This window comes from Lycium barbarum, chromosome 9 (genome assembly GCF_019175385.1).
Source record: "Lycium barbarum isolate Lr01 chromosome 9, ASM1917538v2, whole genome shotgun sequence".
Taxonomy (NCBI): Eukaryota; Viridiplantae; Streptophyta; class Magnoliopsida; order Solanales; family Solanaceae; genus Lycium; species Lycium barbarum.
In genome coordinates, this window is record NC_083345.1 from 123542827 (window position 1) to 123597166 (window position 54340).

Genomic DNA, 54340 nt, shown 5'->3' on the forward strand with positions numbered 1-54340 from the left:
TTGGTCAAGTATTGTTCAATGGCTATCTAAGGTCATGCCACATCATCATAATACAATCTGATGGCTCCAATTTATCTGTAATGGCATACAAAAAGTAATTAACTGTTGGTCTTTTCTATTTCGCCTCCTTCACGATTTCATCTTTCCATATCATTTTCAGCTATCATCTCATTCTTTGTCAACACTTCATCTTTCTTAATAACACATAATGATCTGAAATGAGTAATGTCGTATTCGAAATGTCATAGTTAACTGGAGAGATTATAAATTATGACTAGTGACTTTCTTACAAACAATAAATTATGCAATTTAGCTTGCTGGAATAGATGAAAGAAAACAATGACAGTCCCTCTTCGATCTCTTTTCTTCTTAATAATCTCAAGGACACATTCCTTACTAGTAAATCAGAATATTAACTTCAAAAAAAAAAAAAAAAAAATCAAGGCTACTGATAACACAGACTAAGGCCCCATTTGTCCATAAAAACCAACAAAAAAAAATTCACTTTTTTTGGAATTTTAGAGTTGAAGTTGGAGTTGGAGTTGTGTTTGACTATAGTTTTTGAAATTGTAATTTTTGGTGAAATGTAATTGTAAAAAAGTAAAAAAAGTGAAATTTTTTAAAAATATTTTTTTTGAGTTTTTGATATTCCGGAGTACAACTTCAAGTTGTATTCGGAATTCTTATAGCGTTTCGCTGAAAAGTGGGAAAAGTGAAAAAAAATTCCGGAATAAATTGAATAATTCTTATGGCCAAACGCCAACTAAGTCATGAGCACAACAATCCCACCAACCTCTTTAATAATCTTCTCCATGACCAGGCAATCTTACTAGTTTCTAAAGGAAGAAGATGCAATAGTGGATTATCTTTGATTTGAAGGTAATAGAGTAGAAAGGAAGTACAACAGTTAATTACTTTTTGCATTTTAATACACATAAATTGGAGCCATCAGATTGTATTATGATAATGTGGCATGATCTTGGATAGCCATTGAACAATACTTGACCAAATAGTACTGGACTGGATCCCAACCCGTTGGAGGTGGGATATAATCCCAGGATTACAATTTGGGACACCTAAAGGTTTCATTTTCTTCAAAAGAGCTCTCATCTTCTAACTACTAGTCTTCGATTTAGAGTATAGATATATAGGTGAAATTTATTAAAGTTCAATTACTTATTAGAGTTTGAATCAATAATTTTAGAGATCGTAGATCCGTCTCCATAAAACCACATATAGGCACCCTGAAGCATAAAAGTCGGCTGGGACACTATTAAACCAACCCCCTTCCCCCCCCACCCCACGCCCCTTTAATTTTTTCCAAAGAAGTATTTAGAGCCCCAAATAAGTTTTAAAATAAAACCCTACATTGCTTTAAAGTAATTTATTTTTTCAATTAAACCCTCCCTTAAGAAGCCCCAAATAAGTTTCTCTCCCATGACTATGTTTAAAGATAATGGTCCCTTGATCGTCTTCGAATCCTAGATCTGCCTTTGTGTGTATATTAATTATCTTTTTAATCTTAATTTCTTACTTAACGTGTATGTCCAATTATCTCTTTAATCATGATCAGATCTGACAAGTATAATTCAACTCATGTATGTTGTGAGTCTTGTGACTATTTTAAAAGGCAACAACACGGTTAGGATTAAACTATTGACTACTACAAAACTATATGTTAAAAGATATAATAGTTCTAAGCTTATACTTAAAGCTTTGTTCCTTTCCATTTAAAACCTCTCACTTTCACTAACGCCGACTTTATGAAAGTCAATAAGTTAATACACACTAGATATTAAATTATGTGAATTTATTAACGAAAAAAAAACTAATTATTTTAATGAACGTGAATTGAAAATTTCTCTTTTCAAACACAAATGGGCGGCAAAACTACATTTATAGTAGGTGCAAGGAGGTGTTGAGTGTTGACCTTTGGAGCTTCATTTGATTGTACAAAAGAGAAAATAAAATCATGGTCGTGTGGGAAGTACAACTAATTTGGAAATCTGACCGACCAATGATGGAGGAGTACATAAATGGCTAAAAGTCAATGCTAGCCTTGGGAATAGAATCGTCTTTAGTAGATAGTGTTTTACCCTTCAAGTTGGACTTCTTGGTGCGAGTTAGGATTATTTGGGCCCCAAAATGGGCATCGAAGACCGAATGGAAAAATAAAAATGGTAGTCAATAATTTAGATGATGCAAGCTCTAAATTAATTAACAGAATGGATTCTGAAAAATATATAACTTTATCTATACTTACTTTTGACATAATATAGTGCAATGAATTTTACTGAACTTGTGAACTCATTATTGAATCCGCCACCAATTGAATGCAGGGGCAGATAAGACTCGCGTGAGAAGAAATCCAAAGAATAGATCGACATATTTAAGTAACAACATACATTAATTAAGAGCATGTTTGATAGGCTTAAAAAAAGCAGCTTATAAGTTAGGGTAGTCCAACTTATTTTTTTTGGCCTATAAGCTGTTTTCAGCTTATGAGCTGCTTTAGATAAGCTAAGCCAAACGGGCTCAATTATTTTTTTGGGCTTATTTTAAGCACAAAATGGCTTTAAGCTGGCCAGCCAAACACTAAAAAAAAAGCTAAAAACAGCTTATAAGCTGTTTTCAGCAACTTATAAGCCAATCCAAACGGGCTCTAAAAAAGAGAAGGGGCATCAATACTAAGTCGCTATATTTATTTCACTCAAGTCACTATATGTATTTCACTCAAGATTGATTTTTTTTACCAGGTGTTCTATTAGCGGCTTTGGGAGGTATTTACGTTTAGCATATTCGTTTAAAGGATGGATCTTATAGTCAAGCTCCCCGTTACCTTTGCACTAGAGGGTCAATTATCGCCCAGCTCAAATGAGTTGAAGTCTATGTACTAACTGGTGAAAAAATATTTAAAAATTAGATCACTTAAAAGATAATTACAGGTAATCTATGCAATAGCAACAACTAGTAATTCAAAATAAATAATAAGTATTACCTGTTATCAATGAATAGTAAAAATACACTTATCATACGAAAATATTTATTATATATATATATATATATATATATATATATATATATATATATATATATATATATATATATATATATATATATATATATACATTAATTAATACTATTCAAATTAAGACAATAAGAAACGAGCTGTCCTAATTGGAAAAAACATGCCATCTTTATTACGTTTGCCGTACACATTATACTATCTACTTGTATATTTTCATAAATATGTATGTATGGACAGAGATTTGGATGCTACTCTTTGCTTCTACGACTTAGCTTGTTCATAATAAGCTACTTCATTTGAAAAAAAAAAAAAAGAAGAAGAGAGAAATCAGGATAGAAAACGTCCTATTTGTTATACCACATAAGGTATGTTTGGTAGACAGGAATTAATATTCTCTTGAAAATAAATAATTTTTTTATTTACTTTCTGGTGTTTGATAAAATACGACCTTGTATTATTATTATTATTATTATTATTATAAGTTCTCTATTCCAAACATTTCTGAAAAGTAGAAGACTAAGTTCAAAATTTTAGCGCACGCAAGACCCTAAAGTCTCCTCCCACAAACAAATCTTGGCTGGGAAAAGCATAGAGATAGACGATGCCTAGAAGTTGTCATTTCTACTCAATGCGATACTACATAATTTGACTTAAAAGGAAAATGAGCTTTGCTTTTTTGACACTAGACTCTCCCGTGGTTCGCAAGAAGGAGGAAGGATATTGCATTTGGCACGACACGATAAAAAATATTATCCAAGAGCAATGACATGTAAAGAAATCTTGGTAGGAAATCGTTCTCTCTTTAATTGGCCTTACATGATGCAAATTCAAATTAACAGAGGTTTCAACACGAAAACCGAATAGAAAAAAAAAAGAAAAAAGAAATATCCAAGTTCAAACATCATGAATTCTTCTAAAACTAAAGTTAGTAGAGGAGAACACATGACATGGCAGTCTCACCGACTAACCGGCCAATGAAGAAAGTATATACGAAAATATGCCATTGGCAGCAAAGATTCGTTTAGGAAGAATTGGATTACACAAGTAATGACAGCCATTGGTCTTAGCTACGAATAAAGTAAGCTCCCATACACACAGTGCTCACATAAATGACATTTTAGGATAAGTTAATTATACACTAAGACTAAGGGGTGGTTTGGTTGATGGTATTTGAATATATAATTAATCCCATATTCACATGAAATAATATATTGTGTTTGGTTGGCCGTATAACAAAAATAATCTCCATACAACTAATGCGACCATTTGATCGGGAGTGTTAAGTATTCCTTCCGTCTCAATTTAAGTGTCTTAGTTTGACTGGACAGGAAATTTAAGAAACAAATGAGACTCTTAAATCTCGTGGTCTTAAACTTGCCATGTAAAATGTTGGAATTGAAAAACCTACAAAATATAGAAAGAGACATTCTTTTTTTAAACATGCCAAAAAGGAAAATAAGACACTTAAGTAATATCTACATTAATTTACGCAGGAGTTTATTATTATTTTATGCGGATAAAAGATGAAATAAGAGTACGCGTATCAGTATAAAATCTCTCATAAGATGATCCAGTGTTTGATTAGAAATATAAGAAATATTGATCACCACATAACTAATGCAATATTTGTTTGGCGATATTAAATAATTGTATTATCCGTTTAATTAATTGAATTACTAAATTAATTTTCTATGAAGAGTCACTTGTTATCTGAGTTAGGATAAAATCTCAACTTTTTTAAGGGTGAGTGGAGAGGGGCATATATTAAAAGAAGGAAAGATTCAAAATCTACAAAATTTTAATCCTAATCCTCCCACGTTGGATTTGCCTGGATTAATGTCAACTCTCTAAAACTGACCTTTTCATTTCTTACTTTTTTGGAAACTCATTAATTTAACTTATTTTTGTCACCTATAAAACTCTACACATTTTTAGACTTTTTGTCTTAAACATAAACATTATCTATTTCATCACCTTTTGAAACTTTGGCGCAAAGAAAATCACAATTTTCCCCACTAGAAATACACAAAACAAATTTGAAAACAAGATATATAGAGAAATGAAATTGGTTTGGTCTCCTGACAAAGCATCTAAAGCTTATCTTGATACGGTTAAATCGGTAAGGCTATCGTTTCCATTTTTGTTTCCACGAGTATATGTAAAACAAAATTCATAATTTAGAGTTAATGAGTTCGTAACAGATGTTATATGGTGAAGAGTGAATTAAAGACATTTTCTAGTTGACATTGCCTTTAGATTTTGCTTCATTCAAGTCTTAAATCAAATAAGGAGATGTTATTAACTCGAATGAAGCTACTTTTTCATGTTTTCTTGTCTTACAATTTTGTACTAATTTGGTCAATTTAGAATGGATGTATTATTAACAAACATTCTATTAAGGAGCATGGTTTTGACTCTTCTATGTGGTATTCATTCTCGTTTAACTTTTGAAATCACATCTAGTCGTGATCAAATCATCCGGCAAAATTCAACCATTTACATGCTTTATTTCCCTCATTTGTTTCTCATACCTCTATTGAAACAGAATGTTGCATGTTCTTTCATCGATTGGTTATTCCTCTTATGTTCATATGTTTTTTCTAAGGTCGGAACACAACTCGTATCTCTATTGTTATAGAATGATTTCACATTTTTTCATCGATTGCTTATTCTTCTTCGTTCATATATCTTTTTTTTTCCCCAATATTTATAAAATCTAAGTTGAGAGCCCAATAAGACGACTCGACTTCTTCCAAAGCCCACCCCCATTCCTTCTGCTTACAACAATCCAATAATTTCTCCAAGTAAAAAAAAAAAAAAAAAAACATTTCATCGTCTGATACCAAACAATTTTGATGTTATTTGACGTACAATAATTTCTATATGCAGTGTGAGTCGTTACAAGAATCCAACGTAGCGGAATTAATCTCAGCCATGGCTGCCGGATGGGACGCGCAAATGATCGTAGAAACTTGGTCACGAGGCGGCATTACATCAACAAGCATAGGTCTCTCTAACGCAATTCACCAGACAGGTGGTAAACATATATGCATAGTCCCAAATGAAGACTCAAAAAATGAGTATAAATCAATTATGGAGGAAAAAACAGGAATGTCACCGGAAATTATTATTGGTGAGCCTGAAGAAACATTGGAAAATTTAATTGGGATAGATTTTTTGGTGGTAAATTGTGAAAAAAATGATTTTTCGAGGATATTAAAGGTGGCTAAATTAGGAAATAGAGGGGCAGTTTTGGTATGTAAAAATGTGAGTTCAAGAGTTGTAACGGATTTTAGATGGAAAAGTGTACTTGATGGAAGATCAAGAATTGTACGGTCTGTTTTTTTGCCTGTTGGAAAAGGATTGGATATTGCACACGTGGGACCCACCGGAGGAAAAAGTGGTGGGGCCCAAGGGAAGATGGAAAGAAAATGGATTAGAAGATTTGATAGAGAATCTGGTGAGGAGTTTGTGATTCGAAAATGATTATTTTATTTTATTTTACAAGTGGTGTTCGAGTCAGTTTGCGAGGATGTCGACTAATTCTTCATGTACCTGCTATCAATGTTGCTCAGACTCTTCAGAAATATCAACGGGTGTGTGTCGGATACTCCAAAAGTATTGCATTTTGAAGAATCCGAATACGGCGACATTTTGAAAACTTCAAGCAACATAGCCTACTACCTCCCATCAGCACGGGTATCGAGTAACTATCACTCAGACTTGAACATATGAAAACAAAAATCACACAGTCAAATTCTTTTGTTTTTGTTTCTTAAAAAATTGTTTTCATTTTTTTTTCTTATTATTTTTTTCTTTTTATGGGGCATTTTTGGGGTTCTGTATATAGATCATTACAAAGTTGACATTGTACTGTACATTTGGTTTGCCAGTTGGGTTTATACTGGTGTGATTTTGTTGACATTGTATTGGACATTGTTTGATAGCATTTGAAATAAAGAGAAAAGTTAGAAGATTGAATTGATGTGCTATGAAAGCTTTACATTTAATTTGTCTTAGTGGAAACATATAAAACAAAAACTTAAGCAGAGCGGAACAGGTCTGAGCAGAGCAGAGCACAAAGAGTTGAAAATAGGTAAAAATTACTATGCAGAGTGAATTAGAACTTCCGCGATGAGAATTTAACTCAGAACATCTACCTACTCTAGTATCATATTAAGTTGTTAGGTGAGGCGGTCACACACTTCAACATTTATGATAGTTGATCAACAAAGAGCATTTAACATACTCTTGCTTACTCTTTGTGACTGTCAACAAGTCATTCTTGGTATTCACAATGTAGTAGCCACACCACTAAAAGGTTGTAGTAGGGTGGTAAGTACCTCTCTAATCCTTATCTAGAGATTTCAGATTCGAGCATGGAATCTTATGGTAGAAAGCGCTTTACCCCTAACTTATCATTCTAATCAAAGAATAAATTATGAAGATGGTGATAATGATAGCCTATCATTTTCTAAAACCTCCAATGATCTCACTTAACTGATGAGAATATACAGTAAACATCAGATTGCGTGACGTACTTGCTGTAAAGAGAAACACACACTCAAAGAAAGAAGGAAATAAGAACCATTTTGCAGCAGGTAAGTTAACTTCAACATGCCCTCGTCTTGACCAAAATTTCAGAACGTCGTGTTGACATACTAGTGTCCGCGTTCAGGGCAAATAATTTGAACGCGCTAGACACAAAATATAAAAACAGAGTATGTTAAACTCAAAAAGACTCTGTAATCTGCCAACAACATCTACCTAAATTCTTATCACATAGCCTTTGTTCATGTTCTTAGAAACAATGGATTATTAGTGGTTACAAGCCTATAAGAATAACAATAACTATTTGATCTGAAAAATGCTATAGGCTAGCTAATACACGACGTCTTAGCTGGATAAAAAGAAACAAAAATATGTGCCCCGTACACATGGACCATTCAGCCACATATGAATTATAATCGACAGCAGAAGAAACTATAAACCAGAGTTTCTTCAGTAAACTTTTGATTTCACAAACCCATCATCCGTCGAGCTTTCTTTTTATATAACATAGACTTGCTTTTCATGCAAAATTCTTTTCCTTCCCCATAACAGCCCTGAAATAGTACAAAAGTATTTTAGGGGAGTACTAGATTACAGATACAGAAGAATTGTGAAAATGGGAGTTGCAAAAAATAAAATGGTTGAGAGTTCTTACAACTTGGAAAGCTTTCTCGCAAGCCCATCAGAAGGTGGTAGCGGAGCATATGAAGCAGCGTTAATTATTTCCTGTTTCATCACACCACCAGAAGTGGTTATTTAGTTTTCCTCAACAAGCATCACAGGCAATTAAGGACAACAAGCAAAAACATTCTACGGCTCATATCTGAAAATATCATAGTTTGTCTATACTCCATACCCAACTGTGCTTATATGTGGTTCCTTGTCCTTGTTCTACCTCTAGGCGCTAGATTTAGATTGAATAAACGCACCAGTCCGAGAGAATCTTAATTAGAGTTTTCTTTTGCATAGCATATCTTTTACTACCTTTGTTTGAAAATAGCAAATACACGCAATAATACCTGAAATTTCCCAAGCAATTTCTGCTTTTTGGCCACAACATCTTCAAAATTATTCCTAGAAAACAAATAGAGCAGGATAGTATTATTCCATGGTAAAGGACAAGCAAGAGAAACCAAGAACGAATTGGAAATCACTAGAGATCAGATTTTAACTCTTGTTTTCTAGTCTTAGTTGAAGTAAGAACAAGCTCCCCATCTTTGATCCGACTCTTTTCCTGCATGGCCATCAGAATTTCATTTTCCTATAGTAAAGTGCTAAAAAAGGAGGGCTCGATGTCCAGATTGGACACAACATAGAAGCAGTTCATTTATTTTTGACATAGTAATATCAGAACCAGCAAAGATGTTTATAGTTAAATCAATTGAGATATGAGATACAATATGGCTTGTTTTAAGTCTTATAAAACTTAGATTCTCTAGTACTAGCATATGGAATTATACTTATGGATGAGAGAGGAAGAACCTAATAAGTTGTCTTGACTAGTGGCTCTGAGCCTCTGAGGACTGGTTCAATTGGTATTACAGCAGGTACAGCCAGTCAAAAGTGTGAGGGCGGAAATACTTCTATTTAATTATCTACTACATGCTTCCTCTCGTGCAAGCTGATCCTTAGTTAACAGGCATTGGTGAGATTCGAATACAGAACGTCTACCTGCTCTGATTCCATGGTTGAACCGCATAATCACTTCATCTAAGAGTTAATCTTGTTAAAAGAGAACACCTTTATCTAGTTATTCTAGGTCTGCAACACTTCTTTTACGCTAAAATCTTTTGACAGCACAGCCTTAAATAAAGAGAAAATATCTCTCTGTCAGATCGTAGAAATTGTTTGATATTTTGCTAAGAGTAATAAAACAGCTGAGTTGCACCACCTCACACCGAGACTTAAAAGGGAACATTTCCTAGGAAAATGCTTCCAAGACACGAAACTCGGCTTGCAACAGAACCCCTCAAAATCACCTAAAAGATATGTGCTTTCTGAAAAATGGCAGAAGCAGAAGCATGCACCATGAGAAACCATTTTTCTGGGAAATTAAATTAGATAATCCCTTTTTCTTTTCTTTTTTGTGTGTGTGGTGGGTGGGGGCGGCGATGGGGGGATTTGACAAGGGCCAAGTTCCCAACTAGCGAAGACAGCTAAACATAGACATCAGAGATAGTTCTAGTCCCGCTGACAGGGATCAATTAGAACAAGGATTTAAATAAATATAACTAGTAAATACTTTGGAGGAGCAACAGGGGAGTGCAACAATATGAGCATTATTATTAAGAGCAAGATGGACATTATATGTGAACTAATTTAAAACACATCTGCCACCTTCCAAAGAGAAGTCTCATACTAGTATCTCCAATTCTACTAAAGCATATTTTAGAATCCAAATGATGTGAGAGAATACTTGAACACAAGGACAGAAATGGTAAATCTTAGTGGAAGTGAGATTAAGGGGTTTCTTTCATGGCTTCACCCTTTTTCACCTTCAGCAGGCCCACCACAAAATAAGTTGAAGTGAGATGTAATTCTAAAGAGCTACTGTTGATTGCTTCTGTAAATCATTTTTTTCATTTACATTGTAATTTATTTGAGACATAGCCAACCCCGACTTGTTTGGGATTGAGGCGTAGCTGTTGTAGTAATATATTTGAAACACATTGGCAAGGTATTTTGGCATAAATATTTACTTTTAAGTCAAATTCCAGCCTTAATTCTAGGAGACAAGGATGTAGGATATCACCCCCTCAAAATCCTATCCCTAGCCATCTCCTTAGCATGATGCTGAGGTGTTTAAAAACCATATGATCTTGTATGTGAACAAAACAATTCTGACTTATCTTAATGTTGCCAGAAGCATATGCCCTTAACTCAGAAAAGATGAGACTTGACTTGAATTCTAAAAGTAGGAGAAGATGTGCAAGTAAGGATGTAGGATATCACCCCCTCAAAATCCTATCCCTGGCCATCTCCTTAGCATGATGCTGAGGTGTTTAAAAACCATATAATCCTGTATGTGAACAAAACAATTCTGACTTGTCTTAATGTTGCCAGAAGCATATGCCCTTAACTCAGAAAAGATGAGACTTGACTTGAATTCTAAAAGTAGGAGAAGATGTTTCAATCGGAAAACTTGATCAACCACTCCCCCTTTCCCCACATGAAATACACCTGGAAACACCCTTTTAACAATATTTCCTGACAGCTCTCTATTCATCTTTTTCCTTTCATTAAAACCAAAAGCTATAACTTGAGGGTGGTTTATGGTACGAAACCTCACCCTTCCCTGTATTCTATGATCTGAACATTTCATTTCTCGGGAAGGATACTAACAGTACTTCCGACAATCTTCTCTTTTGCTTTTTTTTCACGAAGCTAATTCTTAAGTTAAAGTTGTAGGAATCGATAAGGTCACCAAACTGACCAGATCACTCACCTTAGTCAATGTCCTTTAATCCAAACATTAGAGGACCATAAATAACTTTGTCGTGCTGAAAGACTAGGTTATAGAGAGAGAAAGTTAGTCAAGGAAATGTCAATGTGAAAGTAGCCACATTATGTTCCATAGATGTTCTCTGACTCATCATATTTGTCATATCTATTCTCTCAAGTGCTTGCAAATAACAAAAGGAACAAAGAGGGCTACAACTATATTTCTGAAAACTAAGATAAGAGTTAAAATTAAGGCATAGTCATTCAACCAGAGAGCGTACAATCGACACATAAACAATAAAGATTCAAAGGTCTAGTTTTCCTTTTGTTTAGGATTCAAAGGTCTAGTTTATTCCACTTGAACTTCCTTTTCTCAGTAAAATTCGAAATGCAAATATTCTAAGAATTTTTTATTAGAGAATGATATTTTATTAAACTGAGTACCAAGAAAGTACTGCAAAAGGAGTATTGCATCTTCAAGAAAATAGCTCTCAACACATAAATCATAAGAAATTATTTTATTTCTATGATGAAGTCAATTTGAAATAAAGAGAAAGAATGGGAATCCGGAACTAATTAAAAGCAAGATGAAGAAAAGCACAGAGACCAAGTTTCAAGTGACATTTCCTCAAGGACATAATGTTAAAGATTAAAAAAACTAACCATGAGCATGATCCTCTCCCTGACTCTTTCACTCAACCAATCAGCATTTTTGACATCAAGCTTCATAATAATTTTTGTGCCAGCTGCAGATAAATACAAATGTTTTTTGTATAGCATTTAGGGAAGAACTACTTTATCGGGAAAAAAAATGTCAAGTCAAAGAAATAACAAACCTGTGTTAATACTTCTAATACGATTTTTGCTTGCTGCAAAAGGAAAACAACTTCATTGATATTTACACATATAAAAGTCAATGGAACTGCTTAACATATTCTTTCAAACAAATCCTTACGTGTGCTGGTATTTTGCTTCTGAGCTCCTTTCTTCTTTTTCTTCGCGTTCTTCACGTTAGGCTTGTTTGTCTTACCCTTTGTGGCCGCTACACAGAATAACCAATTTTCTCAGACATATGTGCCGTCTATGTTGTCCGATATTGTAAATCAAGAATAAATCTACCTGCATTAGTATCTTCTGTATGACTTCTAGTGTCAACATATCCCGCAAAGCTCACAGAAACATGACCTGTGTGTGAAGGTAACATTGAGAAGAAAGCAGACCAACCATACTTAATGCAAATATCTAAATTTTAGTTTTAGGCAAATGCAGTAATCTAGTCGAGTTTTGGGCTAAAAACATCCCTGAAATATGGGCCTAACTTAAGTTACATCCTTGTGCTATAATAATGAGCAAAAAACATCCCTTATCTATCCCAGAAGTTGTAATATTCATCGTTCCGTTAGTTTTTTGTCGAGAAACTAACGGCTACCATCAAAACGTATGCTAAGCACATGACTTTTCCCAGAGATGTTCCTGTAGTGTCCTTTTTGCAATAAATCTTGAGCTATTCCAGTCCGTTTGGTGGTTTCAGGTGATTTGAATTCGAAGAAGAAGGCAGTCCATCATTGAAGCTCGATCGAAGCTCAAGTTCAAAAAATGGGATTGCCGCAAACGATCTCCAGTGAATATTATTGCAAAGATCGGGAACTCTTGGAGAGTTCATATATGAAATTTGGTATGAAATTTGGTGAAGGATTCGGTGTTTTGTTTGGGTGAATTTGTTGAACAAGATGAAGAATAATAATGTTGAATTTCATAAACAGCCTCAATTTTCAGAATTACGATTTTATACGCTCTTCAATTGAATTTTTATCTCTTTCGACAAAATTTTGATTTAGTCATAATCATTAATCCTCCTGCCTCTAGGAGTCTGTAATAAAGCTTTGGTATCACAAAAAATATGATGGTTTAGAAGAGTCAGTATATGGTTTCTCTTCCCAAATTTTAGGCTATTCAGAATGAAAGAAAAGTCCACTTTATGAAGTTATAGCTTCACTTAAGGCTGAAGAAGATCAGTGGGATTTTTTTTGGGGGGTACTTGGAACACGTTTGGTTGTAGTTCTGTTAGTTTCTTGACAAAAAACTAACAGAAGGATGAATATTACAACTTCTGTGATAGATGAGGGATGTTTTTTGCTCATTATTATAGCACAAGGATGTAACTTAAGTTAGGCCCGTAGTTCAGGGATGTTTTTAGCCCAAAACTCAATCTAGTCCAATTTAGCTCCAAAAATTTACCAAATTAAACTCTCAATAAACCAAAAGCGAGGAAATAGTGCTAGATATTTTGGAGCTAAATCAGACTGATTAATGCATATGTTTAAAAATATACTTCTTTGCCATTTTACAGAGGATAATTGCAACTTATCATACTCTTAGTGAAGTTTCCAAATATCTAAATTTCAGTTTTAAACAAATGCAATAATCTAGTCCAATTAAGCTCCAAAAATTTATCGAATTAACTTGCAATAAACCAACAGTGCCAAAAAAATTGTGAAGGAGGGAATATAATTATTAATTTCAAAGAAACACATTAATTAGTCTGATCAAGCTCCAAAATGTCTAGCACTATTTCCCTTCACGTGATTCAAACCAAGTAAACTTCAACTAACATTCCAAAATATACTTTTTCACCATTTTACAGAGGATAATTGTAACTTATTATACTCTTCGTGCAGTTTCCACATATCAAAATTTTAGCTTTAAACAAATGCAGTAATCTAGTCCAATTTATCTCCAAATATTCATCACATTGACTCTCAATAAACAAAAAGTTCCAAACAAAGTGGTACGAATAGAGTATAATGCGATTACAACTACGAATCAAGTAAAATTGAGTATAACGTAATTATAACTGAGAATCAAGTAAAATTGAGTATAACGTAATTATAACTGTGAATCAATTAAACTTGAGTATAACCGTAATTACAACTGCGAATCAAGTAAAATATACTTATTCACCATTTTACAAAGGATTTTGCAACTTATAATACTTTTAGTTGCAGTTTCTTAATATCTGAGCTTTATTTCTCAATCAAATGCAGTAATATAGCCCAATCTAGCTCTAAATATGTACCAAATTTAACTCTCAATAAACAAAAAGCACCAAACAAATTCGGATGAATTGAGTATAACGTAAGTATAGCTACGAATGAAGTAAAATTGAGTACCACATAATTATAACTACGAATCAAGTAACATTGGGTATGACCTAGAACTACGAATCAAGTATAATTGAGTATAACGCAATTACAACTACGAATCAAGTAAAAATGGAGTATAACTAGAACTACGAATCAAGTAAAATTGAGTATAACGCAATTACAAGTACGAATGAAATAAGATATTGAGTACCACATAATTATAACTACGACTCAAGTAACATTGGGTATGACTAGAACTAGGAATCAAGTATAATTGAGTATACCGCAATTATAACTACGAATCAAATAAAAATTGAGTATAACTAGAACTGCGAATCAAGTAAAATTGAGTATAACACAATTATAACTACGAATCAAGTAAAATTGAGTATAACACAATTATAACTACGAATCAAGTAAAATTGAGTACCACTTAATTATAACTACGAATCAAGTAACATTGGGTATGACTAGAACTACAAATCAAGTATAATTAAGAATAACACAATTGCAACTACGAATCAAGTAATTTTCGGAATAGGTTCATTTCCAGTAGAATGAGTTCGTTCATTTCAAATAATCTGGTCCAATTTAGCTCTAAAAACTAATCAAACTAACGCTCAATAAGCCAAAAGTAACAAACAAATTGCGACAAGATTGAGTATAACGAAATTATAACTGCGAATCAAGTAATGCATTTGTTTAAAATTACACTTCTTCACCATTTTAAAGAGGATAATTGCAACGTATAATACTCTTCTGCTGTTTCCAAAATATCTAAATTCAGTTTTAAACAAATGCAGCAATCTAGTCCAATTTAGCTCCAAAAACTAATCAAATCAACACTCAACAACTGCGAAGCAAGTAAAATTGAGTACAAAATACATATAACTGTGAATCAAGTAAAATTGAGTTTGAGTTATGGAATATACTTCAGAGGTATTTCCGGAATAGGTTCATTTCAATTAGAATGAGTCCGTTTGATCGAACTAGCTCCACAAATTTATCAAATTAACTCTCAATAAACCTAAAGCACCAAACAAATTGGTACTAATTGAGTATAACATAATTATAACTGCATATCAAGTAAAATTGAGTATGAGATACGGAAATGTACTTAGATTTATTTTCGTAACAGGTTCTAACCAAATGCAGTAATCTAGTCCAATCTAGCTCCAAATATTCATCAAATTAACTCTCAAATAAACCAAAAGTACCAAACAAAATAAGTATAACACAATTATAACTGCAAATCAAGTAAAATTGATTTTTGAGGTACGGAATAGGTTCATTTCCAGCAGTGGAATGTACAGAGGATAATTGCAACTTATAACGCAGTTTCCAAATATCTAAATTTTTTCGTTTCCAAATAATGTAATTATAACTACGAATCAAGTAAAATCGAGTATAACGCAAATATAACTAGGAATCAAGTAAAATCGAGTATAACGCAAATATAACTGGGAATCAAGTAAAATCGAGTATAACGCAAATATAACTTGGAATCAAGTAAAATCGAGTATAACGCAAATATAACTAGGAATCAAGTAAAATCGAGTATAACGCAAATATAACTAGGAATCAAGTAAAATCGAGTATAACGCAAATATAACTAGGAATCAAGTAAAATCGAGTATAACGCAAATATAACTAGGAATCAAGTAAAACTGAGTTCGAGGTAATAGAATGTACTTAGCGTAATCTAGTCCAATTTAGCTCTCAAATTGGGACAAATTGAGTATAACACAATTACAACTGCTAATCAAGTAAACTTAAAGAGCAATCTAGTCCAATTTATCAAATTGGGACGAATTGAGTACTCCCTCTGTCCCAATTTATGTGGCATACTTTCCTTTTTTTAAAAAAAAAAAAAAAATGTCACATTTCTATATACAGAAACATTTTAACTTTACGAGATATCCGAGGCTTATTTTGAACCACTAACTCCTTTCTTAAACTCCGTGCCTAGTCAAATGATGCTGCATAAACGTAAGTAAAATTGAGTTGGAGATAGTGAATATACTTAGCGTAATTTTGGGAATAGGTGCATTTCCAGTAGAATGAGTTCGTTCATCAGCTTGAAGAAGGTAATTATATACCGCCGGTAATCTTCGTGGAGCTGTTTTCTTCTCTAGGTAACTGAAATCCGATAATTTCGACGACGCAAACCTAACGCCGCTCACGGTGGCGCGTGGGAAGATCGAGCGCGTGACATTAATGCTTAATAATTGCCTGGCGATCTTAGTGGTTTGCTTTAAGATTGCTGCCATTTTAGGGATGAAGAAAGGCTTAAACCCTAGGGGACACCAAAAGATCCACTATTTTCAAGCTTATGTTTTTCAATATTTTAAATGAACAAAATGTCAAAAATGCCCTTAAATTATATTAAATTGAACAAAAATATCCCCCGTTAATAGTTCGGTCTAAAAATGTTACTTCTAAAAAATATTAACTCATAGACAAAAATAGATAATTTGACTAAATTACCCCTAATTAAATAGACATTGAGATTTGATCATGTAACACTTAATAGGGACAAATATGAGAAAGTAAGGTTAATTCTTTCTTGATTTGCTAAGTGATATTTTTTTTTTTGATTCGGAGGGAGTAGTTTGGTTCAAATATGAAGGACCCTATTATTTCTTAATTGGGTTTAATATATCTTTTTAAATATAATTATTTATTCTCTTTTTGAAAAAGGGTCAGATTTGTCATGTACTCTCACAAATAGGCTATATTTTTCCGTTGTTATACTCTTTTAATATATTTGCTCCCGTCATTTAACTTTAGGGCACTATTTGCTCATGTACTCTATGTTTGGTCATATTTACCCTCCGTCTGTTAAATGCCCTTTTCCCGCCTTTATTTCTTTACGTTGCTCCTACGTATAATTTTTTTTTCTCCCAATTTAAATTTAATTACAATTAAATCCGACCCACCCATTAAATCTGACTCTGTAATAAAAATAAACCCAACTAGCTCCCCCACCAGCCACTGAAGCTCGTTGACATGGAGGAAGCAGGACAAGTTACTAAAAGTTGAAGCTTTAGTGTTATGTCATCCTATATTACTCCGTAGTTGTCTCAGTAATGCTTTCAATTAGAGATTGTACTAGTTTCCTTCTGGCAAAGTACTTCAAAACACCCCTAAACTATACCCAAAATGTCGATATCACACCTAAACTATATGAGCGACTTATTACACACCTTAACATCTTAAAAGTGAATTTAAGACCACCCTGCAAGGTATTATACCACTTTCACAGCGTGTGGTGTTCCACACGCGCATGCCACGTCAGCGCCACGTGGAAATAAAATAAATTTTATTATTTTCAGTACTTTTTCATTTTTCTTTTTAATTTGCACTATTTTCTTTTTCCTTCTTCTCCATTTCACCCCCACCACCCCGCCTACCCCGCGCCCCACCCCGACTCCCCAAGCCCTTCATGCTTCACTGCTGCAACCACTGCTCGTCCTCTCTGTCACTGCCAAGGAGGAACCACTGCTATCAACATTAGATGGCAATAGATTTGCTATCAACGTTACATCAATGGAAATTTCACAAGTATACCAATGGAGGATTGTTGCTTTGGTGGTGGATTTTGACCGGGGAGGGGGAGGAGAACGGCGGTGGGGAGGGAGGGGGGAGGGTGGTGTTGGTGAAATGAAGAAAAAGGGTTTGGGGGTGTAGGGTGGCGTGAAGGTATAGGAGAAGGGAGGGCGAGGTGGCAGTGGCGGTGGTTTGAAGCTGGAAGAGATGGGGGTGGCGTGGGGTGGGGTTGTGGGAATGGAGGATTGTTGCTTTGGTGGTGGAATTTGACCGGGAAGGTGTTGGTGAAATGAAGAAAAAGGGTTTGGGGGTGTAGGGTGGCGTGAAGGTGGAGGAGAAGGGAGGGCGGGGGGCAGGGGTGGTGGTTTGAAGCTGGAAGAGATGGGGGTGGCGTGGGGTGGGGTTGTGGGAATGGAGGATTGTTGCTTTGGTGGTGGGTGGCGTGAAGGTGGAGGGTGGAGGAGAAGGGAGGGCGGGGTGGCAGTGGCGGTGGTTTGAAGCTGGAAGAGATGGGGGTGGCGTGGGGTGGGGTTGTGGGAATGGAGGATTGTTGCTTTGGTGGTGGGTGGCGTGAAGGTGGAGGGTGGAGGTGGAGGAGAAGGGAGGGCGGGGTGGCAGTGGCGGTGGCGGTGGTTTGAAGCTGGAAGAGATGGGGGTGGTGTGGGGTGGGGTTGGGGGGGGGCAGTGGTGGTGGAGGAGGAATAATTTAAAAAATATATATTTTAATTTTGACTTCACTTGCCTATTTTTGAATTATAAATTTTATTTATGCCGCATCAGCTCTGGAGGGGTAAAAAATATCACTTTTAAATATATTAGGTGTGTAATTGGTCGCCAGGATAGGTTAGGTATGATATCGACATTTTGGGTATAGTTTAGAGGTGTTTTGATGTATTTTGCCTTTCCTTTTTTGCTTGTAACATTGATGCCAAGAATATACAGTGGCCTAAACCCCTAGGGCACCCAAACCTTTACTCTTTTCAAGCTTGTTTATTGTTTAATTCTCTTTCAATGAAAGAATTAACAAAATATACTTTCTTTTTTCACCACAACTATTAAATATTTTAAAAGATATTGTCAACCATAAAAGATTAAAAAAAAAAAAAAAACATTAGCAATATCATGTTGAATATCTTTCATTTACTTTTGAACATGTTAATAGTTAAAAGTTCAGACTAAATATAAAATGTGTTAAATTTTTTATTTTTTTTTAGGTTTCTTACTCGATGTACGGTAATTGTTGTTTTACAATGAATAAAAGTTATTGTTCCGAGTTCAACTTGAAAATAAATGTTTTAATCATTGTGTGTGTATATATATTTTCGAATTATCAACCGAGGTTCGATACGCACTTTGAGATCCCAATTTGTTCAGATTCACTTTGCGTAAGGCTAATTAAAGGGAAACACATTCCCTGCAGGAATTCTTTCATTTTCATGACTCAATGTGACACGTACAGGGGCAAATTTATGTGTAAAAAATGGGTCACGTGAACACATGGTCACCCGACTAAATTCGGTATACTATGTGTATAATTCTTATAAATATATCTAATATTAACTGAAGGAACACATGGTCAAACTAAACTAAATGGAGCACTGGTTAGGCTCTAGACTCAAGTGCTCAAGGTTGAGAGATCGAATCCTTGCATTATTGCTGCACGTTCTATTCCTTTTATTTCTTCATTTCCCTTCTTCTAATGCAAATAAAAATGTAGTGCTTGAGATTTGAACTTGGAACCTGGTAAATTTTGAACCTCTTAAACCTTCGAGCCAACTTCTAGTCTTTGGGCTTATTGGATTCAAAATTTATCTATGTGCATAAAAAATAAAAATATTGCCACATATATAGTGTGTATTTGTCGAGGGGGTTCGGGCGAACACCTTTCCGCCCCTGATGGTGAACCCATCCTCTTAAGTTCCTGGATTCGCCTCTGGAGACGTAGTGAAATATACAAACCTAATCATGATTATTTAATGTATATTTTTAACATTATTAAATCACTTAACTAAAATAAGTTATGTTGATTTGGTGTAAACGAACATATAACTATTTACCCCTAAAGGATCTTATTTATAGCACCATAATCGTCGGAGGAATGTTAATCTTTGTAGTGTATATCTTTGTAGTGTATACACTTCCATTCCTTTTTAGGCAGAAATATACTACTAATCTAGCTATTATATCATTAATAGCACATTACTCTGTCGGCAACTTTCAACTATAAAATCATCAAATTTTTCCCTATAATTTTGTATATTCTTTATATTTTCTTGAAGTGAGGGTTTGCTTATAGACAATGAAAAATGGGACGATGAATGTTTTGATCATCAAAATTCAGCTTACTTTTAGACGTAGAACGAATTGGGTATCGATTTTTTTTTTTTCCATCAGATTTTGTGTACTCGCTTTAAATCCTTACTAATCCAAATTCTCCTCACGTAAGGCTCATCAAAGGAAAAAACTTTCCCTATCAAGAATTTTTTCATTTTATGAGCTCAAATCCGATATATTTAGTACATGTTTTGGATCCTCGAGTAATCCGAACTTGCGATGCATAAAGACTCATTAAAGGGGGAAACGCTTGTAATGACAGTAGTGAAAAACACATCGTTGCCTTAAGCAAAATGTCATAGACTGTTAAACTATTAAATTTTGTATGGAAACGTTAAATTATTACTCCTTTATATTTACGCTTTTGTATGAACATGTAGAGTTGCCACAAAAGGAATATAGACGGTGCATATTTTGATATTACAACTACTACGTCATGTAACCCCTTGCTAACTTGGGCAATTGGCTACTTGGATAATTCAACTGACCTTTGTTAGTAGATTTTTTTTTTTTATATCAGTGGTGTTCGAGCCAAGTTATGTGATTCGATTAACTCTATGTAATACTACTTGTTATCTCTCACTAACACAAGTCAGATAACACACAATTTATTAGAATCGGAATATGTTGCACTTGATCTCTTATCTTAGACAAAATTTGGTGTCATATAAAAACTCATGACAAATAAAAATATCAATAGAGAAGCGTCTCGAATAACTAAAAAGCTAAAATAACACCATATTCTCACATCAAATTTGAGAAATTCAGAGATTAGACATCTTTACATAAGTTAAAGTTTTCCATGAACTTCAAAGTCCATGTGTGCACCCTAAAACAGTTACTAGCTAGAGTCAGTTTATTTGAGTATGCCAATTATGGTTTTTCTTAAAAAAATTCACTTGGTGCTTATTATCCGTTTTGAGCCCTACTAATCCCACTTCCCATTGGAAGGTCCCACTTTGGAGAAAAAACGCTTTTTATTAAAGAAATCTCATCCAGTGCTCGAATTCAAAACCTTCAGTCAAGTATGTCAACTATAAGATAACATATAGTAAGTCTTCTACAACTACAAAATGAGGCCAGTGTCCAATTAAATTTCTTAAAGGAGGAGGAAACCTTCTTCGTCTCTTGACTTTCTTCACGTTTTACTGCAGAAGAACCCTTCCCAAGGCCCTCACTAACAATTTCACAGTTGAGAAATTTAACTCGATTCCCTTTTGGTCTACGTGTCGAACAATATAGACAAATAATCATTTGGTAAGTCCACACAATGCTACATTCTTTCTGTTTAATAAGAAGACATTTTGCAAAACAATAATTGATTCCCTCTCAAGTAATACCTAGAGCTGGAATGGAACTAAAGTTGTTGACTGTTGCAAATGGGCACAAAAACCAAAAAAAAAAAAAGCGCCCACCGTGGGGCTCACATATAGTAAGTCTTCTACAACTACAAAATGAGGCCAGTGTCCAATTAAATTTCTTAAAGGAGGAGGAAACCTTCTTCGTCTCTTGACTTTCTTCACGTTTTACTGCAGAAGAACCCTTCCCAAGGCCCTCACTAACAATTTCACAGTTGAGAAATTTAACTCGATTCCCTTTTGGTCTACGTGTCGAACAATATAGACAAATAATCATTTGGTAAGTCCACACAATGCTACATTCTTTCTGTTTAATAAGAAGACATTTTGCAAAACAATAATTGATTCCCTCTCAAGTAATACCTAGAGCTGGAATGGAACTAAAGTTGTTGACTGTTGCAAATGGGCACAAAAACCAAAAAAAAAAAAAGCGCCCACCGTGGGGCTCGAACCCACGACCACAAGGTTAAGAGCCTTGCGCTCTACCAACTGAGCTAGACGGGCTTTTGTTTCTGCGGTCTTGTGTTTTAGTACTATTGATTGGTTTTGGGCTAGTCGTTTTGCCAAGTGAGCTATTAGTCCCTCCTTAGCGGATGTCGACAATTGTCCTATTTTCTTAATCGACTAACACCCTTAGTGGAATCTAGGTTAGTATGCAGTTTGGCATCGTGACCTGACTTTGGTTCATCTCACATGGTCGGTTCATCTTACCAAAAATCGCCATTTGGATCTCTTGATTCTATAGTGCGGCTTAACAAATTAGCTATGCAGTCCAGCAGTTTAAATTTTGAGAATATGTCGTTGGTGTTGCATTCTGAATGCTTTTAAATTCTAATCATTGGCTTTATCCGGTAGAAGTGATAGAGATTTGAAGATTATCACTTGAGAGTTTGTGTTGGAGCTGAGGAAGAAAGTAGAGAGCGCAGGGGTTGATAGCTTTTTTCTTCTCAAGTTGAACTTCCTATTTTATTTATGAAATTGTTAGAAATCAGTTGGAGGAAATGGGAATATTGTAAGATTTCCTACAACAAAAAAAAAAAAAAAAAAAAAGAGTCACATAGGTGGAGCAAACCGGGAAAGTGCACAAATATCTGATTTTATGGCCGTTGTTTGAGCTGTAACCGAAGTTAATTTTTTTTAATGAGATCAAACAAATAAGTTTTAATCATCAGCATAAACCCTTCATCTAACCAACGTGATCACCTCAATATGTGATAAGTGTAAAGCAAATAAAACACAAATCAAAATTCTGAAAGGGAGAAGGAAATAAGACTCAATACAAATATGATTTTTCTAGAAAACTGTTGCAAAACTGTTGAGAATATGTCGTTGGTGTTGCATTTTGAATGCTTCTAATCATTGGCTTTATCCAGTAGAAGTGATAGAGATTTGAAGATTATCACTTGAGAGTTTGTGTTGGAGCTGAGGAAGAAAGTAGAGCACACTGGGGTTGATAGCCTTTTTCTTCTCAAGTTGAACTTCCTATTTTATTTATGAAATTGTTAGAAATCAGTTGGAGGAAATGGGAATATTGTAAGATTTCCTACAACAACCCAAAAAAAAAATAAAAAAAAATTCACATAGGTGGAGCAAACCGGGAAAGTGCACAAATATCTGATTTTATGGTCGTTGTTTGAGCTGTAACTGAAGTTAAATTTTTTTAATGAGATCAAACAAATAAGTTTTAATTATCAGCATAAACCCTTCATCTAACCAACGTGATCACCTCAATATGTGATGAGTGTAAAGCAAAAATAATAAAACACAAATCAAAATTCTGAAAGGGAGAAGGAAATAAGACCCAATACAGACATGAATTTTCTAGAAAACTGTTGCAAAATAGTTGCGCCCACCGTGGGGCTCGAACCCACGACCACAAGGTTAAGAGCCTTGCGCTCTACCAACTGAGCTAGACGGGCTTTTGTTACTAAAGCAGTGTTCTTTTGTATTGTTATCGAGACTAGTTGCTTCAGCAAATGACATTCATTACTGGATGTCGACTTCCATATAGTTGTCCCGTGATCTTAATTGAACATCTTTTGTGGAATCTAAGTTAGTGTCCAATTGACATCGTAACCCAACTTCTGATTCATGCTAGTTCTGTTTAGGCCATCTCCAACCTTGCACTATTTTTTACGCCAAATGTTATTTTGGTGTGAAAAATGGTGTTTTGGAGCTCCAACCTTGCATCATTTCTTATACCATTTTGGTGTGTGAATAGTGTTGCACCAAATTTGGTGCAACACTATTCATCCACACCATTACTATTCATCAATATTTTTTTATTTTATTTTATTATATAACACTTTTAATTTAACATATTATAAATTTTAATTTGTTCATTTAGGTCCCTAATATACCTGAATATTTTTTATGTAATATCTTTATAGTATTAATTTTATATCTTAATTTTGGAGTGTAATTTTTATAAATTAATTTTCGTATATATTATTTTTATATAAAATTGTAAGTTAATTTTATATAAGTTATAATTGTATAAAAAAAATATAACCATCACAAAAAATGAAAAGTGCAAATATAAAATATAATATGTTATTAATAAATAACACAATGTTCAATAACATAATAATTTAAAATTGAAAATACATTAAAATTAAAACACAATGTTCAATAAACATAATACATTAAAATTATTACACAATGTTCAATACATTAAAATTGAAAATACATTAAATAATATAATATAGAAGAGAGAGAAGAATATAAAAGGAATATTCTTTTTTAGTGTAAAAAATAGTGTAATGGGTTGGAGTTAATTTTCACCATTTTAGCGTAAAAAATAGTGCACAAGGTTGGAGATGCCCTTATGGTCCATTTGGAGCTCTTGATTTCGTGATGTTGCTCAACAAAGCAGTCACACCATCCTATGTATTTAATTTTAGGGAATATATCAAAGGCATTGATAAATATTTGAATATTATAGTGTTTGTTGATCCGCTGCTATCAGCCTAGACTAAGCTTTGCTTTTGTCTTGGTCTTTACCGTATCAAACTAAGGTAAATTTCTTATGATAACCCCGATATACTAGATTATTAAAAGTTCAAAGCAAAATGTCGTTTGTTAAATACTTAACGTGCTACTCATATGGTCGTGTCCAACACTAATATAAGTTTAGTCATAATTTATTTTGTTGGTGGGGATGATGCTTCATTAAATGGTTGACATGATTTCTTTTTAAATTTACCTATTAACTCACTCCATCTGTATTGTTTCGCTTGCTTTTCGGCTTAAAAATTAGATAGCCGAATTAGATTTTATGATAGATCTTTTACTTTTTATTAATTCAAACTACCATGTATTTTAAACTTGGTACTTATTTTCTTGCCTTTTTCAATCTTAATTTTTTCTTACTAAATTGAATACCATGTCTTATATGATCAAGGGGTGTGGTGGAATGTTTGGAATCTCTTTCATCATCGCTAACTAAATTAAGGTTTCGGGTTCTACCCGTGAATATAGAGAATTACAAAGTCTCATATAATCAGGGGGTCGGTGTAGTGAGACGTTTGGAATCTCTTCGTTGTCGTTAATCAAATTTAGGTTTCGAGTTTGAACCCTGAAGATGTAAAACCGCTCTTTGTACATTGTACTTAGGAAGCGCCTTGTCTAGATAAACATGTCTTGTCTAGATAAACATGTCTTATTCGACGGAAATTCAAATTAGTCGAATTAATCAAACTTGCAATAAAGTGGAGGGTGGGTATAGTCAAGGGTATTGTACTAGTACCATCATTTTCAAGTTTAGCGTGTCTTGCCCATTTCAAGCAATGGGAAAGGAACATGCATTGTGTTTCTTTATTAATTCATTTTCTTCCTCAATATTGTTCTTCCCCCTTGTAGAAATACATTTCAAAAAAAGGAACATTGAGGGAAGAAAAATAAACTACAACGGGGAAAAAACATAAATTAACAACTTTTCACGCAACCACGTTAAACATCCCCCATTAAACAACTGCCTCTACTATGAAGCAACCACTTTACATGTCCCAAAAGAACTTCCTTTAACACGAAGCAATTAACTATTCCATTCTTGACTTTCTTCAATATTCCTTTCTCGACTTTCTTCAATATTCCTTTCTCTTTGCATATGTTCACACGTTCATTGGCTCGCAGGTCTATTTTCACAAATCAATTCTCGATAGTAAATAACATTAAGAGTCTACGTACTCAAAGAGAAGTCACTTCGAAAGCAAGGGAATCCATTTTTCTCTGAGATGCCGATAATCTGGTTTTGGTTGGTGCTATAGTAAGAGCATTAGAAGAAAGATGCGGTCTTAATAAGATCCACTACTATTGAATCCGTTCAGCAAACTATCGCACGTTTTGCATTATATATCTATATGTGTGTGTAAAAAACACAATAATAGAGTTAGATATACATTTCAAAACTCACGACGTCTAAATTCTAAGTACAACTTTTTTTCTTTTTGATTTTCCACCTGGTGTCCTGTATCCGTATTGAGGCCCAACTAAATTCATATTCCAATGTCACTGACCCCGATGAGTCAACGGACAACTAGGACCGTGCCACGACGAACATTATTAAAGCAGCATAGGGCAAGAAAGAGTATAGAAAGATGTAAATCTGAGCCTTGTCTTTGGAGAAATAATGGAGTTGTTGGTGAAAATGAAAATGATGGTCGACGAGATGTGACAACGTCGTTGGAGGTCCTTTACCAGCCACAAACTTGTTCGGACATATTTTTTTTTCCGGATTATCTTAATGCTCCGTCTCCACAGAGTACTCAGGTATTATCAGTTTTTGTTCTTCATTTGCTAATTCGAAAAAATTCACTGAATTATCTTTGTTTAGCATCTCAAGGGCTTCTTTTGGTTGCTTGCTATTTGATTTATCATGTCATAAATTAAGATGGTCGAGAATGTGTATTAATTAACTATACTTTAGACCACACCAAGGGCTCATGATGGGATAGATAGGATCCTTGCACCCTTAACTAAAGGAGTCGTGTTCGAACAAAAAAATAATAATCTAGTAAACGCTTCTTCCTTTAATGCACCTTATTACACGGGCATGAATTGGGATTAGTTAGGCTAGTGAATTTTGAATACCGAATGGTTATACCAGAAAACAAAAGTTAGTTATAGTTTAGTGATAAGAGTGTGGTTGAAGACATGTATCATGTATTTGTTGAATTGGTATAAATACCAAGTGCAGATAAACAAGTAGCAAGATATAGTATTTGATCACCTAGCAGGGGTGGATGGGATGGTTGGAATCACTTGCTCTTAAGTAGATGTTCCGAGTTCAAGCTCAGTGAATGGAGAACTTCGTAGTAGGGAGCGTTTTATTCCCTTAGTGAGCCTATACTTAGAGAATTCATATTAATTTAACCAATGAACTTCTCAGCTCATGTTTTTAATCTTCGTACACTATATGATTTGTCATTTCTTGAGTCGAGAGTCTATCGGAAACAACCTCTCTACTTTTCAAGGTTGAGGTATGGTCTGCGTACACTCTATACCCTCTTCAAACCCCACTTGTCAGATTACACTGGGTATGTTTAAATTAGATGAAACTTGACTTGTTGGCAGGGGTACAATAAGGATGCAAAAGTTGTGGTTAATGTGACAGTTGAGGGCACTCCTGGACCAATTCGAACCATGGTCAAGTTGGGATCAAGTGTCGAAGAGACCATAAGACTTGTGATAAATAAATATAGAGAAGAAGGCCGCAGACCTCATCTTGATGAAACTGATTCTTCATCATTCAAGTTGTACACTTCTCACTTCAGTCTTGAGAGTAAGTCTTAAACAAAAAATTTAACTTTTTGTCCTCTTTATGTAAACGAAAACCATGGATTAGCATTCGCAGAGATCGGTTATTTTATATTTTATTTGGTTTAGTTATTGGGTATCCAAAGCCCACTAACGAACTAATTTCGATTTGCGCCGAATAGGCCATTCTGGGATAAAACAGTTCTTTCCAAAAAGTTCTCTATTGTCATAACTTGAACTCTAGAGTGTTTAAAGGTTATGAGATCCCAATCATTCACTACACACCTTGTTGGTCTAGAGATAGGTTATTACTACAACAAGGAAAAGGTTTTTTTGGTGATAATAAAAATGGCCACAATAACTTAAGACATTTCTGTTTTGAGAAATCACTTCATTAACCTTGTGAAAATGGATAGATGTTTGAGCAATAGAAAACTATTATGATGCTAAGAGGTTGCATTACTTTAAATTGGAATAGGATTTCACTTCTATGCGGTTATACTGACAGTCTAAATAACTTTTATACGTGTTTTTAATATGTTGTAACAAGTAACAAGTAACCTAACTTGTTTTCTAGGTCATTAATTCCCACTTATTTTGGACGATTACCCGTAATGTTAAAAAAAATAAAATTACATTGTACTTATAGAAGTTAAATTCATCGAAATATTGGCTATGTGCCTCGTATGATATCATCATGTTTTAAATTTCCACTTTCCATTGGTAATGTAATTTTATTTTGGGACAACTACTAGAAGTAGAGAATGTTAATTACTAAATTTTTGTTTTTCAGTAGTAATACTTTTTTATGTCTTGAAATAGGCTTGAGTAATTCAGATATGATTGGAGATGTGGGAAGTAGAAGCTTTCACCTTCGCAAGAGTAATAGTAATATTGGAAATAATTCAAGTCAGCGAGAAACAACAATGGAGACAACTTTAATGGAAGCAAGTTCCAATCCACTTATTGTTCTCTATGGATTTTTTGCTCTGAAGATCAATAAAATCATAAGAAGATCAAGCAAGCTTTGGAAATTCCTTGGTTGTATACAGTGTTTTGGATAGCTGGTTAAGTCAGAGGCGAATTTAAAATGAATTCAGCAAGTTCAATTGAACTCATTATGTACATTCAACTCTAAATCACTTTACATATGCAAAATTGTTAAAGAGTAACATGAGTATTAGATTTGTTACTCTACACATATTATTGCTTCATGTAAAGTGATTAATTAAGTTCACATACAATTTCACTTTATTGTGATATCCAAATTATTTAGAAACAATGCAAAGACTGCAAATTGAAAAACAAAAAGAAAGAAAGTGATGAATTTGACTTGCAGAGCTCAGGCCTTATTGTTGATATGTTGCTAAATAGATAGTTTTTCTTTCTTTGGTGTTATTACACATTCAAGTGGACAACTTCTTATAGCCAGTTTGGATTATCGTTTCTCATTATTTCATAATGTATTGTATTATTTTATTAATATATAGTATTTGGACATATCGGCATCAGATAAATGGGGATGCGTTTGAGGATATGTGATGTAGGGATGACAACAAGGCGGAGATTACAGGGTATGGCGGGGAGCATGATGCGTATTTATTTGAAAAAACAAATTGGGTTAGGTTGCGATTTCAACCTGTCCCGCCTAGTTTGATATCCCTAACTAGTGAACTTCACCGCGCTTCGCGCGGTAAAAAAATATCAACGAAATATTGCAACTAAACTAATTTTTATGCATCATAGTGGAATATATATATATATATATAATGATTTACTCGTGTTATTATACTTATTATAATAAATAAAAGAATAGTTCCACCAAATTTAACAAAAACTCTAGAAAAGATTTAAATATTATGTTGTAATACATGACCAACGGCATTATGGCCAATTACTTTATGTTATTAAATTTTCTTTTAAGAAAAAAGAAAAAGATTTCTTAAGAAATTTTTTCTTGTTTCTATACAACTTAAAAAGAAATTTAAGGATCTATTACTTGTATATGTGTCTGTGGCGCTTGTTACTTGTTCGTGCATGTTTTTTTTTAATTTTTTTTTTAACTCTATGACTAATACATATTAGAAAAAGACATGCACACACATTTTGATTTCTTACAATTCTTTCAATAGAAAATCAAATAACCTCATTGTTCTTTCTTGGATTCAACATCTGTAATTTCCTTCTCAATTGTCTACTCAATCTAGAAATTAAATTAAGTAGTTAATGAATTCAAAGTACCTTTTTACCAGATCTTCGATTCTCTCAGTTCTACCGAGTAGTCCAGCCGCAGGTTAAAGGGTTATCAATTCATGTTAATAACATATACATACAAATATACAAAAAAAGAAGGATGATTTAATTATAAAAAGAAGAAGACATATGGAAAAGAACGACATTAAGCATCGTAGGAATATTTCATTTCCTGTGAATCTGTACCAGGCATCAAGACAGTCGGATTTTTCTATTATCCACGGACTAAGATGAATCCATACTATGACTCTTCATTAACTTTATTTTTTTAACTGCATGGATATCCATGAAACATGAGACAGTGAATGCGGGTTGAACACACTTTCTCTCTATATATACATCTATAAAAAATGTAACCGGCCTCTTCTAATTTATTTTGAGAACCATCCACCTATGGGTTATTTAAGAGCTTTTAAATCTAGTTAATGGAAAGAAACTTTTCAAGATGAAAGGGTTAGTACTTTCTAATTAAAAATGAAAAGAAAATAGCAACACTACTACAGACGTTAATGATACGCCATTAGGTTGTTTGCAATTTCTTTCCTACTATTTTACTTCTCTCTCCTTGTGCTACTCTTATTTATCAAGGCAGAGAGATGCGTTTCCCCTTTTATTTTCAGTAAAGGAATATTAATTGTTCAATTTAATAGGAGATTAATTGGTTGTTAATACATAGACATTAAAAATGAGCAAAATCGCTATACAATAATATAGAAAAAGATGAAAAGCCTAGTGATTAAATACGTATTAATTGTTCTGCATAACAAAATTGATTATGGGGGGAGAGGCTTTTAGACTTTTTAATATTTAATATAAGCTAAACTAATAGGATGGAGGAGAAAAAAATGCAAAAAAATGAGAAAAAAGATAAATAGGATTCTTGGCCAAAGAGAGGTGCCACATCACTCTTCTTTTGCCTTGCTTTATATTATATATAGATTTGATGACACTAAGGTTATAAATTGTAGTTATTCTAATTTAAACATATAGTACCAAAACTAGAATTCTGAATCTTAAATGATGAAATCTAAACATTGTTACTTGAACCAGACCACATTTAGCGAGTTCACAAAAAAATTATTATACATTATCATAAAGTCAAATGAATATACGGCAAACATTTATAAGTACAAGGTGTTTATTACATCAAATCAATTCAATTTATCATAGTTAAGTAATTTAATGAAGTGAAAATATATACTATTAATTAACCATAGTTAAGTGAAAGTTGTATATGTTCAAACACAGTAAAACTTATCCACACTCGATCTATGTTTACACCAAGCAATAGATACATTACATGTGCTTGTACATAAACTTTTACCACTTAACCATGATTAATTAACATGCCTTTTTGCCTTAAAACATCATCTAACTAAAATACATTTACATGATTCGATGTAAATACCGATTTTCGTTAAATACATGTTATGTACCCATTAATTTGGGGTAAATACCCCCAATATTAAGTTTGTACCATGAATATTAAACCAAACACTAGTTTTGCAGATTTTGTAGTGATAATTTTACCATTAAACAAAAAATTAGTAATGACATACTAATTATTATTTTTTTAATTATTGAGAGTCCGACCAGATCAACAAAACTATCCTGACACCTTTCTTCACAGAACAACAAAAAAAGCGGCGCAATACGCACCCGGCGTTCCCATCACAATCTCCAGTTATCTCTACTCTTATCGTGCGCCTCCAATCTTATCGTGCACCAGTAGGCTAAAATGGGAGATATATTGATATGGCTACTATTCTTCTTTATAGTTATAGCTATACTTGTTATGCTTATTTTTCAGGTCAATTTCCTTAAACACCAAAATTCAACCTTTTATATATCTTTTTTCTTCATTATAATACTTTTTTGCTGTTTTAGAGCAATATTTTTTTTTTCCTTCTGACAATGATTAGTGGAGAATTATAATTAGCTTACTTCTGTGAGTTACTAGCATTGAGGATATTGAAGTGGAATGTTACGTAGATATTAGTAATACATGGATTAGTTATAAGGGAATTTATGTTATGCAGATATTAATAATACAGGCAAAGTTTAGTTATTCCATCATCGATCCTGCATTTAATAATACATTAATTTTCTCATAACTTATACATGTACTATTAGTTATACGGGTTTTTAAATTACAAACCAAGCACCATATTAATTTTACAGATGAATAACTTACCCCCTGACAAGCTACTAGTGTGGTATTAGTTAGGGAAGATTTAATACCTGCATAACTCACCTCCAAACTAGCTACCAAACACCATTGATTGGGCACGTAGTTTAAGAAACGAAAGAAGACTTTTGGAACTAGTCGTCTTAAACATATCATAACATTTTTGTGGCTATAATAAAATGGACAATTTAAATTAAGTTGTTTCGAAATTTAGAAAGGATCGTTCTTTTTTAAACGGGCTAAATAGGAAATAAGTTCACATCAATTGAACCAGAGAAAGTACTATGAAATTGAGACAGATAAAGGTGGTATCTCATTAGTTGGGACTTGGGAATAAGGCTTTGTTGTTATTCTTACACTTGATAACAAGTCTAGTGTCCCAGTTTTTTTTTATTTTTTTTCTCTAAATTTGGTTAGAGACTTATATGTCCTTTGCAGGGATAAAGCTGAGTTTTTTAGAGAACAATTAGTTTAAGGAATATATCATTTGCCTTAAGACAGAGATTATTTAGTACTAGAAGGTAATGTTTCTGATTTCTGAATAGAGCAGACTGACATAGTGGATCATGTAGCTGATCCCAACTAGCTTTGGATTGAGTTCCTGAGGAGGTGTCCTATGATTCAAGGGTTAAGAGTATCTTGTCGCTATGATCCATAGAACTTAGGGTGTGTCTGGTATGAAAGAAATCGTTTTCTTGAAAAACAAGTAGGTTTCTTACTTATTTTCTAGTGTTTGGTAAGTAAGAAAAAATTATTTTCCCAAGAGCATTCTAGCAAAACACTATGCGGGTGGATTGGGAAGGGAGTGGGGGTTTTGGGCATTGGGTAGGTTGGGAGGAAACAATAAACTTGGAATATTCACTTATGATACTTGTTTTCCCTACTTCCGTTAGAGAAGTTTATTTTTAAGGAACTTGTTTTCCTAGAAAATGTTTTCCAGAACATTTTAAACTACCAATCACGGAAAAATTGGTACCAAACACATCTTTAGTCATGGAATTACAGTTATTCTTGTGCTGGCTGCTATGGTTTGTAGAAGAGTCGGATCTTCTTCAACTATTTGTGCACAGTACCGTATGATTGAGCCTAAGTTTTTGTAGGGGCTGATATGCAGAAATTTCTGTCACCTATTTGAGAGCTTCATCAATAGCATTCTGGTGTCTAGTTTTAAGGAAAAGAGCTGTATTTGACTATTTTCGCATTCCAGTCTAAACTCTTAGGGATCGTTTGGTTGCTGGTTAGAGTCATGCAAATATAAATGACGTAGGGATTAGTTATGCATGTATTGACTATTCCATCTTCTACTCTGCGTAAGATAATACATAGATTCCCTAATAACTTATATATGTATTAGTTATGCCGGACTGTAAACTTGTAACCAAACACCGTGCGAGATGTGCTGTACATAACAACTAAAATGCTACCAAACATGGTACTAGTTTAATACATGAATAATTCACTTCCTAAGCAGCAATCAAACGACCCCTTAATCATCAGATGCTCTGAATCATGTTATTGTTTGGAAATCTGTTCGACTATAACTTAACCAAAACTACTGTGAAGTCGCAGTTTTTCTGTTTATTTTTCTTTATTGATGATTTTTTTTCTTTTTTGAAGTCTGACAATTTGAAATTCATTACAGCTCATCTGCTTAACTGACCTAGAGTTTGACTATATCAACCCATACGATACTGCATCTCAAATAAACAGAGTTGTTTTGCCTGAGTTCATCACGCAAGGAGTTCTGTGCTTCCTCTACCTGATTAGAGGGCATTGGGCTATGTTGCTTTACTGCGTTCCATATCTATACTACAATGTCAGATTGTAAGTTCTCTTTTCCTTTACTGCAATACTGAAGTTAAGTTTTGGTCAATTTTAGGTCTGCCTGTTTTTGAAAAGAAAATATGAGTAAAAAGATGCTGAGACGGCATGGTAATTATATGCGGACTACCATGCTTATTGTTTTTCTTTGATAAGTAAATTACCATGTTGATATCAACATTTCTTTTAGGCTTCATATATGTTAGAGATGGATTAGGTCATGATCCTCCATTGATGCACATTTTTTGCTACTGTATGCAGTATTACTCTCTCCGTTTCATTTTATGTGGCACTATTTCCTTGTTAGTCTGCTCCAGAAAGAATGAAACCTTTATATGTTTGGAAATACTTTAACTCTGAACTTCTCATTTTACCCTTAGTGACATCTATAGACACCGAGATTTCATGGCATGTTCCAATAGTTTTTCCTTCTCTCAACTCCGTGCTAGTTAAACTACGCCTCATAAGTTAAGATGGAGGGATTACTTTTTATCATTATTTTGTATAGAATGCTATCTGTAAACTAAACACTCTATCTTTCCTTTCCTTATCGTTGATGGTTTTCACGTATCTTCATTTGTCAATTATTCCTTGGAACGGAGGTCGATCAAGATGTTTCTTTGCCAGTTTTGCTAACACAAAAAGTTTTTTTAGTCTTTGTTAGGACTCAGTATTAAATTTTGCGTCCAACGGACTCTTCTGGTTAATTTTCCATTTGCAGTCTACTTGTCTTGTGGTCTCTCTAGATCGGTATGTTACTGTAGTTCTTTGAGATAAAGTTGTTTAGTCTGTGCCTGGATTTTAGCAAATCTGGGTCATAATGCAGTGAGCTTGTGCCATCTCAAGTGCAATCAGGAATGTGTGCACTTGGGCAGGCTCAAATGTAGCATATCTGAATAAGTAAAGAAAAAGAAAGGTGAACAGGAACGGAATAAGCTTTCAAGCATCAGAGGAGAGCAATACGATCCAAGATGAGTAACCGAGTTCTTCTTCCTATGGTTGGCACGAGAATCCCTCTCAAAGGGGAGGAATCAGGTTTGATTTCCGGGCTTATTACCAACCTATGAACAATGGTTTGCCCTTCCGTTCTGTTACGGTAATCTTTGCAGTCCAGGTTTCAATTAGTCAACCTACCTATTGCATTAAATCTTTGACTAATGCAAGGAGACTCTTGAACTCCGATAGTCTAAGTTCTCTTGATATACTACTTCCTCCGTTTCAATTTGTTTGTCTTACATCCCTTTTTAGATTGTTTCAAAAAGAATGTCACTTTCTATATTTGGTAATTCTTTACACCCAACATCTTACATGACATATTTAAGACCACAAGATCCAAAGGGCATTTTGGTATATTACACACATCTTTATTTTAAGACCGCAAGATACGAAAGTCTTTTTTTTTTTTCCTTAACTAAGACATACAAATTGAAACAAATGGAGTATTAAAATCCAAATCTCAACTCCTTGCTCTTTGGTTAACATGTTGGAGCCTTGTGTCCACTAATGATGCTGAGAGCACCGAGTTGAGAAAACCTCGGCTCTAGAGAGATATATTAAGGTTACATTGGATTTTATTACCTTGACAAAGTTTATACGGGGAATGGCGTCTGGAGTGGTATTGAGATGAATATATGCTTACAGTTTTCTTGCTGATAGCTGCTTGAGCTAGGCTGGTTGAATTCTGTAATGAGCGAAAGGGATATACAAGTGTTGGAGATTGTTTAACTTGCAATCAATTCATATATTAGCCATGGAGACTGCAATCAATTCATATATCCAATTTCCTTCCATTTTACATAAGAGTTATAGTGAGGTTCCACTTAATTGCCGTAGAGATAATTGATGCTCTAGCCATCTTGTTTTATGTATGCTTTGACAACACTTTATACGTTTATTCTTAGAGAGGCATTTTTCATGTCTAAATTTTCAAATATGATCATGATGTGCCCATTCGCTAGGGTGAAAGTGAGAGAACATATGACAAAAAAACAGAAAATGTGATAAAAGTCTGTTCCTATAATCTCTTTCTCCCCTCCTGCTTTCCTGTTATTCTATTTCTACCTTTTCACTTCTTTTTCCGGGCCTCAAATCAGCTTTTAGTTATTGATCTAGTTATTATCTTAGCCAATTAGTTGTTGGGTTTGCAAGTGTACTGACACTACTAATTGGATGAGAAAATATGTCCATTTGTCTCTATCTACATTAATTATATTGCTTTTCCTTTTCTGTTTGCTAATTAGTTCAAGTTTGCTCAATTTGTTGATGGTTTACGGAGAATGGAATTTTTTTGTTACAGAGTGGTAGATTATCCCACAAGTGACTATTAAACATATTATGGCTCACCACCAAAGTGTATAGTCTAATGGTACTTGTGTTTGCCGCAAATCGTTACTACTTGTGCTTTATCGGATACATATGATCATTATGCAAATGTCATCTGAACTCTTCTTGCGTTTTTAGGTACATGCAAAGACGGCACCTTATAGATGTTACCGAGATTTTTAATATGCTTTATTGGGAAAAGAAACAACGGATTTTCAAACTCGGCCACATCGTAATTCTGCTTCTCATTTCATTATTTTGGTAAGTTACTGTGTGTAAGCTCTTTGATTGTTAAAACCACCTCAAGCAAAAGCACTACTGACAAACTCAATATTTTCTTTCTGTAGGGTGATTTATTCTGCCTTGGAGGATGATGAGTTAGATTTATAGCTATATCCCCTCTTGGTCTGTCCTCCTAGTTCATTTTTCTGGCAAGTTTTAGTGGTAACTAATGATAGATTAGGCAGCAGATTCCTCATCTTCTTATTTCATTTGAAGCTTACCTTAACCCCGTCGTGTATACAGCTTTTGAGTGACTATAGTTTTTTAGGATCCATATATGTTGTGGAGTGCGAGTTTGCCTCAGAAAATGACATGGCGGTGCACGCAAATAATCTGTAATTTTCAGCCTTTTGTATCTTTTTGTGTTTGATCTCCCGTCTCTGGTTATATGAGATTGGTGAGATTGAGAATGCAATTTGTAGGATGATAGATCTTAGATTCTTGAGTTCTTATTTCCTGTTCTTTGGATATTGAATATGAACAAGAATACTGGTTGCTTTTGTTGATAACCTTTTCGTTTTTTCATCTTTTTTTACCAACTCTTGTCTATTAGTTAAAAAATGATCTTTGAATGTTCTAATGAATTTAGGCTTAGTTGGTTGCTTGGCTTTATGTCCTTTATGCGATAGCTTTTTTTTTTTCCCCTAACTTATTTGAGATTGAAACTTAGTAGTAGCAGTTGTTGTTATTGTTATTGTATACAATAACTTGGTTTTTTAAAAACTACAATGAAGAGGCGAATGCTGAGCAGATTTATACCTCTAAGCAGGGGTGGCTCAAGAACGAGGCTAGTAAAGCCGTTGCTTTTGGCACTGGCTCAAAGGCGAGGCTAGTAAAGCCATTGTTCTAGGCCCCAAAGATTTTTAAAGATGAATTTTAAGATTTTATTCTCTTAGACAATCGGGCAATTTGCATGATTGTCCTTATTCGGGGGTGGTCTTTAATTTTTTTCATTCTCCAAAAATATCCTGAGGTTTTGGGTTCGAATCCCGACTTAGTCAAAAAAATACGCAAGACAGAGTTTGGTCACATAATTAGGCCTATTCGGGCAAAAATTAGGTGTAAGGCCTAAACTTTTGTAGATTTCCAGCAGAGTAAAGAGAAAAAGTAAATTTTTGCCTTAAAGCACAGGCAAACCTCTGCCTTAAGGCAAAAGAAAAACAAAAAATTTTGTTTTGCCTTAAGGCAGACCTTTCTCTAAGCCTTGCCTTGCAAACTTTCATTTTTTGATTGAGCGGGATTGAACCCAGAACCTCGGGGTAGTTTCAGACTTTTTTAAGTGAAAGGCAAAAATTAAAGACCAGCACCTTTGAATGGTAATCCGTGCAAAAAAAAAAAAGAATGTAGACAATATACACTACTAGGACAACAGGCCTCTATCCAACCGTTGCAATAGAGTATATGTTGCAACAGTTAGAGCCGTTGTGATGGACCCTTTTTCCTAACATCACACTTCTAAAATTAAATCATTACAGTAGTCCCAAAACTGTTGCGATAGATGTACATTTGGCAACGGTTACTAGAATCGTTACAGTAGATGGCTCTATGGTAACGGTTATATGAAAAAGAATAGTTATTGCGACAGTTCAATTTCCCACAATATTTTCCCTCCACTAATTTTTACTAGATCCGCCAAACTCTCCTTTCTTTAACAAAAAATAATCCCTAAATAATAAAACTAAAAGGTTTTTCTTCACTCTTCCGCATTCCGTAGAAGAGTGAAATGTTGATGAATGCTGAATAGAGCCATCTCTTAACTCTTCACTCTTCACTCTGTCGCAAAAACTATTTTTTCTTCATATAACCGTTACCATAGAGCCATCTACTGCAACGACTATTCGTATTTGAATGTAATGGATATAAGCTAGATTTATATAATGAATTACAGTTACTTTGGGATGGAAATGTAATGGTAATGGTTGTTAGTTTGTCTTTTTAAATGCGTACATAACATAATGTATCCGACTATTCGTATTTGAATTGTTTGATTTTTGCTCTGAATTTGCTTTTCTTCTGTTGCATTATATTTGGTTTGTCAAAACTTGTAATGTTTTTTTGTTATGTCTAGGGGAGTCTGATAGAGTGCAATGGTTAGAAAATAAATCTATATAACGAATTACAATTTACAACTAGTTTGGCCTGGAAATGTAATAGTATTAGTTGTTAGTTCGTATTTTTAAATGCGTGAATAACAGAATGTATCAGATTATCTGTATTTGAATGGCTTGTTTTTTGCTCTGAATTTGTTTGTTATTTTTTTCTGTAGCATTACATTTGTTTTGTGAAGAGTTGTAACTTTATTTTTGTTGTATCTAGTGAAGCTGGATAGAGTGTAATGGATATAAATTAGATTTACCGAAAAGGCTCAACTATATCATCGAACTATCAAAAGAGGCTCATTCATGCCACTCGTTAATAGTTGGGCTCAAAAATGGCCACCGCTGTTACCATTTTGGGTCATATATGTCATTACTCACTAATAAAACTCTTCTACTATCAGATTTTGCCATGTGATGTTATCTGAACCTTTCATTTTATGAGTGACATATATGAGTCATTTCGTAGTTCAGTGACATATTTGAGCTTTTTCCTAATTCCTATATAAATCTCAATCTTTTCTAATTTTATGTAACAAGCTTATTAGGACAAGTTTGTCCCTTATATTAATAGGATTATTATTTTACATAAAAAAATTATGCTCTTTTATTTAAATTAGATTATGAATCTAATCTTATTGTACATCTTTCACAATTTTTACGTATTTTATGGCTCTATAAAAAAATTAAAGAACACATAAAAATTTATTTAAGAAAAAAAAGTACACTCATGAGGTGTAGATGGATAAGGTAAGTTTATAATGTAAAATTTGGGGTGTTAATAGGGGTCGGGAGAAGGCTCAAATATGTCACACTCACATGTACTTACTCATCTACACCTCATTAGTATACTCTCTTTTATACCCGACTCAAACTGGTCATCCTATACACTTCTGCTTCAGGACTCTTTCCTTTGTAATGAGAACTAGCCCGTTCCACTTCTTCCAATCAAATATCTGAAACTGTAGCATGACAGAACGAGCATTTAGCATCCTCCAGTATACCCCCCATTTCTTTTGTGCCAAGAGGATAGTTGGAAACAATTGCCAATTTCGTCTTGAATTCTTATGGCGACACTTATACACTTGTGGAGGGAGTGTACTCCACAGCATATGTGAACCACTTATGTCGTTCCCACTTGTACCTGCTATATTATCCAAGACCTAAAGGCTGAGGAATCGATCCTCACAGATAGAGGAAATACTATATTCCTTCAAAATGCACAAGAGTCGAAGAGAAACATCTGTAAATTAAAAGAGAAAAAAAAAATCTTGAAGATCATTTTTAAACAATAGTAATAAAGACAAGATCATTTTTAAACAATACAGTATATAAGCATCCACCCCTGATCAACAAAACAATAGACTCCAAAGTGCTCACACAACTAAATTGCAGACTTCATGTACTCTCTGAAGGTCCTAAAAATCTAACTCTTACAAATGATCACATGAACACCACTACAAAATCAATATAACAGAAGTTTGACTTCACCCCTACAAAGCATTCAAGAAGTCTATTTGCAGTTAGCAGAAAAATATTAGTGAGGTTGAACTACTATATATAGGTAATCCTTCATGCTTCCTCTTCATTTGCTTTTTCAGCAGCTTCGATCTCCGAATCAAGTTTGTTTATTAGCTGGTCGCTTACATGTTTTGCAACGGATATCATGTCAAGTATGACGCTAGGGTCTAACCCTGCACCTCCTCGTTTGGTCAACCCACATATTATTCCTTGTCTATTAACAGAAATAGAAACAGCTGAGCTCATTAGGGATTCCTCTTCTGAATTTGCATCGACAATGTAGTGCCTCCCAACCTACAAATCAAAGGGAAAACATCCACGTTGCGTGTAAGTAACCGCCGGATAAAATGGATTCAGATTAAACGGATCGAGTTACCTTTGTCAAAGTAACTATGACAGGTACTCCACTGGTGTCAAATTGCAGAAACTCTTCATCACTAACATCCACATCTGCCTGCTCATCGGATGAAGCAGCTTCACGAACCTGAACTCTTGGAATACCTGTATTGCTCAGTGCTGCCTGGAAGAACATCAAGTCATAGCGATAATAAGACACTAATAAGAGATGCACCCACTGCGAAACTGCATCGCTGCTTAAAATGTCTTATTTAATATATTCTCTTTCAACTGTCCCATTTTTCCTTGCAAAAGCTTCTTGATTAGTCAGAATATAGGAAATAATGCTCTTTCATGTTGCGTTCTATGTATCACAGCATCTCTAAAACAGTCAAACCAAGTAATATTCACCCTCTTTTTTCTTGCTGGGTACATGCTGAGGAAGCGTTGTTAGAATATACCTTGATGGCAGCACCTAGCGCGTCCAGTAGATTTCCGTCAGAGCTAATGACAAGGCAATCGACATACAGATCCCAGCATACTTTTCCTTCTTTGATCGAGAGAGATGCTGGATCGATTCCAGCCCCTGTAAAATGAAATACACCATAAGATTATCAACTCGAGAGATGCATAAGTGCAACATTTACACCAATAGCTGGAAAAATCCCCAGTAGCAGAAACGTTAATTTGGTAGACAAAATACCTGCTCCACTTTTACCGCCCAAAAGACACCGCTCAAGTGCTGTCGAGAGATCTGCAGACAATTCCTCACCTCCTCTGCCCTGCATGAATCAACACAATCGGAACTGATAACTGATAAAGTACTAGCAAAGGTATGTCATAAGAAGAGATTTACAGTACGATATTATGTTTAGAAATAAGAATGGTTATTTCCATATATAGAAAATGAAGAGGGAACTTAGGTTGGTGCTTGGATTAAATTATTTAACAAAATTATGAAACAGATAAAATACTTGGAAGTAAACTGAATCCATGTAGACAACCTCAAATGATGGCTCTGCAGTGGGACTGCACTCTACGAAAATCGAAACCTTTCCTTGGTCCGGATGAGATGCACTTGGTCTTCCAAGTTCTGCCTGCAATAAAGTTCAAAGGTCAAATGAAACAACTTCCATGACAAAATTGCTAACGATTATTAAGGAAAAAATCAAGATAGCATCATCAAATCTAAAATTAGAAATACAACACGTGTTTCAATGTCCAGACTGTAATAGTACCTTGACACTGGCAATAACATCAGTTGCACCCAACTTGACTCTTGCAGATCCATTTGCCTTGTAAGAAGCAATAAATTCAATATTGAGCTTGAGTTGTAGCAACAAAAACACTTAACGACAAACGTTTTATCTATATAAAAGAACATGACACTACCTGAGGAATAACACCTGTTTCAACATATATAGGTCGATGAGTTAGCCGTTTTCTACCATCATTGCGCAGATCCTGAGCAATACCACCCTTAATAAAGTTCTTTTCTCCAACAGATAGCCCTACCATCTCTGTAAGTGAATGAAATTATACAAAATCACTCCTTATAACAGTTCATACTATTGGTAGAAGGATTAGAATAAATCATATGATGTTTATGACTTTCATCCCAAGTGCTGAAAACTCAAATATAATGGTAAAATTTTCTATTTTACGTTCATACTATCCTTTTTCCTATTCATATAATATAATGAAGTTTCAAAAAACAAATTACTTCCTCCATTTCAAACAGAGTGGTGGAGGTTAGAGTCCTATGACAAGCTACCTAAATGTTTTTTTATGTGACCTCAAACATTGATTTATTTAAAGTTCTTCCTCTCTCCCAATTTGGTTGACGATACTTGAAGTAACACCAACTTAAGAAAGAAAGGAAGACTTTTGACATATAAGCTACACAAGCACGAAGTACAACAAACACCGTCGATACCAACAAATCTTGCCAATTCCTGTACATGTTTACATCAATTCGTAGAAGACACATTTACATCAATACATTAACTAATCCTCATTTTTACATGACGAGAAGGAAACAGAAAATTTGCAAGGAACAACATATATTATCCTTTCAATCATTCTTTAAAACTTCTACTTTCCATTTTCTTTTCCAACTCTAGAAAACACCTTTCATAGGTTGTTTTTTTTTCTTTGACAGATTTTGAACTATGGTGCAGATGAGCTTTCGCTCAATCATCTCAACCTTCAAGGTATTTCAATCAATGAAGACAGATATAGTTATCTATTTCCTGAATTCTCGTATCATATGATGAATTTCTGTTTAATTTTTTTTTTTTCAGAAACTTCTATCTACAACAACACAACATACCCAGTTGAATCCCACACAATGTGGGGTCTGGGGAGGGTAAAGTGTACGCAGACCTTACCCCCACCTTGGAAGGTAGGGAGGCTGTTTCCGAAAGCCCCTCGGCAAATATCAGCATCCATAGAGATGAATAAATAGAACAACAAACGTACAGAACGATAAATTAATCTGCCAAGGAACTTCATCATTCCCTTAAGTCATTTATCAGTGCATATATAAGATCCCAAACTGCATACTCTAGACAAGATTGCTTAGCTTCAAAAAGTAGACCATATTTTTAACAGAATGAATAGCGGACATGATTCTTGTTCCTTCCTCCGTTCCAATTTAGGTGACTCTTTCTTTTTTAGTCAGTCAGAAAAGAATGACACCTTTATATATTTAGTAACAAATTGACTTTCAATTTCCTATTCTATCCTTAATGAGATGATTTACAGCCACACATTCACATAAACATAAATTGGAATATACAATGCAATTTTTTTTCCAATTGGATTGTTGCACTCCATGACCATCTAAATGCATAAATTAGGCATCAAGCTGTTAGAGTCATTCAGCGCTTAAGCAAGACATCCAGACACATACTCGTAATTCAGCTCACTTTTAACCGAAAGAGAACAGCACAAATATATGCAACAACTATAAATAACCTTTTCTTTTACAATCTACTCCGACTAAAGAAATGAGGGTCCTTGTTATACAGCTTAAAACATACAAAAACCATTCAATCAATGCCAAATTATTTGGAATCTGATATATGAACTATCCATTTCCGTTCCGCTCTATTTCACCTCATTTCATTCCGATCCCCCAAAAAAGTAATATTCATCACTCAAGCTCACTTTTGAAAAAAAAAAGATAACAGCGCAAATATAGGCAACAACTATCAAATAAGCAAAATTCTTTTACAATCATCTACGACTAAAGAAATCAGTGTCAGTGTTAAAAACATTCAATCTATGCCAAACAGTTTCAGCTCTATTTCTCTTCATCTCACGCCGATTCCTAAATAAATTGTCTTTTAAGCCAAATTAGACGACCACTAAAGCAAGAGATTCTCCAAATACAGAAACCTAATCAGTAAATAACTAAATATATTATCAAATCACTAAAACAAAATAGATCGAAAAAATAGGTGGACAGAAAACTGAAACAAAATAGATCAGGATCGAAGATGAACTTATATATAACATAAATAAATACGCAATGGCCATTCATTCATTAAACAGCTTCAAAATTACGTTACTCAATCGATAAAGCTGAAAATAAGAAGAAAAAGTAATCAAATACCTTAATAGATAACGAAGCGGAACAATGAGAGAGCAATTGATAAAAATTGTAAATTTGGGTTTAATCAAGGATAAGGAAGGCGGCCTGGAAGTTTCCTTTATATATATATAGGGTTTCAAAGTGTATTATTACTAAGATAGAACCTTTCAGAAACTTCTATCTCTGTTTGTTAAATGAGCTCTAAGTATATTAATTTTTGTATTCTTATATCTAAGGAGAAACTATTACATTCTTTACACGATTTTCCTTAATGCCAAATTTTGAATTTCATCAACAACTTAATTTTGCATTTGGAAGTCTTCATGTGCATATCTGTTTTTGATGATCCCTTGGACAGATTAGATTATTAAATAAAATAACTGGACAGCAAAAAATCAGAACAGTCCCTTAAGTATGGGTATAGGAATATTTTGATCCCTTATATATACTGCTGAATATAAAACGTCCCTTAAGCTTACAAAAGTGGATAGCTTTGGTCCAACCTATAACAATGTTACTAAAACTAACAACAAAGACACGAACTAACAGCACCACCTGTTAAGCTAAGGGTAGCATTGTTAGTAAATCACTTTAAGAATACGTTACTCATCTCCAAAAATCCCTAGAAAACTAAAGAACCTGTTGATACTTGATCCCCAAAACCATTTTACCCAAAAACCCCAGAAGCTGCACATGTTGCACATATTCACTTATAAAACTTTCACTTTTAGGGGTCGTTTGGTTGGAAACAAGTTATCCCAGGGTAACTTATCATGGGATTAGTTATTCCACCCTCCCACAGAGATAAAATAACACTACAATGCCGGGATAACTAATACCGTGATTTTATCTCAACCAAACGTGGGATAAACTCATCTCATATGTAATCCCGGGATTATTTATCCATATCCCTCGTACCAAACGAGCTCTGAAGTATATTTATGGAGAAGCTACAGGAATAGCTAAAGTCTCACTTCTAAAAGGATGTTTAAAATTGAGACTTATAGCTAAAGTTTCATTACACCAAATTTTGAATACACATGTTCTTTCAATAACAATAAACCCAGTGTAATCCCACAAGTGAGGTCTGGGGTGAGTAGGGTGTACACAGACCTTACCCCTATGTAGAGAGGTTGTTTCCGATTGACCCCCGTCTCAAAGAAAGATAAAAAAGAATGCAGTAGCAACAATCATAAACAAAAGCAAGATAATACAATAACCGAGGCTAAAGAAACAACAAGCAGTAATAGAAATTTAAGAATACGAAAGTACAAGTATAATACTAATACTCCGGGAATGGAAAAGAAAAACGCCCAACTACCTACTAACCGTCTACCCTAATTCTCGACCTCCACACCCTCCTATCAAGTGTCATGTCCGTCCTCGCTGAGCTAAAATTGTGTCATATTTTGTCTAATCATCTCACGATATCTACCCCTCCTCAATGCCACTATGGCCAACCTCTCACACCTCTTTATCGGGACATCTCCTTTTACACATGTTCCTTTAACAACAAATTACAATTTACAAGTTATATTCAGCTTTCGGAAGAATGACAATAGCTTTAAAAAAAAAAAAGTTAAAACTGAGCATTCCCTTAAATCAAACAACATAAAAAAGGGATTTTTTTTACAAAAATATACAACCCAACATAATATATTACAACTATTTTCAGTTTACATTCACATAACCAACTTTTTTTTTTAACAAAGTATACTTACTATCTGTCAAAAAAAAATATCTACAGGGGGACTGGTTTGGTTCGTGTGTGGCGCTGTGGTGGTGGTGTGGTTGTGGTGGTTGCTCTGGGCAGTGGGCGTAGTGGGCTGGTGGAGTTCACCGGCGGCGGCAAGGAGGGTGGTGGTCGGCGGCTATAGGTGAAGAGGAGGAAGGGAAGAGAACAATGTTTAGAGAGAGTGTTGTGTGGAATAAAATGCCCCTCCCTTTTCTTTATAGTATAAAATAGCCCTTACTATTGTCCAAAATAAAAGAATGCACCCCCTTGTCCCCTTTAAAATGTATTAACCAATGGATCAAGAACTCAACCCATCATCTCAAATGTCAACTTTTAAAAAGGTGATGAGACCTTGATCGAATTTTTACTTTGTGTTTAAAAATTAATTACTCCGATTTTCTCTGTACTGACGGACTGTACTAGAATATAGTTAACTAATACATGTATAAATAATAATGTTAGTATAAAATATAAATATTAATGTATAAGATATAAGATATAAAAAATGTATTGCTATAAAATTAAGAAACAATTATTAATTGCACAAAAATGGTAGTATTACGCTGTACATGTGCAAAAATAATGATTCTTGGAAAATGACAATAAATTGATAAAATTCCTAGAATGAGGATAATCATCAATAAATTGTCGAAAAATGTAAAAATGTGTAAAAAAAAAAATGTATTTCGCGCTCTTTAACGAATCAGGGCCCCCCAAAACGTTAATTTTAAGCACGCCAAGCCAAAATTAGGTGGCAACAATACCCACATCAAGGTTAGAATGAGTTCTGCACACCGAAGCAAATGAAGAAACGAAGAAACAAAGCCTACTCCAGAATGGTCTTCGAAATTTATGCTTCTTATTTCTGTTTAAACCCGAACCTTCTGTGTTAGGTTTCAGTGTAAGGACCAAACGATCAAAACGAATCGTGTCCGGCTAGTATTTGCTACGGCAAAAACAGAAGGAAACGGATGAAATCCTTATATTATGTACGTGCAAACACTTGCAATATAAAGAAGCGTTATGAAAAAATACGTCTTGGACATGTCTTTTTATTAATTACCCTATACCGGGGACTATTGTCGAAATTCGGCAAAGGCAACGAGGTCACGTAGAACCGAGCCCAAAATCTGACAAGGTTATTTAAAGGTAGGGATTCAGGTATCCGAACCTAATCTATTATAAGTAAATGGTCACAAAAGGTCCAAACAATTTAAAAACCTCGACCCAAAATGCCCAACGTGATTCGGAGACGTCTGAATTCACAAAGCATAAATAAGCCCCGCGGGCAAACCATTCGATAAAATCCTCGGTCAAAAACGTACCGAACGCAGTAAAAGCCGATACTTAATGAGTTAAGATAGGCACAATTCGAACAAAAGAGGTAGCTCCGAACCTTGATTATTCCTTACGAAACAAACGTTTAAGGCAAATGTCATAACATAAATTCGGATAAAAGAATGAAAAAAACAATAGCCAAAAGGAAAATATGCATTTCATATATAAACCAAGGATTTACACTTAGACTTTTCACACAAGTCAAAAATAAAAACAAAATGAAGGCTCGTACAGGCCCTAGTCTACCCGGTATGGTTGGAACCGGAGTTCTCAGAAACCGTTTGCTCGGAATCTTCAGAATCAGCATCAAGGGCTTTCTTGGCCCTGTCCTCGACTTTTTTGGCTTCGAGTATCCGGGCCTGGAGGTCCCCCAACCCTTTTTCAACTTGTTCGAGGGTAGCTCTCTGGGATTTCCACCGTTCATACTCGATCAGAATCGTAGAATGAGCCTCAGCAGCCTCCATATCTTTAAGAGACTCTTCTAGATTGGCCTCGACTTTTTTCAATCTAGCCTCTAGCTCGGACTTCATTTCAAGAAGAGCGATTCGAACTTGATTGACCGATTCAACCTCGGTCTGAAGTAGATCATTGGCCGCATTAGCCTCATTGAGCTTGCTTTTGAGCTCATCACTGATCCAAGCTCGAGTCTCGGCCTTCTCCTCAAATACCCTCAGCTTCTCTCTCTCAGCGGCTCTCTCTGTTTCGAGCTGATGAGATTTTTCTGCCGCCTTTTCGGCATCGGCCTTCAGCGAGTTAAGCTCACCTTGAAGCTGGGCGATAGTAGCCTCAAATTCACCGAGCCTCGTAGCAAAATTGGCATTATCTCGACCAGGGTTCATGTTATCCTGTTCCAGAAGCCGGTTCTTTTCAACCGCATCCACTACTAAAAAAACGGAAAAAACCGTTGACAAAAACCGACGGGAAACCGACATTTTAACGTCCGTCGGTTTTCATAGCCTCGCTTTCAGAAAATCGACGGACAACGTCGGTTTTTACCGACGGACAGCATCGGTTACGTAGTCCGTCGGGTTTTATTCAAATATTTTTAAAAATTAAAAAAACCGACGGACAGGGTCGGTTTTATTAAATTAAGATTTTTTATCTTATATATAAATAATATATATTTTCTTTAGATATTGAAGCTAGGGTTTTCTTCAAGTGGAGTATTGCTATCCAAAACCCATTCCTATACTACCAAAGGTAATTTTTATGATCAATTCATGTTATTTAGAGTATTGAGGGGTTGAAAGACCTGGATTATAGAAGGAAATAGAAAATGGGTTACAAATATGAGAATAGGGACATTTTTGAGTTGTAGCTTAATATGAATCATGATTCTTCGTATGTTACGAGTATAGTTATGTTATTAATGACTTTTATAACATGGGATAAGTATTATATATCAGAAAACGCGATAGTGAGCTATAGTCATAATTGTGGAGAAATTGAGGGGAAATGGTGAGTTGTGGGAAATGTAGATGAATGATGATTGTTGTTTGCGATATTGTGAATGTTGTTATGAATGTTGGGGAGTTGATATAGAATATGGGAAAAGTTGTATAAACAAAGGAAATGCTGCCCAATTTTCCCTAGAAATAGTAACACGTTCTTATAGCTGATTAACTAATGTTAATGCGAATTCTCTTGAAGGTAGAAACGTGGGTATTGAAGGAGAACAAGCAAGTGATAGAATAGTTAAACGTAAAAGGTATGTGAGGCTAGTCCTTTCTTTCTATGGCATGAATTCTATAGCATGACTTTTCCTTCCTCTTCATGAATTTCCTACATTCCGGAAAACTAATAGCCATGTTCATGAATAACCACATGAGATAAGAGGTACATTATGAGTTCAATAGTGATGATGAAGAGTTTAGTATAACAATTCTAGAGTTTATGATATGATGTTCCTATGACGCTAATGGTGTCATTTATTGTAACCACTCACCTTATATACTATTTCCTTCAAGGTGAGGCAGAATACTTAAAAATGTTCCATAATGGATTCGGGGGTTCGCGACCTCAGGTCACCCCGATAAAGTATAGCTATCCTTGAGTTATTATACATGCATTATGATGAGTATATGTTCATGACATTACACCGTGCCTATATGGGCAAGCAGACACACACCACTATAGTGGGCAGCTTATACCCCGGACGCGGGAGGCCTGGACGCAGGTTAATTACTATCACACCGTACCTATATGGACGGACAGCTTATACTTATACATTTATGCATATATGATATGATGATGATGATTATGATCAAGCCAACACATGTAATTTCTTTTATAAGTGACAGTTATATACAGTTGCTCCTGATTGATGCTTCCTTTATCTCATTGACATATTTTCATTGCTTATGCCCCTCATACTCAGTACAATGTTCGTACTGACATCCGTTTTCTTTGGACGCTGTGTTCATGCCCACAGGTAGACAGGGAGGCGATCTTGATCCAGACTCGTAGGGGCTAGTAGCTGATTTGAGAGCACTCCATTGTTCCGGAGGTGCTTATGATTATTCTTTTGTGTACATGTATATTTTGGGCACGACGGGGTCTTGTCCCGTCCATATGTTTAGTACTCTAGTAGAGGCTTGTAGATACGCAGTGTGGGTTATATGGTCTCACGAGAACGTTTAATGAGCATGATAAGGAGTAGAACGAGTGGTGCTCGGTGGTTAGCCCCGGGTACCCGTCACGGCCCCTAGTCGGGTCGTGACAAGTATTGCACGTTGGCCTAGCGGCTTGCATAGTTATTGTCCGGTTTAGTTGTATAGTGTATCTACTTGGGCTCATTCCTTTTTCAGCTTATCTCTTGTAAGATTTAACAGACTTTCGTCTGGTGACCCCTGAGGTCCACTCTTGTTTATGATCATAGTAGAAAAGCATGTTTAGCGGTGCTCGGCAGGTAGGGCCCGGGTGCCCGTCATGGCCCTCCAGTTTGGGTCGTTACAGACACATATCTCAATTACAATATCAATATCATAACTTTACTTTCCTTTCCAACAACCTCAACAATGATAAATATGCTCTCCGAATCATAAGGCAATCACTAAGCATCAGCTCTAGAATCAATCACGTGGTGACAAGCTAACAAATCACAATAAGGCAACAACTCAATATAACACAATAAGGCGACAAGCCATAGTCAACAACAATACCAACTTAAGTATTCCATCCCAAACTCCATACCCGAAGGTTTACATGCTTTCTCCAACAATCACTAACTTTACATGTGATTTGCTAACCGAATTCTAACCAAAAGGTAAGCCGTAACCTACCTGGAAAGCCTAACAGGAGCCACAAACCATCAAACCTTGGCCTTGCCCTTTCTTTGCGCCTCCAAATACACAAAGTCTAATCATATTCGAGTTCTACATTAGAAATCAACAAGAATGATACCCATATTGCTATACTTCTAGTTTAGGCCAAATTCTAACTCATGGAATTGGGGAAACAGACCCACAAGGGTAAAATGGGGAATTGGAAAGTGAATTATGCAATTCATGCTCTAGATGATCAAAACCGCGATTCAATTGCTAAAACAACTCAAGATTAAGCCTAATTCGGATTTAAAGTGAAACCCCAATTTTGGGTAAGAGCCCTTCTTTTCAATCATCAAATTAATCACAAATAATTGAAGAAATAAGCTTAACAACAAACAATTCATCAAATTCTATGGTTGTACTAGTCAATTTCATCATCAGCTTCCATTTAGGAAGCCTAAAACCCATTTTAAGAAATTATCAATAAACTCTTCTTCCCCACTTTGATTCTAATGATTTAAGCATGAATTAAGGATTTAGGAAGGTAAATGATGAAGTCTAGGGTCAAAGATCTTACCTCAAAGAAGATTTAGCACAAAAGCTATCCAATTCGCCCAAAGTGTGCTTCGAGAGTGATAAAGGAAAATGATAGGGTTTTAAATCAAGAAAGAAGGAAATAATCTTCCTATCATCCCCTGCAGCAGTTGGATTATCCGCTGCGGCGAGCTTGCTATGGCGCTACTTGGCCCGCTACGGCAGCCAACACTACCACTCACAAGGCAGCTTCCCTTCCACTATAGCAAGTAAGCCGTAGCGGATATCTGTCCGCTGGGGCGACTCGCCATGATTTCGCTATAGAGGTTGCTCGCTACAGCAGGACTGCTACCGCGAGCCTGGTGCCGCTGCAGCGGACACTAGACACTAGAAAATCTTGGTTTTTGATAAGTTTCAACCTGAAATACGACTATCACCCGAGGCCCGACAGATACAAAACAAACATGCAAACACACATAAAAACGCGTTACGAACTCATCCGTGGCCTCAGAATTTCAAACGGAGGTCTATTTGACCAAGTCAACCCCCAATGGCCTAAAGCCAAGTTCCCAACCGAAGTCCCAAAACTCTCCCAAGTGCCTTAGGATCCAAACCAAACTTCCCACCAAGTCATAAACGATCATCCGGACCTCTCAGAATCGACGAAATTTCGAAAAAAGGTCTGTTTACCCAAAAGTCAATTTTGAGTCAAACATATCTCACTTTAAGGCTCAAACTTCCAAAAGTCACACTTAAACTCGCTCGATAACCTCGGGAAAGGGTCAACAGGGGTAAAAGGATCAATAGTACCATAACAACCAATCGAGTCGTTACAAAAGGGGGTTAAAGGGAGGGGATAGTCAAGTTACACAGGAAATGGTACTTAAGCAAATAGACTTTGGTGTCTTTCATAAACATATATCAAACAACAGCCTAGACAGGATAGGTAAATAGTTAACAAGTTAAGATCTAGTCTTTCATTTAAGTGTTAACTCATGGCAGGTTAGGTTCCTATAAAGCCAAATCACATAAACACTCAAATAAGATACAACTCAGTTAACATGGACAAGTAACATATATGGTCTAGGCAAGGTACAACAGGGTATATAGATTGACCTCCCACAACTTAAACTAGCATAAACAGGGGTCTGGGGACATGCTGAATTTGTTTCATGCCATTGTCAACTCATGTACGTATTCAGGAAACGGAGAGAGAGTTAATGAGCATGTAAACCACTCCATGATGAGATACAGAAGCTATAAGAGCCCCTAAAACCAGGTCATAGTCCTATCAAGCTTAAATGATTTGAAATGAGCATGAGAGAGGTGAAACAGGGCTAGACTAATATCAAAGCATATAACTTAAACCTATATCTGACAGAAGTCATTTAGAGTAGCAACATGCTAGGCATGAATAGGGTAAAACAAGTATACAGCTACACGACTATATATGGTTAAATATGGAGCCCAGATCATAGTAAAGAAACAACAGCAAACTTAGCAAAAAGGATAGGGGAACAAGTGAAGCGAGTAGGCAAATAGCAGACTTAATAAAGTAGGCAAACCCCCATTAACACAACATTATTTCAGTAATCGTGAGATGACATGTTTATGCTAAACACAGGATAAAACTGGTTCCCTTTATCATTTTAAGCACATAAAGGACTGTCAAATTAATCATGATTAAGTAAGTTCAACATTGCTAAATCTATATGATTTTATGTTACGACCCAAACCGATGAGGCATGACGAGTGCCCGACCACTACTGGCCAAGCACTCCTATGCTTGCATTTACTTCTCGCTGATTAACCTGGGCCTATACACAATCTATAACTGAGCTATACTGCCTCCTGAACAATCAACACAACAAACACCGTCTCGAGAACTCACGGCCAACGCATACATATAAACACAAATACTGAGAGTAGTAGCGCGAGCCGATTAGGCCGCTACATATACTGTACAACAAAACAAGCGCCGACGAGGCTACATAACATCACGGCTACATATCACTGTCTACAGACCTCTATAGAATACAGATTGTAGAAAATACAGGACAAGGCCCCTGCCATACCCATATATCTATATATCAAAACAACATATCGAAAGGGCTGCAGCTCCAGATTAATGGAGCGCACTGACTGCCGCTGAGGGGAGGTCCTACTGATCTGGATTGTCTGGCTGGCTACCTAATCCTGCGAGCATGAGCGCAGCGTCCACAAGAAGGGACGTCAATACGAACAGTGTACTGAGTATGTACGGCATGAATAATATCATAGTAAGAGATATGAAATATAAAATAAAGAAGAGAGATAACCGATACATCCAATTGCCTCATAAGGCGGATACCATGCATGCTTAGCTTTCTTCATAAAATCTTTCGTGTACATATATACCATAATAGTGTTGTGGAACGTGTAGCCCGATCCATATATATATATATATATATATATATATATATATATATATATGCAGAACGTGCAGCCCGATCCATTTAGCCATATATCCCGCGTCTGGGCATCCCGCGTCCGGGACGATATCATAATATACCAACTGATCAGGTGGTTATGCGTATATAACGCCTCACCTTTTCCCATACCCCCATATATATATATATATATGCATGAGAGCCCAAAGAACGCTATGACTCTATCGGAGTGACGTAAGGTCGGTAACCTCCGATTATATTATGGAATAATCATCATCGCTCTATCTCACCTTGAAGGAACATTTATTATAAGGTGAGATCAACAACAATGAATAAAATCGAGAAAATCATGAAATAACTCAACATTCTCATAATAACATTGAAATCATAAACTTGGAACCTTTAAACATAAAATCATCATTATCATTGTAATCATCATAGAAACATTCTCATCTTTAACATCATGAGAAGCTTTAAGAATCATGAATTTCTAGCTTTTGAAAACAAGGAGGTTATGGAAACATTTATGGAATCATAACATAGGAATCATGCCTTTGAAAGAAAGGGACGAGGCTTAACATACCTGTGCGGCCTCCTATTATCTACGCTTATCCGTCCGTACTCGTAAATCCACATTCAAGAGGATTCGCACTATCGTTAGACTCATTGTTATATACTTATGCCAGGTCTTCATATTAAACTATTCTATATCCTGCCGAAAATCGGGCAGCATCTCCCCTGTTTATGTGCCTAGCCCGAAATCGCAATCCAATAACCAACAACAACAACAACAATAACGACATCACAACAACATTATCAACACCAATATGCTCCATGAAACATCCCCCACGATGTTTATTTTGTCTAATAATCGATTCATTAATTATATGATATTCCAACGGTTTTACTCTTAAAAGTTAATCCCAATTCGCAACAACAATACCAACATCATTATCAATGTCAGATACATATGAAAATAGCACCGTAATTCTTTTTATAACTCTATAAACTCCATTCCATATCACAATTATATTCTAACTTCAAACCATAATATCTTCCATCTTTCTACACTAAAGCCTTCCAAAACAATAATTGAAGTATAGGGTCTTACCTTAGGATGGAGAATACACAAAATCCAAGCATAGTCTATGCCCACAAGATCAATACATCTTCAAGCACCATGAGTTAGTTCCCTTGACATACCTTTCTAAATCTTCAACTAAGATCCTTAATTAATTTGGTTATGGAAACTTTGTTTGGAGCTCTTGGAAGTTCATAGTTTTTTCTAGAACTTTGGTGAGCTTCTTCATTTGATTTTTGGTGAAAAAAAATGGGGTTTTTCCCCTTTTATAAGGTTCTAAATTCGGGTCGGGGTTACTGTAGCAAGTCGGTTACTGCAACAGTTACTGTAGCACGCGTTTCTGCTCTGTCAGCCTAACTTGTAACGTCCATAATTCTCT

General features: G+C 35.1%; 5 protein-coding genes and 2 non-coding genes across 8 annotated transcripts; 3 read left to right on the forward strand and 4 right to left on the reverse strand.

Moving 5' to 3' along the window:
* Positions 1-4994: 4994 nt before the first annotated feature.
* LOC132608738 (uncharacterized) lies at positions 4995-6997 on the forward strand. The gene is made up of 2 exons (XM_060322471.1): positions 4995-5147; positions 5918-6997. The coding sequence occupies exons 1-2, from the start codon at positions 5088-5090 to the stop codon at positions 6512-6514; spliced, it is 657 nt and encodes a 218-aa protein (XP_060178454.1). The 5' UTR covers positions 4995-5087; the 3' UTR covers positions 6515-6997.
* A 782-nt stretch (positions 6998-7779) lies between these two features.
* On the reverse strand, positions 7780-16492 carry LOC132609841 (uncharacterized). Its single transcript, XM_060324007.1, has 9 exons — positions 16187-16492; positions 12140-12205; positions 11976-12062; positions 11857-11889; positions 11684-11766; positions 8752-8813; positions 8599-8653; positions 8235-8305; positions 7780-8133 (listed from the first exon to the last, which is right to left on the reverse strand). The coding sequence occupies exons 1-9, from the start codon at positions 16431-16433 to the stop codon at positions 8100-8102; spliced, it is 738 nt and encodes a 245-aa protein (XP_060179990.1). The 5' UTR covers positions 16434-16492; the 3' UTR covers positions 7780-8099.
* A 5343-nt stretch (positions 16493-21835) lies between these two features.
* TRNAK-CUU (transfer RNA lysine (anticodon CUU)) lies at positions 21836-21908 on the reverse strand. The gene has a single exon. It is a non-coding gene; the product is annotated as a tRNA-Lys (tRNA).
* Positions 21909-23250: 1342 nt separating this feature from the next.
* On the reverse strand, positions 23251-23323 carry TRNAK-CUU (transfer RNA lysine (anticodon CUU)). Its single transcript has one exon. It is a non-coding gene; the product is annotated as a tRNA-Lys (tRNA).
* Positions 23324-25404: 2081 nt separating this feature from the next.
* LOC132609843 (uncharacterized protein At4g22758-like) lies at positions 25405-28615 on the forward strand. The gene is made up of 3 exons (XM_060324009.1): positions 25405-26174; positions 26979-27186; positions 27984-28615. The coding sequence occupies exons 1-3, from the start codon at positions 25911-25913 to the stop codon at positions 28223-28225; spliced, it is 714 nt and encodes a 237-aa protein (XP_060179992.1). The 5' UTR covers positions 25405-25910; the 3' UTR covers positions 28226-28615.
* Positions 28616-30967: 2352 nt separating this feature from the next.
* On the forward strand, positions 30968-36552 carry LOC132609844 (protein cornichon homolog 4-like). The gene is made up of 4 exons (XM_060324010.1): positions 30968-31224; positions 33245-33426; positions 35884-36006; positions 36093-36552. The coding sequence occupies exons 1-4, from the start codon at positions 31153-31155 to the stop codon at positions 36133-36135; spliced, it is 420 nt and encodes a 139-aa protein (XP_060179993.1). The 5' UTR covers positions 30968-31152; the 3' UTR covers positions 36136-36552.
* Positions 36553-39380: 2828 nt separating this feature from the next.
* Positions 39381-45519, reverse strand: LOC132609846 (uncharacterized). Of its 2 annotated transcripts, none has more exons than XM_060324011.1 (8): positions 45300-45519; positions 41373-41500; positions 41219-41275; positions 40985-41077; positions 40684-40762; positions 40442-40566; positions 40021-40164; positions 39381-39938 (listed from the first exon to the last, which is right to left on the reverse strand). In XM_060324011.1, exons 2-8 carry the CDS (start codon positions 41496-41498, stop codon positions 39696-39698), a joined length of 867 nt encoding a protein of 288 aa, XP_060179994.1. In that variant the 5' UTR covers positions 41499-41500; positions 45300-45519; the 3' UTR covers positions 39381-39695. The 2 variants fall into 2 exon arrangements, with proteins under 2 accessions (XP_060179994.1, XP_060179995.1); XM_060324012.1 differs by lacking the exon at positions 45300-45519 and adding an exon at positions 43600-43618.
* Between the last annotated feature and the right edge of the window lie 8821 nt (positions 45520-54340).

Bases quoted from the DNA above. Each gene is read 5' to 3' on its own strand.
- LOC132609846 (XM_060324011.1), bottom strand. From the start codon at position 41,498: ATGGTAGGGCTATCTGTTGGAGAAAAGAACTTTATTAAGGGTGGTATT. The intron at 40,165-40,441 runs GTATATTCTAAC...ATGTTCTTCCAG, and splicing joins CGCTAGGTGCTGCCATCAAG to GCAGCACTGAGCAATACAGG. The intron at 39,939-40,020 runs GTAACTCGATCC...TTTGATTTGTAG, and splicing joins TCATAGTTACTTTGACAAAG to GTTGGGAGGCACTACATTGT.
- LOC132609841 (XM_060324007.1), bottom strand. From the start codon at position 16,433: ATGGCAGCAATCTTAAAGCAAACCACTAAGATCGCCAGGCAATTATTA. The intron at 12,206-16,186 runs GTATATTCACTA...CTTCACACACAG, and splicing joins TATTCCCAAAATTACGCTAA to GTCATGTTTCTGTGAGCTTT. The intron at 8,654-8,751 runs GTTAAAATCTGA...TTTGTTTTCTAG, and splicing joins ACTAAGACTAGAAAACAAGA to GAATAATTTTGAAGATGTTG.
- LOC132609844 (XM_060324010.1), top strand. From the start codon at position 31,153: ATGGGAGATATATTGATATGGCTACTATTCTTCTTTATAGTTATAGCT. The intron at 33,427-35,883 runs GTAAGTTCTCTT...TTGCGTTTTTAG, and splicing joins CTATACTACAATGTCAGATT to GTACATGCAAAGACGGCACC. The intron at 36,007-36,092 runs GTAAGTTACTGT...TTCTTTCTGTAG, and splicing joins CTTCTCATTTCATTATTTTG to GGTGATTTATTCTGCCTTGG.
- LOC132608738 (XM_060322471.1), top strand. From the start codon at position 5,088: ATGAAATTGGTTTGGTCTCCTGACAAAGCATCTAAAGCTTATCTTGAT. The intron at 5,148-5,917 runs GTAAGGCTATCG...TTCTATATGCAG, and splicing joins ATCTTGATACGGTTAAATCG to TGTGAGTCGTTACAAGAATC.
- LOC132609843 (XM_060324009.1), top strand. From the start codon at position 25,911: ATGTCACTGACCCCGATGAGTCAACGGACAACTAGGACCGTGCCACGA. The intron at 26,175-26,978 runs GTATTATCAGTT...ACTTGTTGGCAG, and splicing joins CGTCTCCACAGAGTACTCAG to GGGTACAATAAGGATGCAAA. The intron at 27,187-27,983 runs GTAAGTCTTAAA...GTCTTGAAATAG, and splicing joins TTCTCACTTCAGTCTTGAGA to GCTTGAGTAATTCAGATATG.